The sequence below is a fragment of the Henckelia pumila genome, chromosome 3, assembly GCF_033568475.1.
Source record: "Henckelia pumila isolate YLH828 chromosome 3, ASM3356847v2, whole genome shotgun sequence".
NCBI lineage: Eukaryota > Viridiplantae > Streptophyta > Magnoliopsida > Lamiales > Gesneriaceae > Henckelia > Henckelia pumila.
The window spans coordinates 16,008,687-16,075,451 of record NC_133122.1 but is presented as its reverse complement, the minus strand read 5'-3'; the positions used below and the strand labels follow the sequence as shown (position 1 = coordinate 16,075,451).

Sequence of the window (66,765 nt, the reverse complement as noted above, 5' to 3'; positions counted from 1 at the left end):
TATTCAAGGTCTTTATCAAAACAACAATAGTATATCACAATATAACAATATGAAGTAATATAAAGTCATTGCCATAAAAGTGTAAATAATATTAAACAAAAGATTGTTTATACAAAGAGTCAACAAAGCCCATAGCCACACAGTTGGCTCACTGGGCACCCACTCTTACAATCTCCCACTTGCCCTATAGCCAACTAGTCATACTACGTAGACCCATTGCTTCGCGATGTTTGTCAAACAATGGTCCTGGCAAAGGCTTAGTAAGTGGATCAGCGATATTGTCTGCAGAGGCCACTCGTTCGACACTGATGTCTCCTCTTTCCACAATCTCCCGGATTATGTGGTATTTCCTCAGTACGTGTTTGGATCTTTGATGAGACCTTGGTTCCTTTGCTTGAGCAACGGCACCCGTGTTGTCGCAGTACACCGGGACTGGACCAACAAATTCAGGAATGACGCCCAACTCTTGGACGAAATTCCTCATCCAAACGGCCTCTTTAGCAGCAGCTGATGCTGCAATGTATTCAGCCTCAGTGGTGGAATCCGCTGTGGTGTCCTGCTTGGAACTCTTCCAAGAGACAGCACCGCCATTGAGCATGAACACAAATCCAGAGGTTGACTTCGAGTCATCCACATCACTTTGGAAGCTAGAGTCGGTATAGCCTTCCAGTTTGAGTTCTCGTCCTCCATAAACCATGAACATATTCTTAGTCCTTCGCAAGTACTTAAGAATGTCCTTCACGGCTTTCCAATGCATCTGACCAGGATTAGACTGATATCTGCTCGTGACACTCAGAGCAAATGCTACATCCGGTCTGGTAGATATCATCCCATACATGATGCTACCTATAGCTGACGCATATGGTACATGTGTCATATTCTCTATCTCTTCATCAGTCTTGGGACACATAGACTTGGATAGAGAAACTCCATGACACATGGGTAGATGTCCTCTCTTGGACCCATCCATTGAAAACCGTTTCAATATGGTATCGATGTAGGTTGATTGAGTGAGTCCTATCATTCTCTTAGATCTATCCCTATAGATCTGTATCCCAAGAATGTAGGATGCCTCACCCAAATCCTTCATCGAAAATCTACCTGATAACCATATCTTTGTTGACTGCAACATCCCTACATCATTCCCAATGAGTAGGATGTCATCAACATAAAGTACTAAGAATGTCACCGCATCCTTAACTACTTTCTTGTACACGCAAGGTTCCTCCGGGTTCTTGATGAAACCAAAGTCTTTAATTGTTTCATCAAATTTCTGGTTCCAACTTCTTGATGCTTGTTTTAGACCATAAATTGATCTCTGAAGCTTGCATACCTTATGCTCGCTTCCCATGGATGTGTACCCCTCAGGCTGCTTCATATAGATTTCTTCCTTAATGTCTCCATTAAGAAAAGCAGTCTTCACATCCATTTGCCATATCTCATAGTCATACCATGCAGCTATGGCAATTAGGATTCTTATGGACTTGAACATTGCGACTGGTGAAAAGGTTTCATCATAGTCAACTCCTTGCCTTTGAGTATAACCTTTCGCCACCAATCGCGCCTTGTAGGTCAATACCTTACCATCAGGCCCAAGCTTTCTTTTGTAGATCCATTTACACCCTATTGGAACAATTCCATCGGGAGGATCCACTAAAGTCCAGACTTGGTTAGTATGCATCGAATCCAATTCTGACTGCATAGCTTCAAGCCATAAATTCGAATCCGCATCAGAAATTGCTTCCTTGAAGCTTCTTGGATCACATCCAATGTCGGGTTCATCTTGACCCTCTTCAAGAAGAAGACCATATCGAACTGGAGGTCTAGAAGTCCTCTCGGATCTTCTAGGTGCAGGCGTGTCCAGCAATGGTTCCTGAGGTGTGGGATCGTTATTTTGTATTTCGGGTTCTTCTCGAACTTCTTCGAGTTCCATCATCTCGCCTTTCTTATCCAATAAGAATTCCTTCTCCAAGAAGGTGGCATTCCTAGAAACAAACACCTTTGTTTCAGCAGGATAATAGAAATAATATCCGATTGAATTCTTCGGATACCCCACAAAATAACACAAGCTGGATCGACTATCCAACTTATCTCCCACTGTCCGCTTCACGTAAGCAGGACATCCCCAAATCCTCAAGTACGAATACTTAGGAGCTTTGCCATTCCATAACTCGTATGGTGTTTTGTCCACTGCTTTAGTGTGGACGTTGTTCAACAACAATACCGCCGTTTCAAGCGCATAGCCCCAAAACGAAGGTGGAAGCTCAGTGAAGCTCATCATGGATCGAACCATGTCCAACAAAGTTCGATTACGACGCTCCGATACACCATTAAGCTGTGGTGTCATAGGAGGAGTCCACTGAGAGAGAATCCCATTCTCTTTCAGATAGTCCAAAAACTCGGTACTCAAGTATTCTCCACCTCGATCCGATCGAAGTGCTTTAATACTTTTACCTAGCTTGTTTTCTACTTCAGCCCTGAATTCTTTGAACTTTTCAAATGCTTCAGACTTATATTTCATTAAATATAAATACCCATACCTTGAATAATCATCAGTAAAGGTAATGAAGTAGGTGTGGCCATGTTGAGTCCCTACTCTAAATGGACCACAAACATCTGTATGGATCAAATCCAACAGATTTTGACTACGTTCAGTCTTCCCCTTAAAAGGAGATTTAGTCATTTTCCCTTTTAGGCAGGATTCACAAGTAGGTAGAGAGTTAATATCAGACATATCAAACATGCCCTCTCCCACTAGCTTGTTCATCCTCCTTGAGGAAATATGACCTAGTCTAGCGTGCCATAGGTTTGCCGGGTTTTGACTATCGATTTTCCTTTTGTTTGTTGTTGCCGGTTTGTCAATACAATTCACTGGAACGTCTTTTAGTTTTAAATTGTATAGATCGTTTTCAAGTTGTCCATTTCCAATTAAACATTCATTCTTGTAAATACTGCAAATCCCATTCACAAAATTACAAGAATAACCATCTCTATCAAGCATAGAAATAGAAATAATGTTTTTAATTAAATCTGGCACAAATAAAACATCTCTCAACAATAATTTAAAACCATTCTGCAAAATCAAACAAACATCTCCAATGGCCGTAGCTTCAACTCTGGAACCATTCCCGAGCCTCAGCTGGGTCTCACCCATTCTAAGCCTGCGACTTCTTGTCATCACCTGCAAATCATTGCAAATGTGAGAACCACATCCGGTATCCAATACCCAAGAAGTTGTATTAAGTGACATGTTTATTTCGATATAGAATATACCCTTTGCAGTTCCCAACTGCTCAAGATACTCCTTGCAGTTGCGCTTCCAATGACCCGGCTTCTTGCAGTAATGGCAAACATCCTTGGATTTTCCATCGTTTGAAGCCTTTGTCTTTTGCTTCTTCTCGGGTTCCACTTTCTTGGGTGGGGCAGAACGTTTCTTGCCCTTCATACTTGGCCCCTTCTTAGCAGAAGATGAGGAGCCCACCAAGAAAGCTGGCTTATCCTTCTTAAGTGTGGATTCATATGTAACGAGCATATTGACCATCTCTTCAAGGGTGGCCTCTATCTTGTTCATATTAAAATTTATCACGAATCCATCAAATGAAGAAGGAAGAGATAGAAGCAGCAAGTCCACATTGAGTTCATGCTCCAACACCAAATCAAGGGTCGCTAACTTCTGTATGAGCCAAATCACTCGTACCCCATGATCACGGACCGAAGTCCCTTCACGCATGCGGCACGTCATCAACTCCTTAACAGTAGAGAACCTTTCAGCCCTCGACTGAGCCCCAAAAAGTTCCTTGAGTTGCGTGTGAATGTCAGCAGCATTCACCGTGTCCTCAAATCGCCTCTGGAGTTCATCAGACATCGAGGCTTGCATATAGCATTTGGTCTTGATGTCATGGTCACACCATGCATCAAGTTTGGCCAATTCCTCCGGACTTATGTCAGCTGGTGCTTCCTTCGGAGGTGCTTTCTCTAACACGTAGAGCATTTTCTCCGAAGTTAAGACAATCTTCAACTTCCGGAACCATTCCGTATAGTTGGCGCCAGTCAGCTTGTTTTGTTCGAGGATCGAGAATAAAGGATTTCGCGAATTCATTGTATGAAATACTGAAAAGGAAAAACAGACATATATCAATTATTGTTTAACAATTTACTAAGACATAAAATAGGCGAATTTAATTTTATGAATCTCACTCCCACTATTTTAACGATTTCACCACCCTCTAGTGAAAACGGAAAACTTTTTCCTTAGTGAGAACATGGAGTCCAATTGACAAACTTATGGTCCCGAATAATATCAGCCAACCATAATTCTCAAAAGGTAGAGCCCAATTGCTTCCAAAGCAACCCCCATGTATTTACCTCATGTCCAATAAGGGCCCAATAATATGACGCCGTTTAAAGTGACATGTCAAGATGACCCATCAATATTAAGTTGTGATGGACGGTCGCCATGTGGATCCCCCAATAATATGAGCCGATCCCATGGGAGTTCCACCCAACTTACAACATTTGTCGATCCAATGTACAGCTTTCCGACGGACGGGCCCCCCCAATAATATGAGCCGGACCGTATCCGCGGGTAGCATCACATACATTGACCGTTGATGGAAGGTAGGAACATTTAAACAATATTTAAATTTCCTTTATTTATCTTGATATAAATTTTAAATCATATTTAAAATGAGGGATTTTATTTATAAAAATATTTGTCTCATCATTTTTAATTTATTGCATGCATTGCCGGATTCACGCAATTTATGTCTAAACATGCATACAATCATAATATCACATATTATATAGGATGATCGATTCCATTTCTAATTGACCCGTGGTTGCCAATCACGGGTCTTAGTCCAATCCTAGGTAATATGCAGTATGCAAATGCAATCCTATTACATATGCTTCCAATTTACATTTCTTCAGTCTTCATTGTCTGCTGGACCCACCATCTTCAAATCTTGATCTCCCACTAAATCTAATGTATTTACAATTAAATAACAATGACAAGTAGGGGATACATTTTTAGGGGGTGGGAACGGGCTATAAACCAAGCCCACTTTTATTACATATGACATTCATATCGGGCCATAAACCAGGCCCATTAATAAAACCAACAACAATAAAGACAAAATGTAAATTCCTAACATACACCTACAAAATTGGTCATGGCAATCGATCATCCTTATCCAATAACATTTAATTCAAAATTAATTTATTGGATAACATGCTGTGGCAATTCAAATTTAAACAAGATAAAATCATATTTTATATATAAAATCACATTTCACATATAAAATCATATTTTATCTCCATATCAAATAAAATCATATTTTATCTATAAAATCCAATTTTACAAATAAAATCATATTTTATCTAATATATCATAAGATCATATCTTATCATCAATTGTACCAAAATAATTGATTTCAAAATTCAATTTACGGATAAAATATTAAAATTTTCCAAAAATTCAAATTTATCCAAAATCAATTTTAAAATTTACGGACTCGAACAATTCGATCCGAAATCTCGTGAACCAATCAAAAACAATTTTTGACCGGACCAAAAATAAAATTTTAAATATTAAAATTAATAAAAAAATTAAAAATTAATTTTTCCCGCGGGCCACCCGGGACACTCCCGGGTCGGCCCGCACCCGGGGCGCGGGCCGGGGGCAGCCCGGCTGCCCCCTTAGGGCAGCGCCTGGCGCCGCCCCTGGGCGGCGCCGTGCGCTGCCCTGGGCGGCGCCGAGCGCCGCCCTGCGCAGCGCCCAGCGCTGCGCTGGGCAGCGCCGAGCGCCGCCCCTGGGCAGCGCCCAGCGCTGCCCTGCGCAGCGCCCAGCGCTGCGCTGGGCAGCGCACAGCGCTGCCCTGGGCGGCGCCGTGCGCCGCCCTGGGCGGCGACGGTCGCCGCCTTGGGCGGCGCTGTGCGCCCCCTTTGGGCGGCGCCGTGCGCCGCCCGGGGCAGCAACAATTGCTGCCCCACCGGGCAGCGATCCAATCGCTGCCCGGGTTTTGCCCCGAAAAAATTTTTTTTTATTAAAAATATTTATTTTGTTTCATAAACCGAGACTCAAAAATTTTGTACAATTGATTATTCAATCGATTGATCTGAGCAACCTGGCTCTGATACCACTGTTGGAAAACTGGCGAGTTCCCAGACCAATTACGATTGATACCCGGTGCAGCGGAAGTTTAAAAATTTTTCATGGAACGTTTCCATGGTATGGGTATCAACCGTTCATCGATTGAATTACGTGTGTGTAAAATTTAAATAACAATTAAATAAATTTTACCTCAAATCTCGCAACGAGATTAATGGACACCAACAGAACAATTCTGCTCTTGTTGTCTCTCCCTGGAACCGATGAACGCCTTCAATCAGGTCCACGAACAGAGGTTTAATCCCTCTGATAGATTGCACTAGAAAATCTATCAGAAGTTTTCTGCGAAGAGATTACACGAATCTGATTCGTTATTCCTGACCGCGATTCAAAATCACAGACCGGAATTTTCTCGGGCAGAGCAAAGGGAGGGGACGGCCGATCGGTTTTGAGAGGGTCTAGGGTTTTCGAAATTTGCTCTCAAAATTTATGACCTGTTGTGTGTAATTTCTGTACTGAAATAACTTATTTATAATGCAGGCCACTAACACCTTAGGGCCCATTAGTCATAAGCTGGGGCCCGACAAGCAAAGCCCGCTCGTTCAGAAATTAATATAAAATTCATCGTGACTCCGATTGATGAAACGATTTCACCAATGTGCACAGAAACCATTTCTGCACGTTTTAAAGTCAAAATAAATTTTCCTGAATCCGAATTCAGTGGTTTCCAAAAATGTCCATCCCTATGTCATTTTAGGAAACCCTACTCCCTTACTCTTAATTAAGAAGTCCAACTCCTTAGTTCATTAAATTTAACTCTTTAAATTTAACTATCTCAACGGGGATTAAAACTCCATTACACTGTGTGACCCTCAATGGTTCAGGGATACAGCTAGCCGTGGGCTCACAACTCCTTGTGACTCGGAACAACACTTTCCGACTTGCCCAACGAATCATGGTAAAGCGCCTAGCAACATCGCCCCATGATTCCCTAGGTATCACTGATAGTGCCTACAAGAACCAGTAGATTTTGGTTAGCGTACAGTACGGTCCCTTCATCCATATATCCCGATCGAATCAACAACCATTGGTATATCGAGAGTCGCTCAAGATTCGATAACTATGCAATACATCTTGAAGATCAAATTAGTGACATCGCATGTGCTACTAAGAAACCATTTCTTAAATCACATCAAGTACTCTGGCCAGAGATTTGTCACACTAATATCTCCTCAGATCGCATAGGATATCCACACTCGCAAGTATGTGGTGAATCCTTGACAACAATGCATTGACTCCTATATGTGTCGTAACTGTACCCAATCTCGACACCTGATGACCCCCTCAGAGTCGGTAAACGAGTCAAAGCACAGTACTAGCATATAGAGTCTCCATGATGTTTCAAGTCGTAAGGACTAATGGTGTACAACCAAAACCGCGGACTTTATCCACTCGATAAGTGATAACCACTTGGAAAGTCCGGATAGGGTAGTTCGACTATTCATCCTATGAATATCCATTTGCATGCTTCGAACATCTCCATGTTCCCTACCAATGAAACGTGGTACTCCGCATCGCAAATGCTAGTCTCAAACTCGAGCGATCCTTATCCTTATTATCGGACGGCTCAATCGACTAGGAACGGTTTTAGAATATACAGTGACTATAAGATGTATTTCATGATAGACATCTCCATGTTCTACCACATCTTACATACACTATAGTATATTCAAGGTCTTTATCAAAACAACAATAGTATATCACAATATAACAATATGAAGTAATATAAAGTCATTGCCATAAAAGTGTAAATAATATTAAACAAAAGATTGTTTATACAAAGAGTCAACAAAGCCCATAGCCACACAGTTGGCTCACTGGGCACCCACTCTTACATGTAGTAACCCAGAAACCATTTTAAGATAATAATATGTTAAACATGATTAAGGGTTGGTATTTAACCAATTTCGGAGTGTTATTGGACTTCAGAAGTAAAATTTGGGCTTTTTCATTTTGGGCCGGATAGTAAGTTCCGATCCCAGATAGTAAGCTCCGATCCTGGATAGTAAGCTCCGATCCTGGATAGTAAGCTCCGATCGGAACGGAAGCTCCGATCCTGGAACGGAAGTTCCGATCCCCAGCTGCCAGAAATGATCGATGACTCAGTCGCGAGTTTTGACAAGTATCGATCATAGAGCAGATCGGAAGCTCCGATCGTATATCGAAAGTTCCGATCCTGACGTGGCAGACATGCACGCAATGAGCTGGATCGGAAGCTCCGATCCCGAAATCGGAAGTTCCGATCCTAGCCGAGAAATTTTCCTATAAATAGGGCTTCTCAGATTCATTTCTGAATTACGAATTCCCGAGTTTTTTTCTTCAGTTATATAGTGTGAGTTATACACTTGAGGGCCCTATCGGTTATAATAGAGGTTCTGGAATAACCAAGGTGTGGTTATAGTCATCCGGGACTAGCGACTTCAAAGGGCTATAGACGAACGAAGGTATGGTCCGGGAATCTATTTAAGTTTTGGGAGTACTTATTAGCTTAGTTAAGGCTTATAGAACTTGTGTAGTGATACGGTGAACTTTTGAATATAGGCTTGGAACCTAGGATCCTATTATACTTGAACTAGCCTAGAGGTACGTACACATTGACTGAGATTGCCAGCGAGTATACATGTTTATATGTTGCATTTATTTGGCATTATTATATGGCATGATGTATGTTTTACCATTTTCTATACTCATATGTCATGTGCATATACACGTTGAGCCTATTCCTTGTTATACCTGATTATAGAGCCGCTCAGCTCTATACTCGATAGTCTGTCACTGAGGGTACCGCGACGGCGGGGGCATTTATGTCTGTCTACTCTGGTGTACTAGACGAGTGTGGTTGCACCCAGAGGTTGATCCGTGCGGTGGCAGCACTCATATGACGCCGGTTCTGAGCATGATTTTTCAGATGATCTTTTACCAGTCATCATGTAGCATGCATTATATACATATGTTTACTCATGTCTATGTACTGGGCATAGCGCTCACGTCCTAGTTGTTATCTTGGACACCCTATTCCATGGGGCAGGTCGCAGGATGGACGGAGCTGGTAGTTCAAGGCAGGACTAGGGAGCAGGAGCTTTGAAAGTTTTTATACAGCACGATTTATTAGCTGTATAATGTTTACTTTTAAGAATTTCGATATGGTTGTATCACTACAGATTTAAGTCTGGATTATATTACTAAGCTGATATGTAAATTATGGATTATGTTTCCGCACGTTTTTACTCTGTTAAGTATTTTGCTGTATTAAGTTTAATGCATGCTATTAGTTGCCAGTTAGTAGGTGATTCCATGCAGGGTCACTACATGTTTAGTCCTGGCCAGTGCGGCTATAGGTTTGTGTGTTGTCGAATTGGACACTATTTTCGATTATTGTATTGCTGTTTGAGTTTTTTTTATTTTCCCTGGTATGTCCGATTTACGGGGAGGTCATGCCGAATTTTCGGTAGGCCCGAAAGCAAAATTTTAACTCGTTTTCGCTGTTTACATTAATTAATCTTGATTGCATGATCATTAAATACTAATCAGGAACGAGCCCTCACATTTGGTATCAGAGCATAAACTGGGATATGCTCGAAATAGAGTCTAGTACACTTGAGTCTAGGCACGAATGAAGATGATTGCGTATTTGTTTGACTACTTGTTCTTATCTGTTATTTGTTACTTGAATGATTTGCTCTAGAGTTAGTAGTTAACTAGGCTTTGACTTTTAGTTAAGCTCGTTTGCCTAGAATTATGTTATCATCTTGTGCTATCTTTGGCCTAAAGATTTGACCTTGGATTTCTTTAGATGGCCCCTAGACTTCGAGGTGGAAAAGGAAAGAATGTTGTCCAAGAATCTGGCGGTCAGAATGAGGTTGGTCTTGATGGAGTCTTGCGTGGAAGACGTGGTCGTCCTACAAGAAATGTAATAAACGATATTGATGCTGAAGTGGACCAGCTGGGCAATCAAGTTGATGAAATGGAGTTGGTGGTCGCTAGATTTCAAAGATTGAATCCACCCACCTTCAGTGGAGATGAAGGCAGTGAAAAAGCTGAATCTTGGTTGAGAGCCATGAACAACCTGTTCGGGTTGGTGCACTATAATTCTGAACGAAGGGTAACAATGGTGGTTCTACAACTGAAAGATACTGCTGAACGTTGGTGGGAGGCTATGAGAACAGCTTTGGTTGAGGCTGGTAAACCTGTTACTTGGGATGTTTTCTGCTCCAAGTTCCGACAAGAATATGCTCCACCTTCTTTTGTGGCAGAGAAAACATCTGAGTTCTTCAATCTGGTTCAAGGTGATTTGAGTGCTGCAGAGTATGCCAGAAAGCTGTCTTCATTGTTTACTTATGTGCCACACATTGCTTCTAAAGATGGGGCTAAACTTGAAAAGTTTATGGAAGGACTAAATCAGAATCTTTACTCCTTGGTCTTGGCCAGCAACCCAGTTGATTATGCTGATGCGGTTGACAAAGCCATCAGACAGGAAGCAGGGTTAAGAAGGGGTCAACCGCAGTATACTATGCAAGCACCCTCTGGCAGTGCACCATTTTCAGCAAACACCTCTTTTTCACCCCAGCAATCATTTCAGCAACCTAGGCCGCAGAGATTTAAGCCTAAGGGAAAACAATTCAAGAAAAAGTCATTTAGCACTTCCTCTAGTTCTGATAGTTCTCGTGGTGGGGGATCTTCATGGGTTCCTAGAGAGTCTTGCAATAAGTGTGGAGGAAGGCATTCATCCAATCATTGCGTAGGAGTTCAGGGAGTCTGTCGTACTTGTGGCCAACCAGGACATTATGCAAAGGTTTTTCCTAGTGGGGGAGGACAGCAGCATCAGTCTTCTCAGTTTAGCCAGTTTCCTCGAGCTCCAGCTCCTAGACCTTTCACTCCTCAGTTTACGCCGCAACCCAGTTTCTCCCAGCCGAGAGGTCCTCCTCAGTAGCAGTTCCCAGGGCCTCAGCAGGCTAGAGTTCATGCATTGACTCACGACCAGGCTCAGGATGCACCTAGAGGGGTTATAGCAGGTATATGTTTTATCTTTGATCATCCTGCTCGTATATTGATAGACACAGGAGCATCTCATTCATTTCTATCTACTGCATTTATTTTTGAGCATGAGATTGCTACTACCTTGTTGATTGATCCAGTGTCTGTGTCTACCCCTGCCGGTGTGTATTTGAGGTCGCGTGAGATAGTGATAAACTGTGTAATCCATTTCGATGAAAGCATTATGATAACCAACTTGATTAAGTTGTCTATGTCTGATTTTGATTGTATTATCGGAATGGATACTTTGACCAACTATCGAGCTACAGTTGAATGTTTTCATGGAGTAGTAAGATTCCGACCGTATGTTGGTGGCAAATGGAATTTTTATGGTGATGATTCTCGATCCCGTATTCCTTTAGTGTCAGCCATGCAGATGTTTGGGTTATTGTCTGCTGGGAATGAAGGGTATTTGATCTATGCAGCAGATGCTACTCAAGACAAGGGATTGAAGGTTTCAGATATTCCAGTGGTTGAGGAATTTCCTGACGTATTTCCCGAAGAGATTCCAGGCTTTCCGCCTAAAAGGGAAATAGATTTTAGTATTGATTTGATGCCAGGAGCAAATCCAGTTTCCAAAGAACCTTATCGAATAGCTCCAGCAGAATTGAAAGAATTAAAAGAACAGTTGCAGGATCTTCTGGAGAAAGGTTACATCAGGCCGAGTATGTCGCCTTGGGGAGCTCTTATACTGTTTGTGAAAAAGAAAGATGGATCGATGAGGATGTGCATTGATTACCGTCAGTTAAATTAGATCACAGTGAAGAATAAATACCCATTACCACGCATTGACGATCTGTTTGATCAGTTTCAAGGTACGTCTGTGTACTCAAAAATTGATCTCGTTCTGGTTACCATCAGCTTCGAGTCCGTGAAGAAGATATTCCAAAGACAGCATTTCGGACACGATATGGTCACTATGAATTCCTCGTCATGCCATTTGGGTTAACGAATGCTCCAACGGTTTTTATGGATCTGATGAACCGTATATTTCGAGAGTTTATAGACAGATTTGTTATCGTTTTCATTGATGACATTCAGATCTATTCAAAATCATTGAAGGAGCATCGAGATCATTTGAGGCTAGTTCTTCAAACTCTCAGAACTGCACAGCTGTACACCAAGTTTTCAAAGTGTGAGTTCTGGTTAGACAGAGTTGTATTTTTGGGACATGTAATATCAGCTCAAGGAGTGTCTGTTGATCCCAGTAAGATTGATGTCGTCCTTAATTGGACAACACCCAGGAATGTTTATGAGATTCGTAGTTTCTTGGGATTGGCTGGATATTATAGGCGATTTATCGAAGGATTTTCTAAAATAGCGAAGCCTATGACACAACTGACACAGAAAGATCGACGTTTTGTTTGGACTAGAGAGTGTGAAACTAGTTTTCAGACTTTGAAAGAAAAGTTAACCACAGCCCCTGTTTTAGCTTTACCTTCGGGCTCAGGTGGGTTTGTCGTCTGTACAGATGCTTCTCTAAATGGACTTGGATGTGTTTTGATGCAGCATGAGCGAGTTATTGCTTATGCATCACGTCAGTTGAAGCCTCATGAAACTCGATATCCAGTTCATGATTTAGAGTTGGGTGTCATTTTATTTGCATTGAAAATATGGCGTCATTATCTGTACGGAGAACAGTTTGTGATATATTCTGATCACAAAAGTCTTAAGTATATTTTCACACAATCTGATCTGAACATGAGACAACGTCATTGGATGGAATTACTTAAGGACTTTGATTGTGATATTCAGTATCAACCCGGTAAGATGAATCTAGTTGCAGATGCTCTTAGCCGAAAAGTTCAGAATGCAATGTTAACATCTCTTACAATCTTTAAAGTCCATGAGCACTTGGGGACTTCAGGTTGGACTTACCAACCTAGTGGTGACTACTTTTTAGTTTCATCTATTCAAGTTGAACCACAGATAGTTTCTGACATCAAAACAGCGCAAAGTAATGATCCTTATATTCAGAATTTGAAAGAATTGTCTCAAACAGGACAGTCAGATAAGTTTGATGTCACTTCAGATGGAATTTTGCGTTTTAAAGGAAGACTTGTGGTTCCAAATTTGATAGACTTGAAAGAAGCTATCTTGCGAGAAGCACATTGTAGTCGACACAGTGTTCACCCAGGTAATAGGAAGATGTATCATGCTTTGTGATCCCAGTTTTGGTGGGAAGGCATGAAAAAGGAAATTTCAGACTTTGTAGCGAGATGTTTGACTTGCCAACAGGTTAAAGCTGAGAGGATGAGACCTGGTGGTATGTTACACAGTCTGAAAGTGCCACAGTGGAATTGGGAGCACATTGCTATGGATTTCGTGACACACCTACCTCGATCTGTTCATGGTTGTGATGCTATTTGGGTGATTGTTGATAGATTGTCGAAATCAGCCCATTTTATTCCATATGATCGTACTTGCCCTTATAAGAAAATGGCTAAGTTGTACATTGATAATGTGGTGAGATTGCATGGTGTGCCAGTAACCATAGTATCTGATCGTGATCCAAGATTTACTTCTAAATTTTGGGCTAGTCTTTAATCAGCCTTGGGTTCAAAGTTAGCGATGAGCACTGCCTATCACCCACAGACAGATGGTCAGTCAGAGAGAACCATCCAAACATTGGAAGACATGTTGAGAGCTGTGGTGATGGATTTCAGTGGCAGTTGGCAAGAATCGTTATCTTTGGTTGAATTCTCCTATAATAACAGTTTCCATACTTCGATTGGAATGACTCCTTTTGAAGCCTTGTATGGAAGAAAGTGCAGATCTCCAACTTGCTGGGAAGAAGTAGGAGAACGGAGATTGGCTATGCCTGAATTCGTTCAGGAGATGAAGGACAAGGTTGTCTTGATCAGTAAAAGAATGAAAGCAGCCCAAGATCGCCAAGCTAGTTATGCAAACAAGAGGCGTAGACCTTTAGAATTTCAGGTTGGTGATTATGTTTTCCTGAAAGTTTCACCGTTTCGTGGTACTATGAGATTTGGGTGTAAAGGGAAGCTAGCTCCTCGTTATATTGGTCCGTATGTGATTGTTGAGAAGATTGGTATTTTGGCTTATCGTTTGGACTTGCCGCAGAGTTTGTCTGCGATACATGATGTGTTTCATGTGTCGATGTTGCGGAAGTATGAGCCAGATCCATCTCATCTCTTGAGGGCCGATGAGGTAGAGTTGGATAGTTCCCTTAGCTATGCCGAGTACCCAGTGAAGATTCTTGATCGTAGAGAGAAGCAACTCCGGAACAAGACCATTCCTTTGGTTATGGTTCAGTGGAGTAGACATGGGACAGAAGAGGCTACATGGGAAATCCAGGCAAAGATGCATAAAGAATGGCCTCACTTGTTTGAGAATGCAGTTAATTTTTCCATGTACTCTGATTATCCTATGTATTATCAGTAGTAGATGTTTAAACCACATTGTATGTTGTATTATGTGTGTGTTCGATTTCGAGGACGAAATCTTCTTTTAGTGGGGGAGAATTGTAAGGATCCGATGCTAATTACCTTATTATTTGGCTAAATTTGATAATAATTATTTTAAAGTGGTGAATTAAAATAATTAAGCCAGATAATTAAATTGTATGTTAAAAATATGTATTAAAAAATATCGGTGTATAGACTGTATTAAAATACATATTTAAATTTTTATGGCACACAGGAGTTGGAATTAATTTAACCGGGTCAAGTTTTAGACTCAATTAAAGAAATACACACATGGATATACATACACGCATAAAATCATTTCTCTCTCCTCACAATCCTCTCTCTCAGCCGTGCACTCTGTTCTCCTCTTCCTTCTTCTTTTCTTTTCATTTTCGTTGCCTTTGACCGGCGATATCTCCTCCGTCGTTGCTCCAAAAATTATTCCGAGCGTAGTTCCGGAATCCTCGCGACGAGAGCTTTCTTTTGATACCAATTTTGTAAGCTTTTCTTACACTTTTTGAAAACCCAATTTTCGATCGACGCTGCCGATCGCCGCCCCTGCTGCTGCCGATCGCCGCCGTGGTTAGGAGGAGTATTATTCCAGTCGTTTAGACCTTTAATTCGAAGTCTTGAGGTATATTTCGAGTTAGGTTTTGAATTTGGGAATTTTTGGTTGAATTCAAATCCAAATAATTGATATATGATTATTTGTTGGTTGTAGGTGCTATATTTGATCCGATTTGAGGTATAGATCGAATTCCCTATTTTTCTGGAATTTATTTCAAAAATTCAGTATGTGTATATTAGGGATTTTCGAATTATTGTGTTGATTTATTGAATGTTTGGGTCTTGGAATACCTTAGAATTAATATATAATAATTCTGGAATTTTTGGGAATTTATCGGAATTTTTCAGAATATTAATTTGGATATTTTTTACCCTAGGATTGAATATTTAAATTGTTTGGAAGTTGAAATATATGTTAGAATTGATGAAAATGGTAATTGCCTCAGGTTTGGAGTAATTAGGATTGCACCAAGTTTGTAAGAATTACTTTGGTAATTATTTGGCAATTAAGGTATGGATTGATCGCTATCTTACAGCCTTTATGAGGATATGTAAAATGTCTAATTGCTATTTGAGGTATTGGCTAGTTTATATGTTTCATATGATGATTGTGATGAATGATGCATTGCATTCATATTGAGCCATTATTCTCTTATTCCTGAGATTGTTATCCACTTTTTAATGAGTTGTCTAGAAATCTGATGCTAGCGTAAGGGCCGCGCAGTTCTGCAGACTGTCCCCCTTGACGCGTACTGATGCAGGGCCGCGCAGTGTTTGAACTGTCCCCTAACACAGGTGGCTACATATTAGCTATTGTTCTTTGGATCCAGATTTTGATATCCGATGTTCCTTGGTACCATTCACTTGAATTTCATTAGTTGTTTTACATATCATTTATTTTGATGTAATTTATTTGATCTTCGTACTGGGGTTTGACCCCTGTCCCTCGGGACTGCTGTGGTTTTGTTGTTATTGCCATGGCAGGTAATACAGGTGGTTCTGTTGCCTCTGGTGGTACATCTGCCAGTGGAGCCCAGGGAGGGTATTGAGTCGTTGTGAGTTTCCAGTTATTATATATTATTATTGGAGTCTTTTATTTGCCGCAGAGATGCCCCGTGTATCTGTATTGATATTTTTGCGACGTTGGAATTTGCTTGTTGATGTGTTTAGCCTTGCCGGCTTGCATGTGTTTAGTCCTGGCCAGTGCGGCTGTAGGTTTGTTTGTTGTCGAATTGGACACTATTTTCGAGTATTGTATTGTTGTTTGAGTTTTTTTTATTTTCCCTGGTATGTTCGATTTACGGGGAGGTCATGCCGAATTTTCGGTAGGCCCGAAAGCAAAATTTTAACTCGTTTTCGCTGTTTACATTAATTAATCCTGATTGCATGATCATTAAATATTAATCAGGAACGGGCCCTCACACACTTAGTAATCCCATTTAAAAATGACAACAAGTCATTTCTCCATATACATTCCGATAGGGATGCTATATGAACAATATAAGGCTGAGTATTTTGCAGCTTATATTGACTCGGGAGCAGGAATTTGTACAGCAAAAAGAGGAGTCTTCCCTGAAGAATGTGAAGAGGAATTGCCAAAAATTGCTGGATGAGATTTCTCTCGAAGAATTTTAATTATTTGCAAAGGAATAAAACAAGCAGAGATCCTTATGGGAGGTGCAGGTCAAACACCTTGGTACAAGGTAAAAACACCACCAATCTATTTTCATGATACAGGAGCTGATATCCTGTTAGAAAATAACTTCTTACAAATGTTTAAGAAGTATACACAAGACAATGAGTCAAGAAGACTTATGTTCACTACAATTTGTGATCATAAAATTATCGTTCAAAGACTCAAGGTTGATTTTTATCGACAATTTCCGATAACATTTCGCAGCCAGCGTGGTGATAAAGGACAACTTTTTCACCCAAAAATGAAATATCCAAGAAGGTTTGGAGAAACCATGTTAAAAATAACAACAGAACAAGAACTCCAAACAGAGGATATGGAGCTTCTCAAGGTAACTCTAAATCACAGAGATATAGAGTTAGAAAATATAGTATCCCTTGAAGATGTCAAAAAGAGGCTCAAAGAAAGTTACAATGAGCATCCTTTGGCATGGTGGGATAGAAATCAACTCAAATTCAGTCTTACTCTAAAGGAAGGCAAAGAGTATGAATTCGTCAGATATAAGCCTATCCCGATGAACATAACAGATCAAAGGGATATGAGAATGATTATCAAGGAACATTTGGACCTTGGTTTTGTAAGGCCCGGGATTATTTTATTTAATCCAGGATTATTTAATATAATCCGAGATAATTTAGTTTTAATCCGAGTATATTTAATTTGAAAATATTTAGAGTTTTGATTTAAATTCTAATATTCTTAAATTATTTAGGATTGAAATTGAATTAAAAAGAGGGTTGAGGACTGAATTGCAATTTATGAAGTTTGAGGGATTAAATTGCAATTTGTATTGAAGTTATCCAATTTAATATATATATATTATCAGCTTGAAACGTGTATTGTATATAGACAATTCAGAATTCAGAAACAGAGGAGTCGGGTTCTTCAATTTTCTTTGAATTCATGATCTTCAAATCTTTATAACTTTTGCTCCGGATATCTGATTTCGATTCCGTAAATTGCTCTGGAATCCTTACGACGAGGGCTTCGATCTCGTGTAAGTTTTGTGTTGTTTTATATGGATTTCGAAATCAGTTATTGAGCAGAGATCAGATTTCATGCTTTTGTCAAGTTCTTAGCATTCTATCGATTGTTTATGCTATATCGGATCGAAGTTGGATAGTTGAATATATTGGTTATGATTTCTAGCATGTATATTGAAAATTATAGCAGCTGATATGAGGTTTGGGGTGATGAATTCAGCTGATATATATTGACCGAATGATTGAATGATTAGAAATGATTTCGATATTTCGTCGGTTACCGATTTTCAATCGCTACGCCGTTGAAGCGAGTTTTTAGACTGTTTTGATAGCCTCTACCTGAGTTGAAGTCTTTATCTAGATGTTATGAATGTTATAGCATTTTTATTCTTCCGTTTCAATTGAGTTTGAAGGCTAACCATACAAGACGCCGAGTTGAATCGAATAAGAAGAAGTTGAGGTTTGAAATGAGATTGATTGACGATCTATTGATGGTTTTGATTCGTTTTTGATATAATAAGCTTGAATGAAGTTAGATATGAGTATTTTGATTGTTATATTTCAGATTGAAGAATTCAGAACCGAGATATTCGAAGGTATAATGACGACATCGCAAGTTAGGGACTTTGAAACTCAAGAACGACTATTCTTGAGTTGGCCTGCAAAAACCACATACTTGATATGTTTTGATTTATGTTTGATGTTGTCGATCCATCTCAGGTAGTGGATCTTTGAATTTGAGTTGATATGATGCTATAATGAATTGATTCTATGTCAAGGTTGTTGTTAACCTTATTTTCTAGCCCAGAATGGCTTCGATAGATGGATATCCATATCAAGATCGGTTACGAATCTTGATGGCAATGAAGATATATGAATCAATTCTCGATTGATCAATAGAAGCGTTAACTAATTTATTTGTTAAGTCGAGTTTAAATAGAGTCGTTTATGATTTATTTAACGTTTTCTATATGTTGATTATACTGAGATTGTTATCTCACCGGAGTTTATCCGGCTGTTGTCTTGTTTTGTATATGTCATGACAACAGATAGGGCAGAAGCTGGTCATCGAATTCATTGACAGCTGGGAGAGAGAGTCTAGCAAGTGAGAACTCGGGTTGTAGATGAAGTCTTGAGATCTAGAAGCATCAAACCTTAGAACTTGTTGGTTTTGGAATGCATGTATGAAACTTGAGATAGTTTATGTCGTCTATCGTTATTTAGTGATTTGTTTGATGTAACAAATGCATGTATAGATGCTTGAGAGGTTGTTTATGTTTATGTGCTTGATTTGGAACTAATAAATCATGTTTTGAGTTGATGTTGCATAAATTATGGGATTGGAATTCAGCTTTGACAGCAAAACAATTTTACAGATTTTCTGGGCAGAGAGGCCGCTCGATCGGCAAGATTTGACCGATCGAGCGAGGCCTGTTTTCCTTAAGCAGAAACTTGATTTTTCTTGCTCGCTCGATCGGCAGGTTTTGACCGATTGAGCGAGACCAAAATATGCTCAAACCCGAGAAGAGAAATTTCCTTCTCGCTCGATCGGTAGGATTTAACCGATCGAGCGAGGTGCTGGTTTTAAATTTTTTTTTATTTGGTTTGAGTATTAATTTATTTTAATACTTGATTAATTGTGTTATTAATCATTATTTGCCCTAAGATGAGATTAGCAACTCGAGGTCCCCACAGGTTTAATCAAAGAAGGAGTTTCACCATATAGCAGCCCAGGTTTTCTGGTTAGAAATCATGGTGAAATAAAAAGAGGGAAACCCAGGCTAGTTATTAACTACCAAGATATTAATAAAATCCTGGAGTTTGATGGGTACTTCATACCAAGTAGAGAACACCTAATTAGCTGTGTACGAAATGCTAGAGTGTTCTCAAAATTTGATTGTAAGTCTGGATTTTACCAGATTCGAATGGAAGAAGGAAGTAAGAAATTCACAGCCTTCTCTACTCCACAAGGACACTATATTTGGGAAGTTATGCCAATGGAATTAGCTAATGCACCCCAAATATTTCAAAGAAAGATGAATAACCTTTTTAAAGATTATTTCAACTTTATGTTTGTTTATATTGATGATATTCTTATAGCATCAAAAAATATAAACGAACACGTTAAACACTTAGAGATTTTCTCTAAAATTTGTAAACAAGAAGGACTGGTTTAATCTGAAAAGAAAGCAGTCATAGCAACAAGGAAAATTGAATTCCTCGGTATTGAGATTGATGAAACTGGAATAATTCTACAACCCCATATTGTGAAAAAGGTAAAGAATTTTCCAGATAAACTCAAAGATGTAAAACAACTCCAGAGTTTTCTTGGAGTAGTTAATTTTGCAGGGATGTTCATTAACAATCTAGCAATGTACAGAAAGGTGTTCAGTCCTTTGTTAAAAAAGGATACTAGGTTTATATGGACCGATGACCATACTAAAGGGGTAAACCAATTAAAAGAGATATGTAAGAATCTCCCAAAAATTGTTATACCCGTAGATGAAGATGATCTGATATTATTTACGGATGCCAGTGACGATTGGTGGGCAGCAGTCCTTACCAAGATTACTCCATATGGGAAAATACCATGCAGATACGGTAGTGGTCTTTTTTCAGAATCTGAGGCCATTAGATGACATATCAACGATAAGGAATTTTATGCAGTTAAAAGAGCTTTTGAAAAATGGCCATTATTTTTACTTGCTAAAAAAATCACTCTGAAGGTTGATAACACCCAGGTAAAAGCTTTTCTAAAAAATAAGATTGAATCTAAACCTGAGAAAGCTAGGTTATTAAGATGGCAATCATTATGTCAAAATTATATTTTTGATATTGTTATTATTAAATCTCATGGAAATATTTTTGCAGATTTCTTAACAAGAGATGGAAGGCAGTGACGTGGATTCCATCATGAAAATGCAAAGGCATCTCAGGGAACACCTTGGGTTGCTTCAAAACGAGTTCAACCAGTTAGCCATTAATGCTGAAATGGCCGGCAGGTTACAACAAGCTGATCAGATCAAAGTATCTAATCGAATTACAGGATGTATGCAAGCTCAAACACAACTATGAGCTGCTATTCAAGGGCCAATTGTGAAGGCTATAGAGAAATCATTGGTTTCTCATAAACAAGATATGCTAAAACCATTGGTTTTATGAGAACAAGAAATACAACCACCGGTTGTGAAACAAGATGTTGAGGAATCCAAAAATCAAGAAACAAGTGCTAATTTATCATCAGCCTTTGATGATCTGGATGAAGCAACAACTGATGAGGATAACTCATCAAGTCAACCCTCCGCCTCTGGGGTAAAAGAGGAAGAGATCAATCTTAGTCCCAATACTGACAAGGGCAAATCTAAGATTGATACTAATTCATCTATTATTTCTCCATTCCAGGTTTATCAACAAAGGTGGGAGAAATTGAATACAAGGAGTGAAATCAACCCGAACACTTGCAGGGTTGATGTTGCAGGAATATATCCAAGGGTTTGGCTAAAAAACAATGTCAATCCTAAAGATGTAAAACTCTGGTATGAATTTGGGGCTTTGGCCTCAGTTTATACAACATCACCAAGCTTCCCGGAGATATCACAGTTACCAAAATGGATCCAGGAAGCAGTCCAAGAAACATGGGCAAATAATGATCATTTGTCCAGAGGAGATGTGCTTGAGTTATACTTTTTTAGTGCAGCTCCAAAACCAACAGTGAAAGGATCACACGAACCCTTTCATTTCATCAAGCTGAGGAGACCTGATATAAACAGTCATAAATTTATCAAGGATCCTAAAACTGAAGAAATACCCTTGGTGTCCACTTTCGGGGAAACTGAGATCTCAACCAGAAGGGCATGGGGTATTTGGGTCTGTCTTACTGAGATGGACAAAGTCAAGTTTCCATTCAAATTTTATCAGAATTCTGTGAATGGATCGTTTCTGTTGAACACAATGACAGGAAAAACTATAGCATTTGCGGAAGAACTCTTCAAAAAGAAGATAAACCTTTTGTGGAACAGCAAGCTGCTGGGGAGTAAAGAAACTCGCCGAAAATTTTGTAGCATGGCTCATATTGGACGATGGTCAAAGAATATCTGCCCAGAATGCCCAAATCAGAAGGAGCCAGAATTTGGAAAAATCTTTAGACCCCGAACGGATCGAAAGGATTTTTCCGAGACAAGCAAAGGTAGACAAGGACCACCGAAGATGCGCTTTCACAGGGGCCTACTCCAAAAGCAAAAGATGCCCCGACAACAATAAAGCAGACATGTGAGGAGAATAAAGTCAAAAGAAAGTGGCAGACATGTGATTCCTCCACTAGTAAAAGATGCCATCAATAATGACATAAAAAATTCCAGACAGCTGCCTCCTCCACTAGTAAAAGATGTCATCAATAATGGCATAAAGAAATACAAGACATCTGTGAGATTCCCTGAAGTTTCTCGGTGAAACGAGTGGAAGTACAACTATAAATACAGGCATTTGAGGAAGCTAAAGATATCGATCATTCCCTTCAGTTTTCTTACAAATAAATTGTTGTAATATTTTTCTTTCTATTGTATTAAGTTTTCTTTTATGTATTTCAAGAACAAGGCTACTATGAGTAGCTAAGCAAGTTGTCTTCTCCTCTTCAAAGGAGTTGATTTATGTAATAATATTATGTCTGAATAAATTTCCTAAATCTCTCGTTCTTCATGCTCATATTTTATAATTAAATTTATATATCATACGCCTTAAGGTAGAAAACGAATTAAGGCTGTGCTGGGTGTCGTCGAAGGAGCTTGTGCAGAAACCATCTGTTGCGACTGTGTGGTTGAGGTGTGAGGAGCACTTCGTAAAACTCGGCAGGTATGACCCGACGACATTATGGTCAAAGAGGTATTTAAATTCAATTTATCTTACAGAAGCATGTTGGACCCTTAATCCGAAGTATATCGGCTGAAAACCTTGCGTAACTGATAGTCTTGCATGGCCGGGACTGGTTCGATAGGTATAACAAAGCCACGTACAAATGATAAGTTTTATTTAATTTTTAATTCAAAAATGGGGACCACTAGGGAGTGAAAATAAAGAAAAATGGTGGGTAGGGAGTTAAGTTAAAGAGAAGTTTGGTAGTTGGGAGTTTAAAATAATTTGCCCAAATTTAAAATAGGAAAAAATAACATTTTTTGTAAGCAAATAGTCACCAAAACACAATAGATAAATCAATTTTATAAAGTGTTATATTTCTGTCAATAAAAAAAACACCTAATGACACAAAGTGAATGTCATTTTGGTAAATAAATAAAACATCTAATGAATAAATAAATGTAATGTAAAATGACCAATCTGCCTAATAATTTTGTTTTATTGAGAATTAAGTTATGATATAATCGTAATTTTATCAAATTTCATCAATTAAATGTAAATTAGTTAATTAAAGTGTTCCTACCATAATAAGATGAGATGATGATGATATCTTGCGAGACGATCTCGCGGATCTATATTATTGAAACGGATCGACCTGATTCATACATGCAGTAAAAATTAATAGTATTAACATAAAAATTTCTGTAGGCCGAGTTGAATTGGAAGTTTATCTCACAAAATTTAAAAATAAAACCGTCGCATAAAATTTTTGTGTATTAATTTTATATTGCAAGAAATGATCTTCCTCTATTACCTTTGTTCTTAGATTATTAAATATTAAGATAATTCACATGAGAATTTATCTAAATCTAATATAACTAACGAAAGAAAAAATCTATAAACACCGATTTTTAAAAGTTTCAGACACTCCTAAAAATCTCATTACAATCGGTGAGATTTGACTCCAAGATGAATGAGGTCTCACAATACCATTAATTAATTTTGAAATATTGCAGTTTTACTTTTTTTTTTAAGAAAAAAACGAAAAAAATGCAGTTATATGTTACGATCATTAATTCAATCCGACTTACCAATTACCACCCGCCATCAAAGCCGTGGGACGGGTTAATAATAATTCATCGGCATCCGCATGTGATTGGCCTTTTCTTTTTTCTTCTTGAAAGGATGATTGGCAATTTGTAAGCACACACAAAATCGGGCAGTCGTTTTCAAAAATATAAAATACTTTTTTTTTTTATCAGTATCATTGTGACATGTCTCAGTCAAAATATTGAATTTTTTTTTTAAAATTTTCATCTTCATACAGATCTACATTTATTACTAAAAATCAGTTTATAATCATAATGAAAACACACAAAAAAAAAAAAAGTATAATAAAATAAAACGAAATAGTGCCAATACAAAAGAATAAAAGAAACAAGGAGCTGCTCAATTTTTCTTGGAAGTAAATAATTTTTACAAGAAAAATAAAGGTTTATATATAAATTTAAATTTTTTAAAATGGTTTTAATATAATTTGAAAAACTATTCAATATTTTATTATTTTTAGTTTATGATTCAAATATTAATTTTTTATATCAGGATTGATATTCATTTAAAAATTCAATTATAGAAAATATATAAGAAATATTTTGTTGGGATATATAGTTATATGAGAGTCATAAATTTATCAAAAATAATGTTGAGTTAAGTATGATTGAGTCAGAATAGTACTGGGATAGGTGACCATCTAGAAAGGTCTAGTGCATCCAACTGCTGATATTATGTTTTTTAATATGGTTGGATATGTTGGTTGTAAAAAAGAGAAACCAGATATTAACGAGTAATACTGTCTCTGCTGGGAGGACAAGACCGCAGTAGAAAAATGATAAGATTGCTTTCGAAGGGATATGAGACAACACCCGCAATAAGACACGCCCCTCCCTGAACTCATTGGATTAACAACTCGGGCCATCTACGTTGTCCAATAAAGATGCGTCTTGGCTAACAAGTATAACTTTTGGTTTAGTGGTAAATGTTTGATCTAACAAGTTTTTATAATTTTTTTGGCATAAATATTTTTTTATATATTAAATGAAAATAGATTATTTTTTGTAATTTGATATGGTATTTTGGTACATAAAAAGTTAACACAATGGCCACAAGTAGGCATGCATGGTTATCGGTTCCACGGTTCTGGTTCCGGATCGATTGGTTCGAGAACCGAACAGAACCGGTTCCGATTCCAGTTCCAAGGTATCCGAACCGCGGACCGGTTCTATAGGTTATAGACCGGTTCCGGTTCGGATCAAACCGGTTTCATACACATATTTAATATAAATGATTAAAAAATCTCATTTTTTTAAAAATTACGATCCGGTACTAGAACCGGAACCGATTCCCAAAATCGAGAACCAGTTCAATCCATTAAAGACTGGTCCGTTGAGCATGCCTAGCCACAAGATTAGGGACTGGGTCAATGTAGTAGCCCATAACCAAATCAGTAATTAAGGAAATTAATCATAATTATTTGGGTAGAGTTCGGAAGCTCCGAAGGTGAGATCGGAAGCTCCGATCAAGATCGGAAGCTCCGATCAATATTACGTCAGGCATGACGTGTGGCAAGATCGGAATCTCCGATCAGGTCCGGAAGCTCCGATCACCCCTATCCGAAGTCAACAAGTGATATTTTGACACGTGGCAGATCAGGATCTTCGGAAGCTCCGATGGCAGGATCGGACGTTCCGATCGAAGTTCGGACGTTCCGATCAAGGATCGGAAGTTCCGATCGTTGTCTATAAATAGAAGGCCGAGACTTCACTTTCATTTGCCAATTCCGAGTTCTCCTTTCCATTCTAGTCCTTTTGGAGCTGTTCTAGTCTTCTTAGGCTTGGTCCGGAGGTCGGCGAGGCGTTCAGTAGTCGTAGCAGAGTTGTGCCCAAGTTCTGGAGGCATCGACATCAAAGGGCTAACGACGGACGAAGGTATAGCTTTTGCTTCCTATGAATATTTAGGAGTATGCAATAGCTTAGTTAAGGCTTTTAGAGCACTTTAATGATAGTAGTATCATTTGGCAGTGTAGAGCAGACTATAGGCGTGGACCTAGAGTTGGTAGAGCTTGCACTGTGTTGAGGTACGAAAGTACTGTTCGAGATATCCTGACTGAGTATGCATGTATTATGTGATTGCATGATTTATATGTCATGATATTATGCTGCATTCATTTGCATCTTGCTATATCTCTTTCGAGATGTCTGTTAGTAGGGTTGTACCCTATCCTGTTAGTGGATGGACTTCCATCGATTTGGGTCTGGCGTATCCACGGTTATCTCGGTATGGGAGCCACCTCCTGAAGCGACGGCACAGCGTGCTACATACCAGGGCCCGGTCTGTCTCTGTTATCTGATCCTTGACCTCGAGTCTATAGGGAGTTCACTTTGCATGCATGTATACTCATACTCTCGCACTGAGCGTTTTATGCTCACGTCTCGTACTCTGTATTTTCTGGACACCCTATTCCATGGGGCAGGTTTGCGTTTGGACGAGGAGGGTGGATCCAGGAGGGGCTAGTCAGTGGTTGGCCAACTGGAGCTTCGCTTAGGTTTTATTATTGTTGTTTTGGGTTTATACAGCTATTCGATTTGGTTGTATATTATTGGATAAATTACAGATTCCTTTTCTTGGGATTGTATATTTGTTTATGGATTCCGCAGTTTTATTCTGATATCTGTTTAATTAAGTTAATTACATGCATAAGTTCTGTTTAGTAGGTGATCCGGGTAAGGGTCACTACAGTCAATCTAGACCCGATCCAATTTAGTCCGGTTTAACAGGTTACAAGTCTTACACTCGGTATTGGAAACGTCAATATTGAATCGGGTTGATTCTTTTAAAACGGATTGGAACCATTTTAATCCAATCTGGTCCAATCCTCCATTTTCAGGCTTCAGGCCTCGACAACACCCAATTTATAGAACGCGAAGATTTGGACGGGCCCATAGATCTGTAAGCCCAAAATGTGGACAGGTTTAATTTGGACCCAAGAGTAATACTATAATTTATCGTAGAATTGCATTTGTCCCACTTTCCAAGTGCACTTTTCCGCAAAACCTAATCATACTCACTACCTCTTCGATACTCCGGCGCCGCCGCGAACACAAGCAGCAGCATGGGCCGCGTCCGCACGAAAACTGTGAAGAAATCTTCCCGACAAGTGATTGAGCGTTACTACTCGAAGATGACTTTGGACTTCCACACAAACAAGAAGATTCTCGAAGAGGTTGCCATAATCCCCTCCAAGCGTCTGCGAAACAAGATCGCCGGGTTCTCCACCCATTTGATGAAGAGGATCCAGAAGGGATCCGTCCGCGGGATCTCGCTCAAGCTGCAGGAGGAGGAACGCGAGCGCCGCATGGATTTCGTGCCCGACGAGTCCGCCATTAAGGTCGACCGCATCGAGGTGGACCAGGAGACCGTCGACCTGTTGGAGTCTATGGGTATGAAGGAGTTGCCAGGTGTCGTGCTCAGGGAAGAACAAGGGCCTATTACTGTTGCTCCGCCGATGAATTATGGTCGTGGCGGTGGCGGTGGCCGACGATACTAACAGATGAGCTTGCTTTTGGCTTTTGGTTTAATATGTTGATTTTGGATTTTTTCTTAGTTTTGTTCAAGATAATGTCTTTTAAGGCATCTTTTTATGCATTTTGAAGAAAAGTTTCAGACATGGTTTAAATTGCTTATGTTTTATGTTATTTGAAGATTGCAGGGCGTCTATGACCAAAATTGATCTTGTGAAATTGAGTAATTATATTGTGTTGGTAACCTTATATTGGATTTTAACTTGAATGAATGTTGAATAAATATTTGAAGTGGTCTCATTAATTTACAGCAAAAAGATCGATTTTTTTATGCTACCATTAGGTCATTTCACTGCTGGGAGCATATCTATCTTCATCTTTATTATTGCTGATTAAGAATTAAGATCCCAAGTTTCCAGGCGGCTTTATCTTTCAGACTTGTATAAAATTGGTAGTATTGGCATACCACATAGGGAAGGGGGACCCGAACTACTTGACCTCCATTGATAATGTGGTTCTCATTCGAAAAGAAACTGTGAAGTGTTACAAATGTTTGAGATGCCCTTAGGATTGTGTATGTCGACCAAGGGGGTTCAGTGGTCTTTGGTGTATCCATAATTTTGGTTTAGGGGACAAGTTCTGGTTGGCCGGTGCCGTCGATAAGCTTCCCCTATTCCGTCTACCCAGCGAGCAGGGTACTCGTATTAATGGAAGATCATGTATGAAAATGCAAATTTTTTCCTTAAAAATTGATTCAAACAGGGAGGGATCCGCCTTGTTGATGTCCCGACTCCCTGGAGTCATCTAATTCGGTGTTAACCGATTATCCTTTTGGCATTGTTTGATTTGATGTATTATTAATCTATATATAAATTATCCCAATTAATTTCGCCTTATTTTCGTCATATTATTTATCTATTTATTAATTAATAATTTTACATCAATTAAATCAAATAAATTATAATATATCCATTAAATCAAATAATGTATTAACTATTTTTTCTTATTTATTTTTAATTTACATTATATTATTTATCCATGGATTACTTATCAATCAAACCAAACGGTGCGCTTCAGAACACGGGAATGTTGTATCGTGACAGGTACTTCGGGTATGGATAATCGACGAATTATGAAGAAGATATTTATCATATAAATTCGTGTGCGAGGTGGTTTCAGCATTCAATTTAATGAGACGAGTCCAAAAGAGTTTTTTTTTTTTTAATCGAATTTCGAATAGTTTACGAGCGACTTAATTCATTTACGTTTCTACATGTGCGTGGTACTCCGTATTTGTATTCTCAAATTTGTGTTGTGCGTGGTACTCCGTATTTGTATTCTCAAATTTGTGTTGGTGCATAATTTTTATGATCTTTATATGAGGCACACAGCTGCTTCCTCTTTTCGGAGTCCAAGACTTTCAAAGAAAATATGCAACTTGTAAACAGAAAGCTTCCATCAAAATATTCAAATGATAAATTATAGTGTTTAAAATTTTATTTTTTTAAAAAATAACAATCACTTTTGTTGAAGCATATCCATATTTCGCAAATAGCGTAAGCACATTGTGCATAAATGTACAAGAAAAGTTGAAAAGAAATGTGTAGTTGGACTTGAAAGTTTTAATTGAAAATAGAGATAAAACATCTTCCTCTGGTGTACTCTATTTACTTCATTACGTTGAGCGCATTCCCTAAAAACAACAATAACAAAGGGAAAAAAAGACAGGTTTCCGCAGTCACAAACTAGATACAAACAGATGAAACTCGTCCCAAGGTCTTGTACTATTCCAGCAGTCGTCTGTGTTTACACCAGGCAATGGCAATCACATACAGGAAAAGAGTGCCAATAGAACTCCCTCCAACGGTCCAAAGAAATCGATTCATCCCATGTATTTCATCGTTAAATAGTTCGATGTTGATGTTCATGCCGAAAATCCCTGCCACGACAACAAAAGCACTCACCACAAGCGTTGCTGTAGTCAGCATCACCCCCATTTGAAGTAGATGATTTTGCTTGTCATCCAACATAATATTGATGTAATCTTCGGTGTCGTCGACATACTCCCTCAGCTTTAGAAAAACATTAAAAGAGTGACCAAGTTAGGAGACAATCCTATGCGAAAATGTATGACCAAGCATTTGCCCATGTAAAAAAACAATTGTAGGTAGTACAAGATAACACAAAATATCGCAAAATGTTTGGACCACTATACCAATCCTTGAGCAAATTTCGATCAAGATTAGATTCATTAAGTTCCAAAATGATAATGTTCCTCCTCAAGTGATTCACACCAAAAAAAATGGCAACATAATTGTCACTACTCACTAATACACTGACAGAAATATCACCCAGGTAACAAACTCAGAACCCAAACTCCATGAAGCAACAGCTCGATAACACTTGTAAAAAAAGGAAACAAGTGATCGAACGAAGCCTTACAATAAGGTACCGTTTGGTTTGGATGATGAGATAAATAATATAGAGATAAGTAATATAATGTGATAAAAAAAATAAATAAGAAATAATAGTTGGTATAGTATTTGATTTGATTGATAGATTATAGTTTGTTTGATTTGATTGATTAAATTTTATATAAAATGACAATTTCGTCCTTTTAATAAATTAATAAAATATGTATAATATTATTTATAAAGGATAATATAGTAATTTAAATTTGATGATTTAATTGATATAAGAAAAATAATTAATGATTTGATTGATGTAAGATAAATAATTAATAGATGAATAAATAATATGATAAAAAGAACATAGGATTGGATGTGATAAATTATACATAGATTAATAATATAGGTAACCAAACGGTGCCTAAAGGTAAATCAATATATGTTAATAAAGGTAAAATCAATATATGTTTTGATAAAAAGATGAGTTACATACCGTGGATAACTTGTTCAGTGTACCATCAATCTGAACAAAGTAGGCCTCTAACAGCATTTCGAGCTCCTCTACATCAAGGTGTTGGGTCATAGCACTGTGTGTACTTGTGCGGGTGCCATGGCTGCCTCTGCTAAGAGCATTAGTTCCACCATAAAACTGATCCTTGCGGTTGTCTATCAGCTGAACATCAACATCAGAAACAATCGAATTCTCATTCCCCTCGACTAAGATTTCAGCTGGATTCCTGAAGAACACGAGAGCAGCGCCGTAAGTGTACCTTAACAAACTAAACAACAAATTCCATATTTGGTAATTTGAAACATGTCATGTATATTATGAAGAGTTTGGTCACGGTCTTACAGTAGCACTCAACTTCAAAATGTATTTATCATGTGGGAAGTTTTTAAATTGGTGAACCTAAAAAATACCAGAAATTTTGTGTTTGGTTATGATACCGAAAAATAAAGGGTTCAAATATTTTTTAAGGGAAGCAAAAGGAAAAGCTACAAAATCCAAATGAACTCGTATATATCAAAACAACACCAGCTTCACTTGCCTATCATCCACATCTGAGTCAACTTCTTCATCAGTGCCATCTTGCTCGTTTATGGAAGAGACGGATGTATTTTCGAGCTGCCGTTGCAATTTTTCAGTTAAATACATCTCTGCCATATCATCATCATCATCTAGCAAATGCTCTAGCTCATCCCTTACCTGGTATACATATTATAATGTCTAGTTCAAACAAAAATGAATCATGCTTTCATTCACCAATATTACACGGCTTACCAATAAATCAGCAAGATTCAGCAAACAAATAATTTCTCAAAAGAAGGTTTCTCCAATTTTAGTTTGTAATGGAAAATTGGTTCAAAACACGAGAAAAATAAACAGGCAAGACAATCAGAGAGTTAAAGTGCATGTGTATATTTAAGATATATATATATATATATATATAATATACACACATACATACATATAAAACAAGTGTTTGATACCAATATAGACTAAGGTAGTGTTTGGGAAAGCATCTAGGAAGCACTTCTCAGCTTTTACTTTACAAAATTACGGCAACTAAAGTAGATAGATGATGAATGACAAAAAAAGATGATTTAATTCATGATTAAATAAATAAATAAAAATTACCCTGTTATAAAATCAATTGAAATTCTAAGAATCAGCTAAGCAATAGTGTCACTCTGTGTGATCAAGACATCATGTGGACACATGGTACAAGCTACACTTCTACTGTCAAAGCTAATCTTTCTTCTACAAGGTGCACAAAGAAAAGGTTTATAAATTTAAACAAAAATACACAAACGGTTTTCAAATATACAAAAGTGAAGTCACATCAGCTACTGCTGTTTCATTTACAATGTTCTCAGCCTTAAATTTTGGATGAAAATAGTTTAAAGCATACACAAAACAAAGATCATCTAGCAAGGATCGAGAATCATGTTTCATCCAGTAAAAAGTATTGACTACCAAGAGGTCAATATGAATAAATTTAGTAAAACAAAAGTTTTTTAAAACCAAAAAATTAAATAATAGCTAATAGTAAAGAAATTTTAAGATTGGAGAACATCAAAACACTAAACCTTTTGAACACGTCCAGTAATAGCAACCAAGCGGCTCTTAATTTGCCGTACACGTTCCAAATTGAGAGTACTGATTTTTGAAGTCAATTTATCCAAGGCTGGATGTGCTTCTTGCTCTAATGTCCTTGCCTACGATAAATAAAAATCATATGAACAACCGAGAAAAAAGAATCAATATTTAGAAGTAAAGCATTAGAATTGAAGTTCCAAACCTCGGTATCCAAGCTACGGCATGCCTCTTCTAGGCATGCCTCCAACGCAACGAACTCAAAGGGCAAAAGCTTTGGGCCATCTCGGTTCTCCAAAGATGGTTCTCTCCCATCGACTTTCCCCGTTTCGTCCTTGATTGGGAAGTTCTTAGAATTGTTCCGAGGACTTATAGGCCTGGATTGAGGCCCTTCCAAATCATACAAACTTGTCCAGTCCGCATTCTCACCATTCCCAGCTTCCTTAATCACCACCACGCCATATCATACAAATATAAATCTTCCATAACTCTCTATTTATCAAATCAGAAAGTTAACTGGAGCAAGTCCCCGTTTCATAACAAATGCTAATCATTCACAGATAAATGAACCCATAAGCAAAAAACTGCACGCAAAACTGGCAGGGCAATCCAAAGAACTTAGTCAGAGGCAGTATCAACCTACCAGAGGGTCACTTTCACTTTAACAAAAATACACTTAATTTCATTTAAAGGGATTGCCCGTTGGACACAATTATTCGCCCTTAGCTTAAACACCAATACATTAGAAACTAGGAAAACATCTCACGAAGAATTTGCTTGATGTCCCATTATATCCAATGATTTCAATCCCAACAGAGAATATGTTTATTTGCGTTCAATCATAACAAATTGTAGCAACACAAATTCTTCAAAATACCAAACACGTAACTTTAAGTGCATACATACATGCTGAATTAGATATGGGGGGGGGGGGGGGGAGAAAGGGCACCTGTGACTTGATAGCCTGATGATGACGCAATAATCTCCTCTGAAGCTCATCGGCAAAAGGACTAACAGAGGGGTCTTTAGAATTGAGCAATAAAACTTCTTGCGCCGTAATGATTGCCTTTATATGCTCCAAATTAATGACGATAGCCCGCTCACGACCCAGAACCGTGGACGGGTAAGACAACAGAGGATCAAGTATCCGGAGATCGCGCGCTGGGAGGCCGGTCCGCCGCATGATGGCGTGTTTCCCGGCCTCCACCAGCTGGGCCTGGCCGGTAGATTCCAGAAACAGCCACGCCCTCACCCCAACAGCCTTCTTCCGAATCCCGACTCCGATTCCCACGCCTCCACCTCCTCCTCCACGGAGGAGGGGTTCGCCCGAGCCGTCTTCCTCCGCCTGCGACGGAGCTGGCGGTTTTGGTGGCAGAGGAGTGCCCCTCATGGTTTATTCTCCGAGGTTTGACTTTCTCAGATGGATTATGATATGGTTTTTGTGCTACATTTTCATGATTTTTTTTTTATATTTATTTATTTTTATTTTTTGGTTAGAAGAGAGGATGAAAAAAAATACGAACAACAACCAACAACATGTAAACCTTAAACACAATTACACATATTGTGTATGTAGAGCTACCTTCCAACTTCACTATTGTTGATTTTGAGTAGCTACCTTCCTCATATCTGACTTTAGCATCATCGGAGTTACATCAAGGCATCCTCTTCATCATTTTCTAAGAATTTGTTCGTGATTTCAAGTTCGTCCCGATTCAAACACACTAGCTGGGGTAGGTTTCGGGAAAAAGACTATTTAATCTTAATGAGTATGTGTGTTTTGATCCAACTATGAATAAGTTTAAACAAGAAGTTGTGGCTTAAAAAAACACTTGCATAAATACATTTTTTTCAAAAGTGTTTATATATATATATAAAACGGTTTCGATATTTTGATAAACGTTGAAAAGTATTTTTTAAAAAAATTTAATTAGATATAGAAGCAGAAGCAAAAATATCAAAATATGGGTACAAATTGAATGTCTTAAAAGAAAAGAAAAAAAAAATACGAACAACAACCAACAACATGTAAACCTTAAACACAATACACATATTTATATGCATAAAAATAAAACAAAACAGGTAGAAAGCCGGATGAAGATCGAGCCGAATCTCGCAAAATTCACTTTTGTTGCACCGCGAAGTTTTTGGATGGACAAAAAAAAATTTGGTCACCGAATTCTAACAATATAAATTTCAAATAATTGAAATTTTGAAATATATTAAGGGAGTATCTGCAATCACTAAAAAACGTGATTGTTAGATTTTGTCTTAAAAAAATAACTTTTGTGTGTTTCTTAAATCCAAATTATGTGTTAGCTTATGCTTAACTTAATTAAAATCTAAAAGCTAATCTTATGATTATTATGATTATCCAAAAGTGATTCTAATAAAAAAAGTGAATGTTAAAATCATTCTAATCACTTATTTATCAAACACACTCAAATTTGATTTTTAGATTTCAAATTTGTTATCCAAACACCACCAACTTTTGATTTTTTAACTTTTTTATAATCTATAAATTTAATCACTTCTACAAAAATATAATCTTTACAAACACTCCCTAAAACAATATAAATCGGAACTAAAATTGATATTGCTAGTCTAGGCCCGGATTTTGGGCCATTTGGCGTTGAAGAATTCAAAATAAAATCCAGTTGATCGGCGTAATATGCCCAAGGCCTTAGAATGGGCCGCATGAAAACAGATCCTTTTTGGTTCAGCTTCTCGCTTTAAAGCCCAATTAAAATTTGTTTAAAAACTTTTGAAATTATTTCTTTTTCTAGTATGGCAAGTTGGCAACAATCAACATATTACTCATAATAATATTCATGTAAATGAGTGCTTTTTTTTTTTTGAAACATGTAAACGAGTACTTTTAATGATAAACTAGTGTTCTTTGGCACGCAATACGTACATCAATATTAAAAAAATTTGGCATTAAATAAATTTTTTAATTGGACAAATTATATTAAATTTTAAAACTTTTGAAAAAAATTTAATAATAATTTTTTATGTTACAAGTGATATGGCTATTTAATTTAAAAGTTTTTAATTGATGCTTGTAGTATGTAGATACTATCAAAAGGGTTGGGTTTTCGCTATACCGTATCCAAAATATTGGTATGAAAAAAATTCATACCGATACCGATATCAAAATTTTGAAATTTTGGTATGGAAAAAATTTATTGATACCGTATAGATACCGAAAATAAATTTGATATACAAAAAAATGTCTATATATCGAAAAAATTTCGATCCCGAAAAGTCGGTATTTTGGTTCGGTATCTCAGCCCTAACTGTCCATACTAGATCCACTGGGCTCCCGTTGATATATATATATATATATATATATATATATATATATATATATATAAAAGCCGAAAAATATTTTTAAAAACATTTACAAATAACACCGTAATCGTTGACTCGTTGTTCATGCACCCTCTATGCATGCATATGGCCGAGACGGATCCAGGAATTAAAGTTGGAGTGAGCTTGAACTTGATCAATAAATTATATATTTGATGCTGCACGAAATCTTGTTACCCTGAAGAAGGTCTTTCGCGTGTTCAGTCAATTGGATTAAACCACAACTTTAAGAAACAAACTGCTCCTCTCGTATCCACTCCAGTAAAATTGGGGTCGTCACCTGCGTCACGAAATAAGGTTAGAGTCATCGGGGGATTTTCAGCAAAAACCCTCTGACGCTCAAGTTAGCGATCCACTCAAAATATGCAATCATAAAAACTAGAGAGCTTTTAAAGCATAAATTAAGATAATGAGAATGTACCTTGAAAAATGGGAATGAGCCTCTTATTTATAGATTTCTTTAAATGGGTCACGGGCTTCACAAGAAAAGATGGACTATTTTTTTCGGGCCTAAGAAATTTTACACAAATTTTTATTCATCCATTCTTAATGAATTTTAATAATTTCTAAACCGGTATCCATTAATATTATTTACAAAAAAATCATTATATTATACTACTTAGAAGAAATAGAAAAATCGTGGTTTTGGTCATATATGTTTGTCTTTAAGATTTTGATCATTTATGTTGTAAAATTTCAATTTTAGTCCGCTATTTTTGTTTTTGGCAGCTTTCATCTTTTTAATTTCCGACTTGGCTCTGACATGAAAACAATGCAGTACTGGTATGACACTGGAGTGCATAGTGCCACATTAGCACTTCCAATAAAAAAAGATTAGAATTACCAAAAAAATTGCGTGACTAAAATTGAAATTTGAAAATATAGAAAATTAAAATCATAAAATGAAAAATTTTCATGACCAAAATGCAATTTTTCTCAAAAAAATGAAGTTGTGCACTATAATTAAGAAGATGGACTAGACTTTCGGTGTGAAAAATAAATTTTATTGGATTAATTAAAAAGACTTACATATGTAATAAAAAATTTTTGGAGTGGGCTACAATCTAGGATTAACCTAAGCTAAATCCGTCTGGTTAATTAACTCGATAGAACGAAAATTCAGAGCAAAATCAAATCAACAAAATTTGTGGAGATGAAACTCATCTGCTACGCTCATAAATCCACATTTAGTTATGATGTGACGACACGGGTCTGCCCAAATTATTACACGTACTAGGTGCACAAAGCCAGCATGTTGTTTGATACAACATCATCTCTAATATTGCCAAAAACATGAAGATTTTCGTTTTGACAAGTATTTATATAATGTTTTTTACAATTTTTTTTTTATAAAACGTAATCTTAAAAGTTTTTTTAAAAATAAATATTAGTTTGCACAACTATTTTATAAAAATATTAATTTAACATTTCAAAAATAATATGTTTGATTTTCATCATTGTCTTTCATTCTTAAATCATATCTCATTTATTCTTCAAAAACTATATTTGAAGAACAATATTCAAAAATATTTTCTAAACACATATTTTAAGTTTTTTCATTTATAAAATACTAAATACATTTTTAACATACGTGTTCACCATGCGGAATTCGCTTGATTAATATATTTGTACGTACGATGGAACTAATTATGAGTACTCTCAGATCTCATATTGAATTCACTCCCACATTTATCGTAAGCTTTCTAATCAATATGTTGGAATGCATACAGAGCAGAGGCCAGATGAAGAACATTGAAAAGGATAACACAGCTAGCTAGCCTAATGCACCTGCAACTCGTATTAATATTACTTCTCAGTCCCACAGTAGTACTACTTAATTAAAACTATATTAATTATTTTTCTTTTTCGCTCCTTGATTGCTCCATGCATGCCTCGTTCTGAGTGTAGATGTGTGGAGCAAGTTTTTGTTCGCTCCGAAACCGAACCGAGCTCGAGTTGAATTCGAGTGTTCCGAGTGCCGTCGGGGGACGTCTAAGTTGGAAAACATATGAATATTGGTGTCACAAGACTCTATAACGAGCTAAAGTCAGAGTCATATAATCTAATTTTGACTAAAAATTTTAGTTTGTGTCATTTTATCGGACAGGTTTTACTATCTTCATGACTAATTGTCTTGTATTCTTTTAATTTGTTTTGTAGCCCGTACAAATTCTCCATTCTTTGTATTATTCTGCTCATTTTAACAGCTTATATAACAATTATTTGGTCAAATTATTAGCTATTTAAACTAAAATAGTGAGAAATCCTTATTTTGTATCATTAGGCGAACAATTTAATGCAGCAAATAAGAGTTTTGTTAGCATTGGACTTTGGAGTTTGGACTTTGGAGGACTATTAAATATTAGACAGGTGACATAATTAGGTTGCCTAATAGGTTCCCTTCCAACTTATTTCATTCTAGTTTTTGGATTTTAATTTAATTCTTCTCATGACATTTCTTTTATCTAATTCTTTGAATGACATTTTAGAAGTAATGGGAAGTAATTAATGATGGATATGTACCTAAAAATTGTCGACTCGTGCGATGTGATGATTAATTATGTATAACATATGAATAAATCAATATATATGAATAGCACTTTAATATTTTTTTTTATATAAATTTAACTCAAACGTTTGATGAAATAAAATGTTTAATAAATTTATATCTCATATACCATATTTCAGTTATCTTATAGACCAAAAAACACATAGGAATTACCATAATTTAGAACCGCAAAAAGGAGAGAAAAAAAATATTTTTCCGCCCTATATATTTGATTCTTTGTAATTTGGTCCTCCATGTTATCAAATTTCAGTTGTAATATGTTATCTTTGATTTTTTTTTTGTGGTACTTTTAGTCATTTTCTTGACTTGACATTAATATGGAACCAATGCAACATTGATATATATGACGCTGATGTGCATAGTGTCACGTTAGCACTCCCAATGAAAGATTATTAAAATTTTCAAAAATAAAAATTACGTACAAGACTAAATTAAACTGAAACTTGATAACACAGAAGATCAAAATCTCGAAGTGACAATTAATTTATTTATTTTTTATTTTTTTTTGGAGCCACGAAGTGACAAAATTAGAAGACTATAAATACAGTTTTTTTATCTAAATTTTCTAATCGCGACGGAATCAAAACCATTTTTATGAAAGGGCGATACACAAACTATTCCAAAATCCAAAGGAACCGAAAGGGTTTCGTCCACATAATTATTGCCTCATCAAGTTGTTGAATGGGGAAATGTGTTGACATCAGTTTGTTATGTGTATTTGATGAATGCCTAGCAAAATTAAACTTGCTGGACTCATTTATCTAACGTGGTAGAGTGCTGACTAGGGCATTTCCTTAAACAATTTCCCCCCTTTTTTTGGTAATGAGTCGATATATGCAGATACAATATGCATATATATGTTGTATGTATGTATATAGTTCTAATATATATCGATTTGAAAAAATTAAAACATAAAACTCCTTTTGGATGACACATTGACATGGTTATCTTGCTGAATAGCGATCAAAATATATATGATATTTGGACTTTTATCGTTGGATTTAATTATGAGTTCAATTTACTCCGATCCTGATAATTGTAATTTTCGACACATCGATAACGACTTGATTCAATAATCGGTGTCGACTATTGGTGAAGTTTATACGAATTATAAGGGGGCATATTTATTTAGTAGAAGATCATGTTGTTGAGAAACATCATAAACTCGTACCAGAACGATTGAAACATGATACTTGAATATATATCACATAATAAATTTTTTGTATTACACCATCTTCGATCACTGTAGATTTTTTTCGAGCTACTAGCAGTACTCAACTCTATAATTTCCTTGATCAAATGAATATGAAAATAATTTACATTTTTCATTATAAATTAGTTGCTTGCTCATTCTCACGGTTGGGCCTACCTGTGTTCTCGCATCTTCTGCTTGGTAAACACCAAATTTTGACAAGCAAAAGGATGGGCGATGGTTACCTAAACAACGCTCACACACACGCGCGCGTTAATTTGGAGTGGAATATAAAAAATTAATTGATTATTTAAACATGATTTATACGATATTTGGATCAAGTTTCAGACTTATACTTTGGATAAGTGCTTTAAAAATATTTTTAGTATTTTATAATTGAAAAAACTTAAAATATGTGGTTGAACAAAATTATTGTAAAACTTGTATGAAAAATATTTTTTAGAAAAATGTCTCGAAAAGTAAAGGTTTTCTGAGGTTTTAAAGAACAATTTAGATATGTTTTTTGATACTTTTAAAATTGAAGGCAATGGTGGATATCAAAATATATCACATTTTAATGATAATTTTTTTTAAATATAAAATAGTTGTCCAAACGCATGATAATTAATTCTTAATTTTTTTTTTAAATATTTCATAAAAAAGTTTGAAAAAAAGTTTTATAAAGGTTCATAATTACATGTGTAAGGGAATAGGGGTTGCACATAAACAGTTTGCGGTGTTGACAACACCTACAATAACACCTTGAGTAATTTGCAGCGGAATATAATTAAAGCGTAAATAAAATAAACAAGCAACCAAATAAATAGACTCAGATAAATAAGCAAGAGTATAAAATACTCTTGCAGCGCCTCAGGGCAAAACTTCAATAGAAAATAATTCAAAGAGTTTTACAAACCCTAAAACTAGTAATTATTGTAAAATTCAATTTCTCAAAACAAATGAGAAAATAAAGAGTAAAAGTTCTCCTAAAACATTCTATATGAAATAGAATAATGAAAACGAAGTAAGGAAAAAAACTTGAAGCCAAAACACGTGAGACAATAACACTCTTCGATCAACAATCTTCGAGTGTTCTTCACGGCTTCAAGCAATCACGACCGAGACAAGTATTCAGAAGATCTTCAGTTCTCTCGTATGTATGTGAAGCTCTCTGAAAAACTCTCACGGTCTCTCTATGTATCGGTCCATCAATTTATTTGTCTCTCTCCAATATATAGACTAGAATCCTTCCTTGTAGATGTTTTCTTGTAGACATAGGATTCCCTAGATCTTGTTCCTTTTTGATCAAGTCAAATCTACATAATAATGAAATTAAATCATTAGAGATAAGATAATAAATATTATGATAAACTTAATCATATCTCAAATCAAGTTATTCAAGGAAATAAATAACTTATATAAAATTACTTCATGTCCAAGAAAGACAAAAGCTATTAAATAAAGTTTTTTCAAAATAGGATGATTTTAAGGAATAAAATATTCCTTTCAATCTCCCTCTTTTTGCCTTTCTGGACAAAACACATTTAACTCACATACATATCAACTAAAACTACTCCTTAATCAAAACCCCCCCTGAATAGATTCTCCCCCTAAGTATATCCAGAGGTGTTGTCGTGAGATGTTGGCAACATCTAGCTATGACACCTTAAATCAGAAATCATAAGAGTAAGGAGAAACACAAACAAGAAATCATATCAGATTTAACACCACAAAAAGACAGTTTTGATTAGGATCAGAGAATAAAAACAAAACTAAACAAAAAAATCAAACTAAACTAGCAAAAACAAAAAGAAACTAAAACTAAGATTAAAATTGATTGCTCTCAGATTCCGTTTCTTCTGCTTCACTTCCTTCTCCCCCTTTTTCTTCAGAAGGGCCAGCTTCGCTTAGTAGTGATTCATAGTGAGCCTTTAATCCTTCATAATAGGCTAGGTCAGCCTTTGCTTGTGCAATATTCTGCTCAGCATGCATCAATTGAGCTTGTATGAATGCAGGATCAACATCATGAGCAGTAGAGAGGGGGGGGGGGGGTACAAAAACAGCAGTGGCAGAGGAGGTGTTGGCAGCACCTGCCACAACACCTGCGGCATCAGCTGACTCAGACCATGGAAGATCTATCTTCCTATTTCCTTTGAGCAATGCAGGTGCGATCTTTAGCAACTTCCATGGAGCAATAAGTGTTTCATCATCATCCTTCTTAATATCTTGAGAGAGCAGCATAGAATAGATGAGTGATGGATAAGGCAGCTTCAGTGTAGGTTGAGCACCATCTGCAAAAGCCATGACTGTGTCAAACACGAGTCGGCCAAAGTTGAATGCAATTCCAGTACCAATAGCATACAAGACAGGGGCTTGATGCTTGGTAACCACACTGGAATTTCCGGATGGAGTCCAAGTCTTCACGGCAGTTTTATGGAGGACAGAATAAAAAGAAGTGAGCTTGGCTGCTGGCAATTTCTTAGGATGAGCTGGGTAAACAGTGACATGTCCTCCAGTGATGACAAATATCATCTCATCCATAGTAGGTAGAGCAGCATCATCAGAGGCAGGAGTCTGGAGAAATCCATTTATAATGGCAGGGCTGAAGGAGAAGATCTGCCCACGCACATAAACTTTTCCATACTTCATGTATCTAGGATCCTTCACAGCTTTAGTGAGATTGAAGTAGAACTCACGCACCAGTTCTCTGCAATAAGGACCAGCAGTAGTAACAGTAGACAGTATGTTCCTTACCTCGAAAAATCTCACCATGTTCTGAGCTCCATAGCTCTCAACATCAATGTTATGCTCCTCCAGAAACTCTCGATCAGCATAATTCTCCTAGCAATCAGCATTCTCCTTGGAGTAAAAAGCAGATGAATAGGACGAGTTTACCTGGTATTCTTCGCATTAGGTGTTGTCCAGGGTGTCGGCAACACCTTCCTCAGCACCTTCCTCTTCTTCTTCAGAGTCATCAGAATCTGACTCTTCTTCCAACTCTTTCTCAGCATCTGAATCTTCACTCGAATCAGAGCTGGAATTCTCAGAAGGTTGTGGGCGGTTGTCAGCAAATTCTGCGAGCATCTCCTCGTCTGGTTCATCTTCAGATTCTGGAACAGGAGCTGTAGCAGTGGATGTAGGCTTCTTGCCTTTTGAGTTCTTCATTTTAGCCATGAACTGGGCTATTGACATCTCTTCTTCATCGGACATAACAGGAGGAACAGTAGATGTCTCCTCAACAGTAGGAACAGATATAGGTGCATCTTTCTTATCAGCCGCAACAGCAACAGGTGATGGAGTTTCTGACTCTTTGGAGTCCTTACCAGAGGAATCACTTGCGGATTTGCTTTCAGCAGCAAATGGAACCGAAATAACATCTCCAGAAGGTTCTTGGGTACTCGATTTTTCCCTTTTCGGCGGACTAGCTTAAAGTCTTCATCAGAGCTCTCATCCCCAGAGGTGAATTCAGTGTCCACCAGAGATGGTCTTGATGGTTGTCCTTTTCCACGGAATCATTTGGAGGCAGTGTAATCTGGGTTGTATCCAGCTTGTCTCTTGGATCGGTGAGTTAAGGGTTTCGTGGGAAACACCTTATTCACCACGCTCATGTTTGGTAAATTCTCTACATCGATGGCATTGCCAAGCTCTCCTGAAGCGATGGAGTCCAGAGGCACAGGTTTCTCGACAACAGGAATGATTGCTTGCTCAACCACAGGGTGTGGTGATGTAGGTGCTGTGACACCTTTCGCAGCATCTTCCGTATATCCCATCTCAGAACGAATATCGTGTGAATCAAAACCCTTTCATGCCATTAGAATATGAAAGAATGAAGGACACATAAATTTTGAGCAATTTGAAAATTGGAAGAACAAAGAATATACTAGAGCGATACGAAACAAGGAAGTTGAATATTTCCTTAAACAGATAAGAACACAGATATATTAGGCACAAAATCTTTTTTTATTCTAGCTCGGATTCTGAGTAGGCCCCAACGGTAACAAAATCCCCAACGGTAACTCTTAAAAAACGGTAACAAATTCGATTTAAAATAGGCAACAAATCCCTTGAATTTCACCGATAATCTAGGCCCAAATATTTCACCAAATATTTTCAAAATTAACTCCTCATCAGAATATAACACCACTGTAACAAAATCCAATCACTTTCAAATTCAAAAATTCAAAAAATAGGGCAAAAATCGAAATTTTTATTTGAGCATAATTTGTAATCTTTCGGCCAAATATATTCACAAATATGCATGCCCTAATTATGTCTAAAAACAGAGTGTGACATAAAAATAAAATGCAATTTTATGCACAAATAAATGTTGACAAGTGAGGTGTTATCCACGATGTTGGCAACATCTCCCAGCAACACTTCAAGATTCCGGAAAAAAATTATTATATCTAATTCATTATTTTTTGCAGAAGTGGTAGCTTGCACACTAAAGGAACGATCTTCAAATGGATCCCTTTAGGTAGCTTTTTCCATTTGCTTCTGATTATCAATCAAATTTGATGATTGACTCAATTCAAGCTTAGTCATCCTTGTTCTTTTGAAATTCTGATTTTGAAAAGTCACTTTTCATTTGGGACAAGATCATGGAATACACGAACGTCCCTCCACTACTTCGTGACTCAGTCAGAATTCTTTTTCAATTTATCCGAATTAAACTGTAAAATATTTTGCAAAAAATCTTGAGTGAAAACCAGCCAATGGTTACAAAGTATCCAACACATCACAAAACAAAATGAATGCATGAAAGCAGTATGCCAAGATCCTAAAAATGCACATGCATGAAAAGATGTTGTCACAGGGTGTTGGCAACAATCTTGAAAACATCTCGGTTCTGTCTATAATGCACACATACTGAGAGACTTCCTTAGACTGGAAAATCTCTCGAAATCCAAAGCTTTTGTGAATATATCAGCTAATTGGTTATTAGTTCCAACAAACTCAATTAAGATCATGCTTTTCTCGACCAAATCTCGAATGAAGTGATGTCTGATGTCAATGTGTTTGGTTCGAGAGTATTGTACTGAATTTTTGGATATATCAATGGCACTAGAATTATCACAGTACACAATAGGAGTATCACTCTTAACACCATAATCATTTAGCATTTGATTCATCCAAAGGAGTTGTGAGCAACAACTACCAACTGCAACATACTCAGACTCGGCAGTAGACAGTGAGACACATTTTTGTTTCTTACTATACCAAGATACTAAGTTATTCCCCAAGTAGAAACATCCTCCCGAAGTGCTCTTTCTCTCATCTAAATCCCCAGCCCAATAAGCATCACTAAACCCTACCAAATTCGAATTGGTTTCTTTAGTGTACCACAAACCCAAATTCAAAGTCCCTGCCACATATTTCAGTATACGTTTCACAGCTTTCAAATGAGTAACTTTTGGGTTAGACTGGTATCTCGCACACAGACAAATACTATACATGATATCAGGTCTAGTAGCACTTAAATACAAAAGACTACCAATCATAATTCTGTAGAGGGTGTTGTCAACACCTTCGGCAACATCCTCCCTAGACAATTTTTCATTAGACCCCATAGGTATGCGCATGTGTTTAGTGTTATCATTCAGAAACTTCTTTACAAGATTTTTAGCATACTTGCTTTGATACAAAAATATACCATCATGCATTTGTTTCACTTGCAAGCCCAAAAAATATGTTAACTCACCAACCATGCTCATTTCAAATGTAGAAGACATGCATTTCACAAAATCATCAACAAGTTTATCATTTGAAGCACAAAAAATTATATCATCCACATAAATTTGGCAAATTAAGATATTACCTTGAGACTTTTGCACAAACAAAGTCTTATCATCTTCACCTCTTTTGAAGCCAATATTGAGCAAGTACTCAGTAAGTCTCCCATACCATGTACGTGGTGCTTGCTTCAATCCATACAATGCTTTTTTTAACTTATACACATAATCAATATGATTTGGATCCTCAAACCCTTTAGGTTGTTTCACATAGACTTCTTCATTTAGGATCCCATTCAAAAAGGCATTTTTTATATCCATTTGAAAAAGTTTCATTCCCATGTTGCATGAAATAGCAAGCAAAAGTCGGAAAGACTCAATGCGGGCTACAGGAGCAAAGGTTTCATCAAAACCCACACCTTCAACCTGTGTGTACTCTTGAGCTACCAACCTAGCTTTATTTCTAATGATGTTTCCTGACTCATCAGTTTTATTCTTGAAAATCAACTTAGTTCCTATGACATTACCATGAGCAGGACACGGTACTAAGTACCAAACATCATTCCTAACAAATTGTTCTAATTCTTCATGCATAGCATTGATCCAAAATTCATCTTTTAAAGCCTCTTCAACTTTGGGTTCAATGTTTGACACGAAACAAGAGAATCTTACCTGAGAATATGTAGAACTCATGCTGTCATGCACAACAAACCTGTCATCTTTCGATAATCCACTTTCTCTTTCCTTCGAGTTTGCAAGTCTCCATGCACATCTCCAATGACCTGTGAGGTGATTCTTCTGAATTCTGCTTGGAACATTCTTTCCAGCTTCATTTACCTCACTGTTCTCATCAGTAGGCTTTTCAACTTTTGATTTTGGATTTTCTGTAGGAGGTGTTGTCGAAGGTGTTGGCAACACTCCTTTGACAGCATCTAAAATTCCAGAATTATCCAGCAGATCATTAACTTCATCCTCAGCTGTTTTTTTCTTTAGATCTGCAAAGTCATCAAAAACAACATTAATTGACTCAAAAATAGTTCTTGTTCTCAAGTTATACATCCTATAGGCTCGGTTATTTGATGAATATCCCAAGAACATACACTTATCACTTTTTGCATCAAATTTAGCAAGATGATCCCTATCATTTAAAACGTGACATACACATCCAAAAACATGGAAATATTTAAGGTTTGGCCTCTTGTCCATGAGAATTTCATAGGATGTCATAGTAGTACCATTCCTCAAATAAACTCTATTTGAAATATGACATACAGTATTCAAGGCTTCAGCCTAAAAACGTTTTGAAATATTATTCGAACTTAACATCACTCTTGCCATCTCTTGCAAAGTCCTATTTTTTCTTTCAGCAATTCCATTTTGTTATGGAGTTTTAGGAGCAGAAAATTCATGAGAAATACCTTTCTTATCACACAAACTTGCAAAAGAAGAATTTTCGAATTTCTTACCATGGTCAGTACGAATTCTGATTACCTTCAGATTGTATAGGTTCGAAATCTTAGTGAGCAGTTTCTTGAAGGCATCAAATGTGTCCGATTTTTCTCTCAGAAAATTTACCCAAGTATATCGTGAGAAATAATCCACACAAACAAAAGAATATTTTTTACCTCCAAAGCTTTCAACATCCATTGGACCCATCAGTCCATATGTAAAAGCTCAAGGCAGCGTGTTGTCACAGATGTTGGCAACACCTCGTGTGACACCCTAGTTTGTTTCCCTTTCTGACACGCTTCACACACAAATGAAATACCAGATTTTAAGTTAGACATACCTCTTACAGCATCTAACTTACTTAAGTTCTTTAATGTCTTGAAATTTGCATGACCCAATTTTTGATGCCTTGGATCAAACTCATTAACTTTGGTGTGTCTACAAGCCATCTCTTCTCCGAGTTGATAGCAGTTGTCGGATGACCTAGTACCTGTCATGACACCGAGATTTGAATCATAAAAAACTTTGCATAATTTTTTATCAAATTGCACATGCAGATTATCATCACAAAGTTGGCTTATGCTTATTAGATTTGCGGTTAATCCTTCAACATGAAGCACATTGCGAAGCTTGGGCAGACCAGCAACATTCAGAGTTCCCTTTCCAACAATGTTTCCTTTTGAAAGAGTAGTATTCATCTTATTTCCTTTGAAAGAGTAGTATTCATCTTATTTCTTTCAACCCAATCAGTATGTAACTCTTCAAACATCATCCGAGCTTCTTCCATGGATATTGTCTTTTTACCTATATCATTATCACACATATTATCAGTAATGGAGGAATTCAAACAAACTGATCTTTGGTAGATGTTGCGGCCAGGTGTGGCAACACCTGCGGCAACACCTAAAGGATTGACTTGAAACTTTTTCGTGCTCTTCAGTAGGGCCGACAAGGCAGTATGGCTTTCTTCAACTTCCTGTTATTCTTCTTCAGACTCTTCATCACTCAAAGATGTGTTCATCCATTTTCTAAGCGTGTTGGCACACTCATTTGCATAGTGTCCAAAACCTTGACAAGCATGACATTGAACAGTGTCCAATTTCTTTGAGACAAACTTCTTCTTCCCTTCCATCATCAGTCGAGGCTTAGGAGTATCAACAGGTTTTCTTGGTGATTGTTCTGGTCCAGTAATCCTTAAAGTCTTGTTAGAGAACATTGGAGCCTTGAGTTTTTGATCCGTTTTTCTTGACTTTTTTATCTTCTTCAGATAATCTTTGAATTTCCTAGTCATGAGAGAGATCGAATCATCTTCTAAATCAGATTGATGGACTTCTTGATGAAATTGAATATACTCCTCGTATGAGGGTTTCAAGGCTTGAAGGGCTATTGATTTTCCTTTATCCTTCTCTTGTTCTGTATTGTTCATCTCAAAAACTTGAAGAATGCTAATCAGTTCAGTCATCTTCATCTTTGAAGTGTATTTTATTTCTTCAAGTGCCCAAATCTTCCCATTGAATCTTTTAGGCAAAGATCAAAGAACCTTGTTCACCATAGTTTCACTCGCAATAGGTCCTCCAAGAGAATGTGCCTCTGTAGCTATCTCCCTAAGTTTATTATCATAATCAGCAATAGATTCATTCTCACCCATCCTGATATTCTCAAATCTTGCGTTCAACAATCTCAATCTTGTTCTTCTCACGCTATCAGTTCCTTCACAGTGTTCTTGAAGAGCATCCCATACATCTTTAGCAACAGTGCAGTCAGCTATGATTCCATACATCCTCATATCAACAGTTGCAAAAATTGCATTGAGTGCTTTAGCATTGTAGCTTGAACTTTGTGTTTTCTCGGCAGTCCAAATTTCTTCTTTCTTGATGATATAGTATCCATCTTTATCTTGCGTCTTTGGAGGGGTCCAATATGTCAGAATACTTTGCAAAGCACGAACATCCATTGCTTTAATAGTATATCGCATCCTATTCTTCCATAGTGCGTAATTTGTGCCATCAAGGACCGGAGGTTTCAGGAACGAGTTCGCAACAGACGATGAGTCCATCTTATTCCCTGTAATAAAATAAACAAACCAAGATCAGTTCTTAGTGTATCAAGAATATGGCTCTGATGCCACTTGTAAGGGAATAGAGGTTGCACATAAATAGTTTGAGGTGTTGTCACAAGGTGTTGACAACACCTACAATAACACTTTGAGTAATTTGCAGCGGAATATAATTAAAGCGTAAATAAAATAAACAAGCAACCAAATAAATAGACTCAGATAAATAAGCAAGAGTATAAAATACTCTTGCAGCGCCTCAGGGCAAAACTTCACGAGAAAATAATTCAAAGAGTTTTACAAACCCTAAAACTAGTGATTATTGTAAAATTTAATTTTCTCAAAACAAGTGAGAAAATAAAGAGTAAAAGTTCTCCTAAAACATTCTATATGAAATAGAATAATGAAAACGAAGTAAGGAGAAAAACTTGAAGCCAAAACACGTGAGACAATAACACTCTTTGATCAACAATCTTCGAGTGTTCTTCACGGCTTCAAGCAATCACAACCGAGACAAGTCTTCAGAAGATCTTCAGTTCTCTCGTATGTATGTGAAGCTCTCTGAAAAACTCTCACGGTCTCTCTATGTATCGGTCCATCAAATTATTTGTCTCTCTCCAATATATAGACTAGAATCCTTCCTTGTAGATGTTTCCTTGTAGACATAGGATTCTCTAGATCTTGTTCTTTTTTGATCAAGTTAAATCTACATAATAATGAAATTAAATCATTAGAGATAAGATAATAAATATTATGATAAACTTAATCATATCTCAAATCAAGTTATTCAAGGAAATAAATAACTTATATAAAATTACTTCATGTCCAAGAAAGACAAAAGATATTAAATAAATTCTTTTCAAAATAGGATGATTTTAAGGAATAAAATATTCCTGTCAACATGTCCAATTATTTTATCAAAATATATTGATTTATATATTGTTTTTATATTATACATATTTCATCATCTCATTAATTTATGAGACAAGCAGTAAAAAGGCTTATAATTTTCATGCCCAAAAGATGTAAACTTTTTACTAATTATTGACTTGGTGTGGAGGATAAACCATCAATTAATTATTCACGCTATTTCAATCAAATTTAAAAAATATTAGTAACATATATTATTATCTTATTTAATTATATTGATTCATTTTATTATCATATTATACATCTTACATCATATCATCGATGAGTCAAGCGGTAAATTTACAAATTTACATATAATAATATTGATTTATTAACAAGCATATGTAGTCGTTGTTTTATATAATTATATGGTTAAACTAAGTTATATTTTGTTTGGAGAAGTACCTATAAAAAGTGTATTTTTTTACAAAATTTATATAAAATTTTTAAAAATTTGTTTTAAGAATAAATATGTATCTGGACACTATTAAATAAAATAGTTTTCACAATTAAAAATTAAAGTAATATATTTTGATTTTCATCATTGTTTCAATTCTAAATATATTAAATATCTCAATTTTTTTTAAAAAAATTATACTAATTTAGATAACATTTTTAAAAATATTTTGGAAAATACGTAGAAAAATCTTGTCGAAATACATACTTTTAATTTTTTAGGGAAATTAAATAGTTTTACGGTCTATTAACTTGTTCATTTATTAGTTTTGGTTCATTCTTTTCAAAGTTTGATTTTGTTACGTTAAATTTTAAATTTCGTTATTTTCGTCTAATTGCTAATGTGACACCAGAAATTATGATATAACACCAGAAAATATTGGTGTGGTTGTCAAAATTTCTCATCAACAATTGAACCAAAACAATTGAAAATTAAAAATCAGTGTATCAAAATAAAAAAAAATGAATAAATTAATATACCAAAAAAATCATTTGTTCTTTTTCCACTATAAAATACTAAAAATGTTTCAAAATAATTGTACAGAGTGACAAGTTATTGAGAAATTAATGGATGGAAAATGGTCTTTAACCAGGCTCATTCTATGCTGCATCGAGTGAATTTCACCCGATGCAGCATCTACTGTTCATTGGCTCAAGCACCACACAATTTGTGTGTGGGGCCCGGGCCAATGAATGGCCCAGATCCACCGGGTGAATTTCACCCGGTGGATCATAGAAGCACCCCTTTAACCAAGTGGATGGATGTCAGATTTATTATACGATGAAATATCATGTCTTTCTAGAGATCGCTACACGTATATGAATCATTATTAAAATGACATCTACTGAGAGACTTATTAATTATTTTTAAAATATCGTAATATTGAGATATCACAAATTATTTATATATTGGAAAAATATATATCACAAATGTTCATGTAAGTTTTCTAATTTTTATTTTGATCATATATCTAATTATTAGTCAAATTTTAGTTTTTAGCCGGTAGTTTTGCTTCTTCTTCTTTTTTTTTTTTTTTTTTTTCCTTTTTCTTTTTTCAATCTCAGTCTTTCGTTTTTCGTGAAATTAATGATGATTGATCTGACTATTGCTAAAACGCATCCGAGGCCGTAACTAATATAAATTTGACTAATTAGATAGCTAAAATAAAAATTAGGACAACTGATCACACCAATTTTGTTAATTTTCTAATATATGTTGATGCGAACATCATAAAATGAATGTCCAGGCGTGGGTTCCTTTTTTGAGCTGTTGTTTTTTTTTTCTTTCTATTCTTTTTTTCTCATGCCCGTTTGTAGTAAAGGGGCCTCCCTTTTATACGCATTGACCCGGCCTTTTTCCATGATTGCCCAGCATGGCCCAACTGACAACTGTTTTTGTGATGAGATAGTTGTCACGTAGGATTGACCTTCCTGCAATATCAGGGAGAGCCCATACCGAGCCCATACTGTTTCACCATGTTGCCTAATGATTTGATTTGCAGTAAGAGTCTGCCACACGTAAAAGAGGTATGGGCTTCATTTTATATAAAATGACCCTAGGCCCACTGAGTATTACCGGCCCCTGGTTTTCGGATACTTATTCTTGCATTTGTGGGCCCCTGAGGGAGCTCCTGGGTTCCCGGTTTCCCAGACGATCCCGGGCCCATCACCCGGGATGGAGTCCCCTGAGGGAGCTCCTGGGTTCCCGGTTTACCAGACGATCCCGGGCCCATCACCCGGGATGGAGTCCCCTGAGGGAGCTCCTGGGTTCCCGGTTTACAAGATGATCCCGGGCCCGTCACCCGGGATGATGCTGGGTTCCCGTCTTGCAAGACGACCCCGGATTCACCGTCTGGGCCTACCAAGGTGACCCCGGACCCATCGTCTGGGCATACCAGGATAACACTACACCTCCGGCAAATAGTCGGGCTAGAACTTGTTTCGCTGTCCCGAGAGATTAGTATGGCCCTTCCCCGGTGGTCCTGTGCAGTACACTGAGCTCCACGTCAGCCCTAGATGCTTCGTAGTACGCGTTGTCAGAGACTTTGTCAGAGGTCGCTTTAGCTTCCCAAGCACGCTTTGCACATCTCTTCCGTTTAATTCAAAATGGACGGCTCAGATTGCCCAGACCTTTTATTAATACTCCAATACTTGTGTTTTCGCTTCACCTCCTCATTGTCTCCTCTTTCTCGCGCGATTGCCTCCGATCATCTGTCCTTCACTCCAAATTCCGTCATTCGTCTTCCGCACGCTCTCCCGGTTTACAAGATGATCCCGGGCCCGTCACCCGGGATGATGCTGGGTTCCCGTCTTGCAAGACGACCCCGGATTCACCGTCTGGGCCTACCAAGGTGACCTCGGACCCATCGTCTGGGCATACCAGGATAACACTACACCTCCGGCAAATAGTCGGGCTAGAACTTGTTTCGCTGTCCCGAGAGATTAGTATGGCCCTTCCCCGGTGGTCCTGTGCAGTACACTGAGCTCCACGTCAGCCCTAGATGATTCGTAGTACGCGTTGTCAGAGACTTTGTCAGAGGTCGCTTTAGCTTCCCAAGCACGCTTTGCACATCTCTTCCGTTTAATTCAAAATGGACGGCTCAGATTGCCCAGACCTTTTATTAATACTCCAATACTTGTGTTTTCGCTTCACCTCCTCATTGTCTCCTCTTTCTCGCGCGATTGCCTCCGATCATCTGTCCTTCACTCCAAATTCCGTCATTCGTCTTCCGCACGCTCTCCCGGTTTACAAGATGATCCCGGGCCCGTCACCCGGGATGATGCTGGGTTCCCGTCTTGCAAGACGACCCCGGATTCACCGTCTGGGCCTACCAAGGTGACCTCGGACCCATCGTCTGGGCATACCAGGATAACACTACACCTCCGGCAAATAGTCGGGCTAGAACTTGTTTCGCTGTCCCGAGAGATTAGTATGGCCCTTCCCCGGTGGTCCTGTGCAGTACACTGAGCTCCACGTCAGCCCTAGATGATTCGTAGTACGCGTTGTCAGAGACTTTGTCAGAGGTCGCTTTAGCTTCCCAAGCACGCTTTGCACATCTCTTCCGTTTAATTCAAAATGGACGGCTCAGATTGCCCAGACCTTTTATTAATACTCCAATACTTGTGTTTTCGCTTCACCTCCTCATTGTCTCCTCTTTCTCGCGCCATTGCCTCCGATCATCTGTCCTTCACTCCAAATTCCGTCATTCGTCTTCCGCATGCTCTCCCGGTTTACAAGATGATCCCGGGCCCGTCACCCGGGATGATGCTGGGTTCCGTCTTGCAAGACGACCCCGGATTCATCGTCTGGGCCTACCAAGGTGACCCCGGACCCATCGTCTGGGCATACCAGGATAACACTACACCTCCGGCAAATAGTCGGGCTAGAATTTGTTTCGCTGTCCCGAGAGGCGTAGCACTATAAGATAATCCTGAGCCACCGATGATGAGCTGCTGGTTCCATACACGGCCTATGTTGTTACTACAGGCTTTAAGTACCAGGGTAATGGGACGCATGGGTTTATGATGCCAGGGTAGTGGATCACCTGGGCTTTAAGGTGCCATGGGTTTGCCATGGGCTTTAAGTACCAGGGTAGTGGAACGCCTGGGTTTATGATGCCAGGGTAGTGGATCACCTGGGCTTTAAGGTGCCATGGGTTTGCCATGGGCTTTAAGTACCAGGGTAGTGGAACGCCTGGGTTTATGATGCCAGGGTAGTGGATCACCTGGGCTTTAAGGTGCCATGGGCTTTAAGTACCAGGGTAGTGGAACGCCTGGGTTTAAGATGCCAGGATAGTGGATCACCTGGGCTTTAAGGTGCCATGGGTTTGCCATGGGCTTTAAGTACCAGGGTAGTGGAACGCCTGGGTTTATGATGCCAGGGTAGTGGATCACCTGGGCTTTAAGGTGCCATGGGTTTGCCATGGGCTTTAAGTACCAGGGTAGTGGAACGCCTGGGTTTATGATGCCAGGGTAGTGGATCATCTGGGCTTTAAGGTGCCATGGGTTTGCCATGGGCTTTAAGTATATTAATCAAAACACACATTTATTCACATAACAACATGGAATACATATTACAACAAGTTCGCTTATTCAAGAGTAATACAACTTGAGATGCAATGTGTTCCAAGGCCTCTTCAGGGTCTTACCTTGACTGTCTTCCAAGTACCAAGCCCCCCTTCCCACCTTCCGAGTAATCTTGTAAGGACCTTCCCACTTTGCTTCTAACTTCTTCACATCCCCTGCAGGGTTAACCTTCTTTAATACGAGATCTCCTATCTGGAATTCTCGAGGCTTGACTCCCTTGTTGAAAGCTTTCATCACTCTTCCCCTGTAAGCCTCTATCCTTACGGCCGCCCTTCCTCACTTCTCCTCTATCAAGTCCAACTCCTGCGCTCGGCTACCGGTTCCTTCCCCTTGATAAGCTTTTATTCGGGGAGAAGATTGCCCAATCTCCACTGGTAACACTGCTTCGGACCCATACACCAAACCGAAAGGTGTTTCTCCAGTAGCTGTTTTTGGCGTGGTACGATAAGCCCACAACACCCCCGCAATTTCCTCCACCCAATTTTTACCCATGCCATAGAGCCTGGCCTGCAAAGACCGCACTATCGTTCGATTAGTTACCTCCGTCTGTCCATTACTCTGAGGATAAGCCACCGAGGTAAAGGCCTGCTGTATCTTCATCTCTGCACACCAATCCTTCATCTTTCGTCCCTGAAACTGCCTTCCATTATCAGAAACTAATTTCCGAGGAACACCAAACCGGCAAACAATATTCTTCCAAATGAAGTTTAACACAACCTCTTCTGTAATTCTTGCAAGGGGCTCTGCCTCTACCCACTTAGAGAAGTAATCTACCGCAACTAGAAGGAACTTCTTCTGCCTGGACCCTAGAGGAAAAGGTCCCACAATATCCAAGCCCCACTGGTCGAATGGGCAGGATGCCCATACGGCTTGCAACTCCGCTGCCGGTTTATGAGAAAAATTTCCAAATCTTTGGCATCCTTCGCAAGCATTGACTACTTGACGGGCATCCTGCTGTAGAGTAGGCCACCAATACCCGACTAATAGAGTACGCCGGGCTAGGCTCCACATTCCTCCGTGATCCCCACAGCATCCTTCATGTATTTCTTGGAGCACATAATTCACCTCCTTCTCCTCCAGGCATCTTAGTAGTGGGCCCTGAAAGGATCTTCGATACAGACTCCCATTCAAAAGGGTAAAACGGGGTATCTGTCTTCTGACCTTTTGGGCTACTGCCCCATCTAAGGGAAGAGTCCCTGTCTGTAAATAGTTAATGAGAGGGGTCATCCAAGATTCCCCCTTTCCTTCCTGCTTCTCTTCCTCTATTGCCAACACCGACCCCACTTGTTGTATCACTTCCCGGCTGTCGCCACTGCTCCAGGAAGTGGCCATTTTGGCCAGCGCATCTGCCTCAGTATTATGTTCCCGGGGAATCTGCTCTATGCTCCAACTGGAGAAAACACTTCCCTGCTTCTTGACCAGTTCCATGTACTCTCGCAACCTTTCTTCCTTAACACTGAACATTCCCTGTAATTGCTGCACTACCAGCTGGGAATCGGAGTAAATAATTACATGCTTCGCTCCTGCCTCTCGAGCCAACTTTAAACCCGTTGCGACTGCCTCGTACTCTGCCTCATTATTGGACTTGAAAGTGTGCAACCTCATGGCTATCCGGGTTTTTTCCTGCGTGGGAGAGATCAGAACCACACCCACCCCACTTCCTTCCGAGCTTCTAGCCCCGTCCACGAACACCCTCCACACCTCCTCCTGGCCGAACGTGAGAATCTCTGTCAAGAAGTCGGATAGAGCCTGTGCTTTGATGGCAACCCGGGGTTGATATTCGATGTCATACTCCCCTAGCTCCACAGCCCACTTGACCAGTCTTCCCGAAGTATCTGGATGAGTCATCACCCGACCCAGCAAACTGTTAGTTAAGACCGTGATTGGATGGGACATGAAGTATGGTCTAAGCTTCCGGGCTGTAAGGATGAGCACAAGAGCCATCTTTTCTATATCCCCATACCTAATTTCTGGTCCTTTCAAGGCATGACTTACATAATAGACAGGTTTTTGGTCCCTGGCTTCCTCTCTGATCAGTACGGAACTTACAGCATGCTCGGTTGTAGAGAGATATACCCACAACCTTTCTCCGGGTTTTGGTTTGACCAGAACCGGCAGATTAGCCAGATGCTCCTTCAATTCCTGAAAAGCTTTCTCGCATTCCTGAGTCCATCCAAATTTTTGGGCCTTCCTCAACACCTGGAAGAAAGGATAACTCCTATGAGCCGAGCGGGCAATGAATCGGGACAGGGCGGTGATTCTTCCTGTCAACCGCTGTACCTCCCGGATAGAGGTTGGTGAGGGCATTTCTTTCAATATTTTCATCTTTTCAGGATTTACTTCTATCCCTCTCTCCGTTACCACAAAACCCAAAAACTTTCCACTCTTGACTCCGAAAACACACTTGGCCGGGTTAAGTTTTACCCCGTACTTTCGAAGAGTGTTGAAGGTTTCTTCTAAGTCGGGAATGAAATCCCGCCCAGCTCGGGACTTTACCAGGATATCATCTACATATACCTCCACATTCTGGCCTTGAAAGACCTTGTCCATCATCCTCTGATAGGTGGCCCCTGCATTTTTTAACCCGAACGGCATAACCACATAACAAAAAGTTCCTCCGGAAGTGATAAAACTAACCTTGTCTTGATCTTCCTGTGCCAGGGGGATTTGGTGGTATCCCTGGTATGCGTCCATAAAGCTAAGCAACTCAAAGCCTGATGTAGAGTCCACCAGCTGATCGACCCGAGGGAGGGGGTAACAATCTTTAGGGCAAGCTTCGTTCAGGTTTCGGAAATCAATGTACATCCTCCACTTCCCGGTAGTTTTGGGTACCAGTACCACGTTAGACAGCCAAGTAGGGAACTGTACCTCCCGGATATGTCCTGCCTCCTTTAACTCCCGAACCTGGTCAGCGATGACTTTGTCCTTATCCGCCCCAAAATGCCGCTTCTTCTGTTTGATAACCCGAGCTCCCGGGAGGATATTTAGTTTGTGTTCGGCCACCTGGGGTGGGATTCCAGTTAGCTCCTGGGAAGACCAGGAGAATACATCTGTATTCTTGGCCAGGCATGCTTTCAATTGATTCATAAGGCCGACCTCCAAATCCCTAGCTACCTTGACAATTTTTCCTGGTTGTTCTGGGAATAATTGTACTACCTCATGCTCCTCCTTAACCTCCCCTATTGTGCACACCTCCTTTTTTCCAGGATCACCTCTTCCTTGTTCACCCCGAGCTTTCTTGTTGTCCACTCGTACCGTATCAGCATAACATCTTCGAGAGGAGGGTTGGTCTTCTTTTACTTCCCCTATCTGGTTTCCCACCGGGAATTTAATCTTTTGATGATATGCAGAAGCCACAGCCATGAAGGCGTTCAAAGCTGGTCTCCCCAAGATGACATTATAGGAAGATGGAGCTTCTACTATTGAAAAGAGAGTCATGATAGTTCTTCTCAATTCACCGGCTCCCAGGGTAATGGGCAACCAAACCTCTCCCCGAGGCTGTACTGTGTGCCCCGCGAACCCGTAGAGAGAGGTTTTCACCAAATTGACCTCACATCCCAGTAGGTCCATTTGTTCAAAAGCTTCTTGGAAAATGACATTTACCGAGCTTCCAGAATCAATGAAAACCCGCCTTATGTCATAGTTGGCCACCCTGGCTTGGATGAGCAAGGCATCATTATGAGGGGTGACCACGTCCTTCAAATCCTCTGGCCCGAAGGAAATGACCGGGCAAGAGGTTACTTTCCGGGCCTCTAACCCCAATACTTCTCTCTTACTCCAAGATTTCCGGGCCCTATTCGAATCCCCATCAGTGGACCCCCCTGATATCATGTTGATGACTCCTCGGGAGGGTCCGTCTCGTGTCCTATCCTCCAATCGCTGAGGTGGAACCCCCCGGGATTTTTCTGAGATAGCCTCATTAGGCCTGTGTGTCGCAAATTCCGGTGCCCGATAAGGCCCTCGCTGTCTTTTATCCATCCGCCTTTCCTCTCCTGACACCGGCCTTTTTGCATCCGGAGCGCGTCTTCTGCACTCGCTGGTATCATGAGTGTTGACCTCGTGGATGGAGCAATATTTTCCCGCTCCTTTTTGGGAGGTCTGCCGAACTCCCTCCTCGCACACTTGGACCCCTCGATCTCTAGTTACTTTCGGCGGGGCATGAGCCATCAACCTCCCCAGATAATCAGTTTTCCCTCCTCCCGAGTTATTCCTACTTCCTCTCTCTCTGTTCCCCTCTCGCTTGTCTTTATCCCTCTTTTGCTTCTGGGCCTCCTCCATGTTAATGTACTTTTCAGCCCGGGCTAAGAGGTCTTCAAAGCTTCGAGGGGTTTTCTTTACCAGCGACCGAAAGAATTCTCCCTCCCTGAGACCTTGGGTAAAGGCTGTGATCCGGGTTTCCAGTGCGCACGCTGGAATCTCTAAAGTTATTTTGTTGAACTTCTTGATATAGGCCCTTAGAGATTCCTCTCCAACCTGCTTTACCTCAAAAATACTGAGGATAGTCTTTCTGTACCGTTTACTGCTGCTGAAATGCTGCAGAAAGATTTCCCGAAACTTCTTAAAGACATCAATGCTTCCGTCCTCCAAGTTTTCAAACCACCGTTGGGCAGAATCTTCCAATGTGGTTAAGAAAACTTTACACTTGATTTGATCATTATAACAATGTAACATGGCCACATTTTCGAACCGGGCCATGTGCTCCTCTGGATCACCACTACCATCGTACCCTTTGATATTCGCTGATTTGAATTGTAATGGTAAGGGCTCTTTAATAATCTCCGGCGAGAAAGGGCATCCCAGACTTTTGACTCGCGAAGATTCCCGCGAGTCAGTGTTTTCCAATTTTAAAATTTTTTGTTTCAGCAGTTCCAGTTCCCCCACCATGGTGACATGGGCAGACTCAGCGTGTGATTCTGCCTCCTGTTCCGCCTGTATGCCCTCTCGTCCTCCTCCTCTCTTCTCCTTCTCTTTTCCTTCTTCCCGCACCTTATCTACTGTTTTTTTCCTGCTCCTTCCCTAGTTCCCCCTGGTTCCTCTCCTGCTCCTGCTCCTGTTGCTTCTCCGGATCGCCTTCCCTCTTCTCCTGTTGTAGAGCTAGGATCCTTTGTAATGCTGCTTCTACCATGGCGTTCAGTTGCTCCCGCAGATTTGCCATCGCTCGCTGGGAGCTTTCGGGATCTTCAATAATCGTCATATCCACGTCTTAAATCTCAAGTTCCCACAGACGGCGCCAATGATGCGAATATCATAAAATGAATGTCCAGGCGTGGGTTTCTTTTTTGAGTTGTTGTTTTTTTTTCTTTTTATTCTTTTTTTCTCATGCCCGTTTGTAGTAAAGGGGCCTCCCTTTTATACGCATTGACCCGGCCTTTTTCCATGATTGCCCAGCATGGCTCAACTGACAACTGTTTTTGTGATGGGATAGTTGTCACGTAGGATTGACCTTCCTGCAATATCAGGGAGAGCCCATACTGTTTCACCATGTTGCCTAATGATTTGATTTGCAGTAAGAGTCTGCCACACGTAAAAGAGGTATGGGCTTCATTTTATATAAAATGACCTTGGGCCCACTGAGTATTACCGGCCCCTGGTTTCCGGATACTTATCCTTGCATCTGTGGGCCCCTGAGGGAGCTCCTGGGTTCCCGGTTTCCCAGACGATCCCGGGCCCATCACCCGGGATGGAGTCCCCTGAGGGAGCTCCTGGGTTCCCGGTTTACCAGACGATCCCGGGCCCATCACCCGGGATGGAGTCCCCTGAGGGAGCTCCTGGGTTCCCGGTTTACAAGATGATCCCGGGCCCGTCACCCGGGATAATGCTGGGTTCCCGTCTTGCAAGACGACCCCGGATTCACCGTCTGGGCCTACCAAGGTGACCCCGGACCCATCGTCTGGGCATACCAGGATAACATATGTAATATATATCTATCTTTCATATATCATGTCATGTTTCAGGTCCAGGCCCACACAAACACCACCGTACAATAAGGATCTTGTAACAAATATTTTATATTCGTCCTCGTTTTGCAGATTGAATAGTTGAAGATATTATAAAAATTCATTGTAACTCGTCGTAAACTATTTTGAATCGACTAAAAAGTATCACATCACATCATAAACTATTGGATTGTTCAAAAGCACACAAGTATTATATGAAATATGGATAAAACCCCATGTATACGCAGCTAGCTAGATTGGCTAATACAATAGTTTATATAATTTAAAACATTTCAAAATTCAACTGTGCATTTAAAACACAATAAATGATGTATTAAATTTGATTGGCCCGATTGATGAGAACTACACACCAAGCAGCAAACATCAGGCCGGGCCCAGCTTGGACGGTGAGAAGCTTAATTGATAAATTCATGAATGAAGAAGGTCAATGATCTTACGCATGCATGCTTTCTAGCTAGATATTAAATTTTGAAGAGCTTTGAGTGCTGTATTAATTGTAAAAATATATATTAAATAAGTTCGTGCATTTTCAAAAAATATTTTTTTAATAAAAATAAACACTCCACAGTTACAACATGTGCATCTTACGTAAAGCAAGATTAATTCTGTATCTATAGAGGAAAATAGTGAATATTGGTATGGGTGCATATATATCTTATAAAGAAAATTCATTATGGTTTTAAAGGAATCGTTCGCCTCTTTGAAATTTAATTTAGGGGAAAATTGATTTTTTTGTCTAGTATGTTTGTCACTTTGCAATTTCAGTCTTTTATATTTTTTAATTTCAATTTTAGTCCACTGTCTTTATTTTTTTTTTGGCAATTTTAGTCTTTTTCCGACGTGACGCTGACGTGACACCAATTCAGTACTAATGTGGAGCTGATGTGTACAGTGTCACATAAGCATTTTCGAATAAAAAGAACAGTAATTGCCAAAAATCAGTACATACAAGACTAAAACTAAAATATGAAAACATAGAGTACCAAAATCGCAAAGTAACAAAGATACATGAATCATTGTGTATCCTAGCTCTACCCCGCCCCCTCTACTAAAATTAATTCATATATATATTCACTATCTAGACCTCTACCATATTCAATTCTTCTACTTTTAATTTAATTCAATTGATTATTTGTACTTCTTTTCTCACGTCAAAATTGCTCTACATATAATTAAAAGCTTTAAAGAACCCCAAATCTCTCACTTATCAACTCATTTTTTTTATATATAGCATGGCTTTCATAAGCTTCAAAACTACTCCAAACAAGCCCATGTAAAATGGCGTATACTCCATCATCACCATCACCATCACCACCACGAGCCACGGCCACCGGCCCTTAATCGTCTTCTCCCTTGATCACGCCGGTAAGAACTTTCCGACCGACGAATTAATTAACATAATTAATTGTTGTCTCTAACTTACACTGGAATATATATATTAATTTCAAGTGCAAAGATGAATCCAAGAAACGGACCACGACTGGACCTCAAGTTGAATTTGTCACCACCAAGGATGATCAGCGATCATGTGGTAGAGTCCCCGAGCCGATCATCATCGAGTACCGTGTCCCCGACGAACTCGTGCGTGTCGTCCGAGCCGAACCAACCCGACTACTGTTCCATTAATCGACAGTCGACGAGCCCCGAGGCGATATCCATGGTGCTGGTGGGGTGCCCGAGATGTCTCATGTATGTGATGCTGCTAGCTGAGGATGATCCAAGATGCCCAAAATGTAAAAGCTCTGTGCTGCTTGATGTTATGCATGATAATTACACCAGGAATAAGACTAAGAAAAGTTAGAATTATTAAAATAAAAATAAAAATAAATATGCGAGTAGATATTAATTAAAGAACTATTTGAGCTAAATCTCTAGTTCAGTAAGCGTATAATAAATTCGCTGTATAGCTAGCTAGCTAGGATCTTGATGAAAGATTAATTTGTGCCATCTTAATTTAGCAGAAAAACTATATATGTTGATGTGCCCAAATTTTTCTTTGTATTAGGTAATCTAATATGCATGTTTTTTTATGATTTCTTACAATTTTATTACATTCAGGTAATTCAATTATATATGTTCATGATATTAAATATGATAGTCCAGTCGTTTAATTTCTTGTAGCTAGCTTGCTAGTAAGATATATATTCGTATGGACCGTCGAGTGAATAATTCACAAAAGTAAAAGGTCATTTAATTTAATTTCTTCGAATCTGATTATATATAAATATTGAATTTATCGAACATTATATATACCTGGCATGTTTAATTTCCATAACACGTGAAGGTGCATAATTAATTAAATTCAGCAGCATCATTAAGATAATTAATGCAGGCCAGCCTCCCCAAGTAGTTCAACGTCCATGTTACGATTTAATACTAAAATAAATATAATCAGCGAAACTGTGCCACGTGCCGAGCCTGTGAATCCATTAATTATTATGATATAGTTTTAAATATATAGATTGTTACTAAGGAGTAACGCAAGGGTAATTTGGTCATTCTATTTATAGTATATTATATTTTTTTAGAGTATATTATATTTTTTTTAGAGTATGCATTAAAATAAATTAGGGGCCTGTCTATATACTTATGAATGAAATTAAAAGCAAGTCAATAAATGCAAGAGTTATTGAGATGGTTGGGAACAACAATGGTGGCCATTACGTCATATGACGACCGCAGATTGATTTTTAAAGCCACTTTATTTAAAGTTGCTGAGGCAAGAAACTTAAGGTGGTCGAATACAAATTGTTAAATACGTGATTTAATTTTATATAGAAAATTGTGTGTTTTATTAAAACATATTAAGAAAGTGTTTGGTAGGATAAATTTTAGAAAAAAAATTCTATTTTACCTTTATTTAATGAATATTTTAATTAATAAAATAAAATAATTGTACAAATATTTAATAATATTAATTTAATAAGATTAAATTGGTGAAAACAAAAAAAGGAGTGATTTGGAAATTACTAGACTATATATTTGAGATGTGTGGAAAAATAAATGCATTCTAAATGTGGGAGAGAATGAGTATGTGTTTTACACATATTAAGAAAATTATTGTAAAAATAAATTTTAAAAATGACATTCCAATTTTACCCATATTTGATGAGTGTTTTTAAAAGATACTAAAAAAATGTTTGAAATAATTAATGTATTTAATGATGAATAGATTGAGAAAACAATAAATAAAATAATATCAAATATAGATATTTGAATATATATTTAAGATGTATGAAAAAAATCTAATATTTATATTTTTTTTTGAGTACTAATATACTAATATTTATATTTGAGACAGATGAAGTATGTAGAAAAAATCATAAATACTTTGAAAATTTTAATGATATTAAAACCTTGGCTTTAATGTAGCTAAGATTAACGACCAAGCTAAGATTTTGAGCACATGCGTATGGGAGTCGCTAATATCCATTTCTTCTAGCCGTGTTTACATTATGCTTTATCTTTATAAAAGTTTTGTAAAAGGCTAAAAGCCAACACCTTTTTTATATATATAACATATTAAAAAAATATCTCTTAATTAGAATTCTTTAAAAATTATACGTAGAGAATAAACTTTTATTTTTTTTTAAAAAAAATCATCAATGCTTTGCAAAAATCTTGTCAAACTGACATATATTTAAAAATTTTAACTTATTAAAGTGTACATTAAAAATGTTTTAAAAATATTAATGGTCCTAACGACCTTAAAAGATGAGTTTTCGAACATGTTTATATATAATTTTGAAATTAAAATTTAGGCTTTAGAAAGCGATGCAAGGAGTGATTGATGATGCGTGATTGTTACATGATGACAAGTCAGAAATGAATTGGGAAACGTAAAGGAAGAAATGTGATGGTTTCCGATTATACTATGAAAATACTCATATTATTTTATAATTATATTATATTCTGAAAACACATTTTCAGTATCCCACTTTCAAAATTATTGTGCGTTCAAATTTTTCATCACTTTCCTAAACGGACCATGGTATTATATCGAACTTTAACCACATAATATTTTAAAATTTTAAATAATCACATAATATTTATTAGTAAATAATCCAACGCACTCGACACTCGGTTTAGGTAGTGTTTACAAAATGTTTTAAATAAAAGTCCATGATCATGTTTTAAGCATTTATAAACCTATAACGATGTAAATTGTCTTAGGTTAATTTCGATTGATGAATCCATGTTTATTATTTAGCATTTTTCGACGAGTTTGGATGGATTAAGAAGATCCGTGTTTGATTAAAATTATTTAAAACAACTTATAAAAAATTCTTATAAACTGTTTGGTTATATTTTAAAATAATCTTCATAGAAAAAATGCAAACTTTTGAAAGCTAATTCAAAAGTGTCTCTCACAAAATTTAAACTGTATAAGCAATCATAAACCTAGCACAACACAACTTTATTGAATTCTAAAATTATTTATAATCCAAATTAAAGGAAGGCCCATTTTATAATTAAACTTGAGCAATTTTGGGCCTTTAGTCGGTTCGAACCATCACCTTAATAAGCCCAAAGCCGTATTTTACGAGGAGTTCAATTCTCGTTCCCAATCGAAAAAAAAAAAGAAAACAAAAAAAAGAAGAAGAAAACGAATGAGCTTAGAGCTGTGAACGTGTGGTTAATTAGCTATTAATGCCTGTACATGCACTTACAAGAATCCACTCAAAAAACAGAACGAAATATTTTGATGTAATTGAAATTCATGATTTCAAATTTATTTTCATCGTTAAATAGAATAAATCAAATCCGTCGTCTTGTTATTTTCACCATCAACCAGTGGCGGAGCTATATGGTCCCTAAAGGGAGCAACTGTCTTTCCTGAAATTATAAAAAATTTTAGTACTATATACATAATATATAGTTAACAATCGAATAAATTTAACAGTGTTATTACTTGTAGCTGCTATCGTAGAGAGAGTGTTTTCAACAATAAAAATAATCAAAATATCACTTCGTACGTAATCGGTTGGGAGATGATGTGTTTAGATGATGGTTTGATACCATATATATATTGAGCGTGATGTGTTTGATACAGTTGAGATTGAAACTATTATTCAAAATTTTCAAACTATGAAATTTCGGAGTGTGTTATTGTAAAAATATATGAAGTTAATATATGATTTTTTTATTGAAAGAATATATGACTTTTTATCATACACCTTGTGTTGTAATAATTTTTTTAATTTATTGAATTCGCCCCTCCTAGTTGAAAATCCTGGGTACGCCACTGCTATAAACAGTGAGTGTCAAAGGACTTCAATATTCTAAGGCTCCGTTTGGTACGGTGTATTAATAATTTATGTATAACTTATCTTATTCAATCTCGTGTTCTTCTTGTCATATTATTTATCCATCTATTAATTATTTATTTTACATCAATCAAATCATTAATAATTTATCTTACATCAATCAAATAATTGAATTTAAATTACTATATTACCACTTATAAGTAATATTATTCATATTTTATTTATTTTTAAAAAGACAAAATCGTAATTTATCATTTTATATAAGATTTAATCCATCAAATCAAATATACTATAATCTATCAATCAAATCAAATACTATATTTGTAGTAACCCGTATCCAGAATTAACGATTAATGCGTAATTAATCGTGTAATCATGTTTAGATTAAGTAAAACATGATTAAGAAAATTTCAAATGGATTAATGGAGTCCAGAAATGGATTCAGGACACTCAAAAATAGTGGATAAGATTCGGAAGGTTCGGACGATCCGAACTAGAGTTTGGAGGATCCGAACATGGACGGAGCCAGGCTTCGGAGGCTCTGAAGACTTCGGACGATCCGAAGTGGGTTCGGACGATCCAAACCATATCTCAGCCAGCTGTCCCAAAATATTATGTCATTGGTGACGTCATTTGGACAGGGTTCGGACGACCCGAAGGACGAGATCGGACCATCCGAACAGTGTTCGGGACAGGTGCATGGTTGCATGCGATTGGATTGACACGTGGCAGAGATCGGACGATCCGATGAGACGATCGGACAGCCCGAAGCAGTTCGGACGCTCCGAAGGCTAGATCGGACGGCCCGAACACGTTCTATAAATATAGGGTCGCGGAGAATCATTCGTGCAAATTCCGAAATCCTCTCCTTCGCCCACGTGGCTCTATTTTAGGGCTTTGGGTACTCTTATTTTAGAGTTGGAGTAGGGAATATATTATAGTATAATCAGACAGTGTCTGACATAGTAGCGGAGCAGTGCTCGTGTAGTGGAGTCGTGCTCGAGGCTGTGGAGCTGCAGCAGGGGCGTGCCCCTAGTTGCAGGATAGTCTCCATCAGAGGGCTGACGACGGACGCAGATATTGTTGGAACACGTTTTCAGATCAGTCAGATCTGATACCTGGAGCAGCGGAAGTTTAAAATTTTTCTTTTCTGATATGGAACGATTCCATATCATGGGGTATCAAATCCTTACGATTAAAATAAACAAGTAAAATAATAATAACAATTAATATTTTACCTCTTCAAACTATGGCTTTATCTATGGACTCCAACAGATTAAATCTGCTCTTGTTGTAAATCCCAGGAACCGATGACTCGCTCGATCAACTCCTGAATTAGGTCCACGAATAGAAAACTGAAACCCTCTGATTGATTGCACTAGAAATCAATCAAATGTTTATCGAAGAGATTTACAGATTTGATCTGTCAATCCAGAATGTAATTTTTCAGAAAAATCACAGACTGAATTCTCTCAAAAAGGGAGACTGATTTTCAAAAATCCTCTTGAGACACTCTCTCAAGATTTTCAAAAATTCCTCTTTCAATTATGAGGTTGTCTGTCGAAAATCCCATCAACCCCTATATATAATTTCTGTACTGGACTAATTATATGTCAAATAGGACACTAACACCTTAGGGCCCATTAGTCATAACTTAAGCCCAACAAGCCAAGCCTGTTATTATAGAAATTAATATAAAATTCATCATGGCTCCGATTGATAAACTAATTTCACCAATATGCACAAAAACCATTTCTGCACCTTTTAAAGTCAAGATAATTTTTCTGAATCCGAATTCAGTGATTTCCAAAAATGCCCATCCCTATGTCATTTTAGGAAATTTCACTCCCTTTAGTTAAGAAGCCCAACTTCTCTTTCGCCAAATTTAACTCTTTAAATTCAATTATCTCAACGGGGA

General features: G+C 37.9%; 2 protein-coding genes and 1 long non-coding RNA gene across 3 annotated transcripts; 2 read left to right on the top strand and 1 right to left on the bottom strand.

Moving 5' to 3' along the window:
• Positions 1 to 14,933: 14,933 nt before the first annotated feature.
• On the top strand, positions 14,934 to 16,343 carry LOC140893037 (uncharacterized). Its single transcript, XR_012152984.1, has 4 exons — positions 14,934 to 15,265; positions 15,353 to 15,376; positions 15,645 to 16,051; positions 16,183 to 16,343. It is a non-coding gene; the product is annotated as an uncharacterized lncRNA (long non-coding RNA).
• Positions 16,344 to 26,808: 10,465 nt separating this feature from the next.
• Positions 26,809 to 27,595, top strand: LOC140892062 (small ribosomal subunit protein eS17-like). The gene has a single exon (XM_073300812.1). It carries the CDS (start codon positions 26,891 to 26,893, stop codon positions 27,323 to 27,325), a length of 435 nt encoding a protein of 144 aa, XP_073156913.1. The 5' UTR covers positions 26,809 to 26,890; the 3' UTR covers positions 27,326 to 27,595.
• Positions 27,596 to 28,906: 1,311 nt separating this feature from the next.
• LOC140886421 (magnesium transporter MRS2-3) lies at positions 28,907 to 33,492 on the bottom strand. The gene is made up of 6 exons (XM_073292999.1): positions 32,755 to 33,492; positions 32,011 to 32,247; positions 31,799 to 31,927; positions 30,757 to 30,914; positions 30,201 to 30,444; positions 28,907 to 29,371 (listed from the first exon to the last, which is right to left on the bottom strand). The coding sequence occupies exons 1-6, from the start codon at positions 33,193 to 33,195 to the stop codon at positions 29,084 to 29,086; spliced, it is 1,497 nt and encodes a 498-aa protein (XP_073149100.1). The 5' UTR covers positions 33,196 to 33,492; the 3' UTR covers positions 28,907 to 29,083.
• Positions 33,493 to 66,765: the final 33,273 nt, after the last annotated feature.

Excerpts from the sequence above, each read along its gene's own strand:
- LOC140886421 (XM_073292999.1), bottom strand. The coding sequence starts at position 33,195 with ATGAGGGGCACTCCTCTGCCACCAAAACCGCCAGCTCCGTCGCAGGCG. Across the intron at positions 31,928-32,010 it reads GCCGTAGCTTGGATACCGAG|GCAAGGACATTAGAGCAAGA; the intron begins GTTTGGAACTTC and ends TATTTATCGTAG. Across the intron at positions 30,915-31,798 it reads TTACTGGACGTGTTCAAAAG|GTAAGGGATGAGCTAGAGCA; the intron begins GTTTAGTGTTTT and ends TATGTATACCAG.
- LOC140892062 (XM_073300812.1), top strand. The coding sequence starts at position 26,891 with ATGGGCCGCGTCCGCACGAAAACTGTGAAGAAATCTTCCCGACAAGTG.